Source organism: Cupressus sempervirens, chromosome 11 (genome assembly GCF_028749045.1).
Source record: "Cupressus sempervirens isolate cs-2001-9-10 chromosome 11, ASM2874904v1, whole genome shotgun sequence".
NCBI lineage: Eukaryota > Viridiplantae > Streptophyta > Pinopsida > Cupressales > Cupressaceae > Cupressus > Cupressus sempervirens.
The window spans coordinates 702,168,880-702,240,968 of NC_143128.1; the positions used below are offsets into that span (position 1 = coordinate 702,168,880).

The 72,089-nt window shown below is 33.4% G+C and overlaps 1 protein-coding gene across 1 annotated transcript; it reads left to right on the forward strand.

The window, feature by feature from the left end:
• The first annotated feature begins 22,973 nt into the window (after positions 1–22,973).
• Positions 22,974–39,353, forward strand: LOC149531624 (putative cellulose synthase A catalytic subunit 1 [UDP-forming]). The gene is made up of 14 exons (XM_089808463.1): positions 22,974–23,311; positions 32,787–32,982; positions 33,144–33,361; positions 34,098–34,203; positions 34,343–34,535; positions 35,496–35,762; positions 35,941–36,286; positions 36,391–36,528; positions 36,686–36,811; positions 36,912–37,124; positions 37,256–37,517; positions 37,609–37,805; positions 37,992–38,342; positions 38,439–39,353. Exons 1-14 carry the CDS (start codon positions 23,231–23,233, stop codon positions 39,018–39,020), a joined length of 3,276 nt encoding a protein of 1,091 aa, XP_089664589.1. The 5' UTR covers positions 22,974–23,230; the 3' UTR covers positions 39,021–39,353.
• The last annotated feature ends 32,736 nt before the right edge of the window (positions 39,354–72,089 follow it).

Here is a 72,089-nt window from a genome sequence, read left to right on the forward strand (position 1 = left end):
AACTAAAACTTATGTTTAACACTAGAGAAGAAAGTCCTCTTCATGAATATATAAAATTTTTTCTAAATGGTCTAGATTGTATAGGGGAATTAGAGGGAAACACATATTATTTGTATACTTTTTTTATAGGAATTAAACCCCCTAATTTTCAATCTTTTTCAACATTTGAAAATTTGACTTTAAAATTTTTTTAAAAATACACCAATTCTTGTATAATTTTTTATTATAAATATTAGGCATAAAATTCATTCAATTTTACATATTTCATTACTTTACATCATCTTCAAATTCTAAATACAAATGCCACTTTTCTGTTGTTGAAGTTGGACATTTTTTATTTCTTTTATAAAAATGTGACACAAATTTGTACATTTACCCTTCCCAATTTCTTTATTTACTTATTTATGTAACTATCTTATTTTCTTTATTTTATTAGTTTCTTTATTTTACCGCAGCAAGCTCGCCCCCTACAACAATAAGATGGAAGGACATGGTCCTTGGGGAGAAATCAACCCAACACTCCTTGGAAGCCCCCAAGGTGATCAGTGGAGTTGAGGGGTTGGAGATTGTTGTCTTGGATAGCTTGGTTGATAGTGTCTTAGCTAACCTAAGCTTGTGTTTGGTGGGACATTTTATGGCCTCTTTCCCATCAATTAAGATGGTCGAGATATGGATGAGTCAAAAGTGAAAGGTGAAAGGGAGTGTGGTTGTTTTGGAAATGCTAGGAGGTCTCTTCTGCTTCAGGTTTATGATGGTAGAAGATTTGGCAATGGTTATGGTTGGGACTTGGTACTATAGTAAACATAGCCTTACAGTAGCTAAATGACACCTAACCTTGGATTCGATGAAGGAGTTGAATAGGCTAGCTTTGGTCTAGGTTAGACTCCTAGGCCTCCCCCTAGAGTATTGGAACGAAAGGGTCCTCAAGTCAATTGGGAACTCCTTTGGGCATTTTTTTGTTGCAGATCTAAAACCCTTCTAAAGTCTAGGCTAGTTTTTGCAAGATTCAACATGAATGTAGCAATTGGTGCTACACTACTTGAGTTCATAGTGTTGAGTTCTAAGTGGGGGAAGAAGATCCAACCTATAGTTTATGAGAATGTGAGGTTGTTCTACCAAAATTGCTCAATGTTTGGACATGTATTTGTGGACTATAAAATATTAGCAAGCCTTATGGAATTGGAGGAGAGAAGTGTTGGAATTACAAGTGAAAAGAGTAAACTTCTGGGGGGAGTGAATTAGTAGTTTAAACTTGGACTCATAAAACTTTGGCCATTCATTCATCATATAATATGTAAAATGAAATAACATGTAAAGCATATGCATCTAAATCATGTAAACATATAAGAAATCACACACATAACACCTAATATGATTACCCAGAAACCCTCCAAGTGAGAAGGTAAAACTAGGGTGGGGGTGACACCTAAAAATCTTCACTACTACAATTGTAAAGTGTATCCAATGAAGGTTACAATGGTTTTACCATGAATCAAGGTCTATCCTGTGAAAGGTCTACCTTGTTAAAGGCTTACAAAGACTATTAGGTCTCACCTTGTTAGAGGATCTCAACACCTTATTAGAAGTGTGCCTTGTTAGAGGACTTCAACTTACAACTAAGTAAGCACCCTATTATAGGATTTCATACAGCCTATTATGACTACTCTATTAAGAGATTTAACTGAAATCACCTATTAAAATGTCTCAGCATAAATCCTATGATTGACACTTGTTTTCCTGATAAAAGATCATCTCTACACAATATCTAATTGATCCTTTATGATCAGATGTCTCAATGTTGTATCCTTTGTTCTATCCTCTATTCTTCTCTAACTGATTTTCCAATTCACTCTTAATTCTATGTCACCTTGAATGCTCTGCAAACTATCTTGTTCGCTCCTCCAATTTGATTATTCACCCATTTTAAAGAATTTAGGGCTTCATCCTCCTTAAGAGGACTTAGGTGGCTCGGGGTTAGGTATGAATCTATGGCTGAGATTCATCCATTTTATTGCTTAAACCTTCCCATTTTTTGATTGGCTACATGCAATTGCATAGGGAATCTAAATATAGATTCGTCCTTATCTCAAAAATATTGTAATATATCCTTAAGTCAACTCAAAAATGGTTTACATAGTTGTTTGTGCCATTACAAAAAAATATGTCAAAACTATGTCACTTAGCATATGAAGTCTCTGATGCTCTGCATGCATTGTTATGTATATTGTGACTCAACACCTGCATTACTTGGCATCCATTATTTACTCGGTTCTTGATTCACTTGACATGGTCTATCTACTTAGAACCTGAGTGACTCGACACACATTTCAACTTAGCATGGTCTAATATATACATGTTGTGTTTGACATGTATTACTAGTTCATCATGAATTGAGTAAATGGCTTAGGTGTGTTGACATTCACTTGTCAAAAACAATCTGAGATCAACAATCTCTCCCTTTGGCATGAGTGTCAAAAGCACTTGAATATACATAATCAACCTGAACCTTCTCAAGCATAATATATCCATAACACAGCTTATATGCAAAGCTTCAAAAAATTTAATTTTGCATTAACCTATATACATCAAAAATTGATAACTCCCCTTGAGTTAATGTATCTATTTTGTATCCAAAATTTGTGCTCCTCTCTAAGTAAATATTTTCTCTACTTATACTCTTTGACTTCAATGTGCCGATACTCTTTCATCTGATATGCTCTATCTTAGCTGATATATGTATTTGTTTGTTGCTTTCTCTCCAAAAAATGCATATCACCCCAATGATATAACTCTGCTACTATGCTCCCCCTTTGTTATTTCTATTTTTGTGTTTATACTCCCTCATATCATATTTCTCATATTATATCTCCCCCATGACATTTAATTATTATATCTCCCTCTTTCTTTATTCTCCCCCTTTTTGACACTTATGTCAAATGGGCTATACACGTATAGTGTGTTTGTCCAAAAAAGATTTATGGACATCCATTATGATTTTGAGGGTTGCATCCCAGTTTTCACATGCAACATTCAATGACTTGATTTGGATTGCAAGCTTGGCAGCAAGGTGCACTAGGCCATCTAAAGTAGAAAGATTGGGGTCTTTCTTTAGTAGAATCTCGGCATAACCTAGCTCCTTGTGTAGTATCGCCATGTGTGGGTGAGAGATGCCTGTATACATGTCAATTTGGCTCTTATGCTAGCCTCATCTGCTATCAATACAACTAATTGACTTTGTGTCTAAAGAAATTTTCTGAAATGCTTCTCACTTTGAGCTGGGTTCTAAGGTAGCTTAGTACCTGATATGGTGAGGTTTCTCTCCAAAATCAAAAAATGACTCTTGGTCTCTTGAGTGAAGAGTGTAGGATCGCATAGTTTTGTGTATAGTGAGAATATATTCTCAAGTACCTTCGTCACCTCTTCAACCTTAGTTGCAAATGCAACTTGAGTTAGTGCTATCTCATTAGATATTTTCTCATTCACATTACCTTTAAACTTATTTTCTGTCCATTCTAAAAATTTTGCAGTTGTATCAAGGTCTTCGTTACTGACATTTTCCACTATATATGTTAGTTGTTCTATTAGTGGCTTGATCTCTTCAAGAGTTGGCAAGCTAAATGCATCTAGAAATATGTCCTTAATATATTGGAGTGCTTGCTTCTACCTATGTTCTCTCATAAGCATTTCTTAATGCTTTTTCCTCTCTAAGGCTTGTTGTAATATGCCTATTTGCTCCAATGTCATAGTGTCATAATCATACTTTGGAATAGCAATCTCTTCATCAAGGCTTATGTCTCCATAGTGAATTACCTTATCAACCTTTGATGAGTTGGGGCTTAGTACTGAAATTTGCAATGGAATGGCTTCTACACCCAACTTCTGAAGAGCTTGTGTAGAAGGAGTGGCAGATGTTGGTAAGGCTACCAGTGCTTGGATGGCCACTTGTTCCTTCACCTTTGGTGCTTTATAATTCTCTTCAGGCTTGCCCTGATCTATTACTATGACTTGAATATCACCTTGTTCTTGTGCTTTAGGTATAGATGAATCTATTTATCCTGTTTTCTGCTATTGACCTGTAGTTGTATCTTTTTCTTCTGCCTTCTTCTCAATATTATCAATTTTAACACTTGTATCAACCTTGGTAGATGTATCTACTATTATTTGAATCAAAGGTTGTACATTAGTAACTGAATGGATGATAGAAGGTGGTTCTTGTGCATTCACCTTTTCCCTTGTGACCTCAGTTACTACCTTTTGCAATTCTTCTACATTAACAAAAATTGGATTTTCACAGAGTTTAGCTTGGAGTGTAGATTGGTCTAGAATCTTCTTCAAGTCTTCTATAGTAAGATGATTGATGTTCTAAGTTGAAGCATTAGAAACATCATTTATAGTTATAGTCTCAGTTGTTACACTTATGCCATGAAGAGGACTAACATTTGTTAATTATGTGTCATGCACACTTTGTTCATCTTGTTGGTGCTCTCAATTGTTGCCTTGTCATCATTTTGCTTTTCTATTCCTTCCACAACTGTATTATCTTTATCATCATCTTCCTTGTCATCATCATTGTCATCATCCTTATCATCTTATTTACCCTCTGAAGGGTCAACTTCTCCTTATTTCATAGTGTCAACCCATAGAGTTTCCATATTTGAGTTGATTTCTTATCCTCATCTTCAATGTTATTTTGAAGAATGCTAAAGGCTCTATATTTAGGTGTAAACCTAACTGAATAACTCTTGACAACCTTAGCAATTTGTCCCTTTTTCAACTATGTCATCACTTGAGCTAATGTTGTTTCCTTGATCCATTTTTCCAAATTTAGATAATAATGTTATTTTTGTTCAACAATATCATATAAACCTTTTGGTATTGATTTGGAAAATTCTAGTGGAGTGTTCTTAAACTTTGATATCATGGAATATAATGCCTCTTCCACTTGATTTTTGTCTTCTTTTCCCAATTTACCAAAATCAATATGTTTCAAACCAAATAAATCTAGATTGCTTTTGATATTTTTCCTTTATCAAATTTAGAACTTGGTGCCTTTGACCTAGTTGGGAAATGCTTATTGGTGTGACCAATCTTCAAATAGCTAAAACATGTGGTTTGACTCAACCACCTTTTGTAGTTACCATTAAAGTGTGTCCTAATGCAATTCTCAGGAACATGTCCATACTTTTGACAATAATGATAGCTATATCATGTATTATAATCCCAATTATAAAAGTTTCCATTGTTTCTTACCTTTGTTGGCTTTTTTGATGACCACATGGATTTGAATCTATATTCAAAAGCTCTATTTCCATACTTTTGATAGTTGTAGTAATATCCTTCAAATCTTTGTTTATGTATGGTCTTGGTTCTACATTCATGTGCCTGATGACCTTGCTTGTTGCACTTATGACAATGAGTCATGTTCTTAGGCTTGACATTCTGATTTGTATTCTTTCTCTTGCACATATTAGTAGTATGTCCTTTCTTAACACAATTATGACAAGTAGGTTTGGAGTTCTTAACTTTGATGTTCCTTTCTTCAGCAACTTTAAATGATTCTCCTTCTTTAGTGCTTGTGTAACCCAATCCTGATGTATCATTGTTGGATCTAGGGGATCTCAATAATTGCTCAAAATATTTGATGGCTTCATTTGGCTTGTTGAAACTTTCAGCAAATTCCTTTTCTCTTTTTAGGTCACTTTGCAATTGTTCATCCTACAACTTCAATGTAGTTATCTCAATGTCCTTGATATTCAGTTCATAGTTGGCATTCATCATTTGATTTAGTGTATCCAATTGCATGTTAGAAATCTTGGTTAGTTCTATTGACTTCTCTTCCAATCTATCAACCAAAACTCTTTTATCTTCTTCAATCATGGCTTTGTCTTCCATGGCTTTCTTCTTCTGTTCAACTACTTCACATGCCAATATGAGATGTGATTCTTGTTCTGACTTGAGATTTATGATTTGCTCAACTTGGATTCTATTTTTTTCCATTAGATTTGAAACTACTACATCAAATTCATTTGAGTCTCCATCTGCAAATAGCTTAGCAGTGTCTATCTCTTTGTATTGTGTGTCATTCTCTGCAATAGCAATTTCTTTCCTTCTCTTCAAGGATTTCTTTAGTTCCTCTCTTGCCTCATTCAGTTGATGTAATATGAGATGTATTTCAATCTCCTGGTTCTCAATAGTCTTTTCCTACTTGTAGACTTCCATTTCAAGATCTTTCCTCAAAGCTACAAAGATTTTCTTTCAAAGAACTAGGCTTTGATACCAATTGTTGGAATTATAAGTGAAAAGAGTAAACTTCTAAGAGGCGTGGGTTAATCAGTAGTTTAAACTTGGACCCATAAAAATTTCACCATTCATTAAACATATGCATTAAATATTTAAATTGAAATGACATGTAAAGTCAATGCATCTAAATCATGTAAACATGTAAGCAATCACACACATAACACCAGATATGATTACCTAGAAACCCTCCAAGTGAGAAGGTAAAAATGGGGTGGTGATGACACCCACAAATCTTCACTACTGTAGTTGTAAAGTGTATCCAATGAAGGTTACAATGATTTGACCATGAATCATGGTCTACCTTGTGAAAGGTCTGCCCTGTTAAAGGCTTACAAAGACAGTTAGGTCTCACCTTGTTAGAGGATTTCAAGACCTTGCTAGAAGTGTGCTTTGTTAGAGGAATTCAACTTACAACTAAGTGAACACCCTATTAAAGGATTTCATACAACCTATTAGGACTACTTTGTTAAGAGATTTAACTGAAATCACCTGTTAAAATGTCTCAGCATAGATCCTGTGATTGGCACTTGCTTACCTGATAACATATCACCTCTACACAATGTCTAAATGATCCTTCATGATCAGATGTCTCAATGTCGTATCCTTTTCTCTATCCTCTATTCTTCTCTAACTGATTTTGCAATTCACTCTTAATTCTAAGTCACCTTGAATGCTCTAAAAACTATCTTGTTCACTCCTCCAACTTGATTACTCACCCATTGTAAAGAGTTTAGGGCTTCATCCTCCTTAAGAAGACTTACGTGGCTTAGGATTAGGTATGAATCTATGGTTGAGATTCATCTATTATGTTGCTTAAAGATTCCCATTTTCTGATTGGCTGCATGCAATTGCATAGGGAATTCAAATATAGATTTGTCCTTATCTCCAAAAGATTGTAAGCTATCCTTAAGTTAGCTCAAAAATAGTTTACATAGTTGTTTGTGCCATTACAAATAAATATGTCAAAACTATGTCACTCAACATATGAAGTCTCTAATGCTTGGCATGTATTGTTCTGTATATTGTGACTCGATACCTATATTACTCAGCATCCACTATTTACTCAACTCCTAAATCACTCGAGATGTTCTATCTGCTTGGCACCTGAGTGACTCAGCACATGAGTGACTTGACACTCATTGCAACTCAACATGGTCTAATATTTACATGTTGTGCTCGACATGTATTATTAGTTCGACATGAACTAAGTAAATGGCTTAAGTGTGTTAACACTCACTTATCAAAACTAATCTGAGATCAACAAGAAGTTGAGGGAGAAAGAAGTAGTGGTCCCACCTAATGAGAAGGTGGAAGAGGAAGTTAGAGGGAGGGGAATAAGGGACTTTACAACTTCAAAAATTCTTGAGATGGGTAATGAGGAGATGAATAAGTTGCCCACTAGTTCTTAGGGGGATTGGCTATGGGTTGAGATGCCCCCTGTGCTCATTCAGAGGCCTTTGGAGGTGGGAGAGTCTTCAGGTGTGGTGGAGGAAGGAGAGATTTTTGACATTGATGGGGGTGACCCTTTCCCCTTTCTACAAGGAATTGGGTACCTTCTTAAAACCCCCATGCAAAATAAGTTGATTAAGGAGGTTTGTGGGGAGCTAGAGGGAATGTGTAAGGGGATTAAGGAATACAAGATTATTAGAGTGAGGAATTCCCCCTAGAAGCCAAGTTGGTGGAATTGACGATTGCTTCTTCTTTGGCCTCTATCGTCCCTATGGGAATAGATGAAGGAATATGAAAAACCCAAAGAAGACAGAACATAGTGTCAAAGAAACCAGAGTTAGGGAAGGAGACAAAATTAGATGTGGGGAAGATGACGAAGAAGGACCAAGTAGATAGCAAGGAAGGTGGCTAGTGGAAGGAAACCAACCCTAGAGGCTATGACAAAGGGTAGGAAATAATTGTCCTATCTTAGAATATGAGGGTGTTGAATAGCCCTTAGAAGCAGTTTGTGCTTAAACAACAACTAAATATTACTAGGATAGATATCCTACTGATTTAGGAAGTTAAAATTTCCTAGGGAAATTTGGATAGTATTGTAGGTTACATTTGGCCAGGGGCTAGTTATTTTTGTAGTGAAGTGGAGGGGGCTTCGAGAGGAGTGGCCACCTTTTGGAACCCTAGTGTGGGGAAAGGGAGATTTATTCATAGTTCTAAGTACTACCTTATTACTAAGCATATGAAGGATGAGGAGATCTGGAATGTCATTAGTGTGTATGCCCAAAACTCGAGACATGGAAGATGTTGGCTCTAGGAGGAGTTGTCTAACTTCCTATCACATTCCATGAACTCCTTTTGTATGGGAGATTTCAACTCTCCATTGTACCACTTGCAAAAGGTTGGAGGAGCAATTGATTTTACTAATAGTATGAAGGATTTGACTGAATTTATAAATCCAAATGACTTGATGGATTTGGAGCTGAGAGGTGTCAAGCTAACTTGGTCAAAAATAGGAAGGGGGAAGACATCATTCAAGTCAAACTTGATAGATTCCTTCTTCCAACTAGTTAGATTGGGTTGACTTCTTCCACCCTAGCGAGACTTCCTAGGATAGTCTCAAATCATGCCCCTATCCTCTTCAATTAGAGAGAGGAAGTGCAGGGGGGTCCAAGGCCTTTTAGATATGAAATAATTGGTGGAATATAAATATTGAGGTTAGTGCAATGTTTAGGCTCTTAGGTAAATTGGATAATGTGAGAAGGAATGTTAAGCCTTGGAATAAGAGATACTTTGGGGAGATATACAAGATCAAGAAGGAGATGGAAGATAACTTGGAGAATTTCCAAAAGGTGATGGGGGAGGGTTTGGCCTCAGAAGATATGATTATTGAAGAGGAAAATTGTAGGAGTGTGTGGAAAGACACTATGAATAGGGAGGAAATGTTCTAGAAAAAAAGATCAAGAATCCTGTGGTTGAAGTTGGGGGACAGGAATACGGTGTTCTTTCGCAGGTCTACCTCTAATCATAAAAGGAGAAACACAATTGACTCTATGATGGATGACCACAACAATAAACTTACTAAGATGGAGGAGATTGGGAACTGAATGAGTAATTACTTCCAAAATGCTTATAAGGAGGAGCATAGGGCGTACAATAGGGAGGACATAAAGTGGCTAATTGATGTCATTCCTAATGTGTTATCGACAGAGAAGAATGTTGATCTTTCTCATCAAGTCATGAAGGATGTGTGTAGGGTTGTTTTCTCCATGAAGACCTATAAATCATTAGATCCTAATGGTTCCCCCTGACCTTCTTCCAACATTTATGGGATGTTATAAAAGTTGATGAGGTTAATTCTGCAAGAGATTTATTCAACATTGGGAAGATGCTTAAAATAATTAATAGAACGTTTATTGTTCTGGCCCCAAAAAATAAGGACCCAGTCATTCTCACTAACTTTAGACCTATTATCTTATGCAATACAATCTATAAGATATTCTCTAAGATCTTGGTGAACCACCTAAAGCCACTTCTTCACAAATTCATTGGTAAATCTCAGAATGGGTTTGTCCCAGGTCACCAAATCTAGAATGTTGCTATTACTACCCACGAGGTACTTCACTCAATGGATAAGAATGGTAATCTGGGTATAGCTTTGAAAGTAGATATTTAAAATGCATATGATAGGATCAATTGTTCCTTCTGGTATGAATTCATGGAGAAGTTAGGCTTTAACCAAAAAGTTATTAAAATCATCAAGACAATGATTGAGACCGTGAACTACTCGATGTTGGGGAATGGTTTGCCTTGGGGGAGCTTTAATGTGGAAAGGGGCCTTAGATAGGGGGCCTATTTCACCTTATCTATTTATCAGGGTTTCTGAAGTCTTGGGAAGATCATTCTTGAAGATGGTAGAAAGGGGAGAGATTAAATGTATTAAATCAACCACCTCCCTCCTAATGGAAGTTATACAAAAATTTGTGGATGACACTTTCCTAAGTGGAGATTCTTTGGTTACTGAAGTGTAGTGCCTGCCCCTAGTTTACATTTTTCGAGCTACATTTATGATATGATTGCCAAACTCTTTTAGGCCAATTTATGTTTGATGAGTAGTATTATTATTTTAGAGATTATCAGAGGATGTTTACACTCAGTTTATTATATGATGAGATTACTTGGTACTCTATATTTCGTGCATGTATGATGATTATTCAATGTTTTTAGTTATCGATGATGATTAGTTAGATGGCTTATTATTTCATGTGCCTCTTATGGATACTTACCCCATACTGCATGTGTATGGTGTGCGTGTTGTTTTATTTATGTATGGTGTTTCTGATATGGTTAAGGAAGGGAGTCGTAGTCACCTGCTAGTCGGGATCTACACGATGCACCACTTCCTGCCATTGCCTGTTTAGCTTAGAATATTGTGTTTGTACATGCATGGATTTTATGCAGGTTGCAGGTACCGGGTATCGACTTCCCTGAATTGTCAGGATGAGCGTACCCTATCGCACTGTCTCAATGGTAAGAGAGGGGAGATAAACTCTTAAGTCCAAATCCTAAAACCTTTAGCCAATTGTCCTAATTGATAATTAGGACAAGTATCTGAGTTAAGTGCCCTCCGAATGCATCAAATGATGTAATTTCGTGATTATAACCCTTTTGTTTGATTTGGTATGTATTTTTCTATGATGGGTTTTCGTATATTGCTTTATGAGTCCTTGGTGTATTTTCTATTAATTAAGTCTAATTAAAAAAAAAAAAAGATTAATTAATGATTTAATTTAATAAAGAATTATTATGATATCTTTATATTTAATTAATTAATTAATTAAATAAAAGAATTAAAGTTGGAAATTAAAGTTCAAGATATATTTAGAACAGGATAATATTTATTTAATTTAATAATAATATATTTGGAGTTCATTTTTAAATAAATGCTAAATATTATTGTTATTTAAATTAATTAAATATGTTATCAATTAATTTCTAAAATAAATTAAAAAGTTGAAAGATATTAATTTATTAAGAATTCTAGATCGCATGATCTAAACATGAGTTAAATATAAGAATTAAATTAAAAGATTAAATTATAAAAATTAATAATGTTATTTTAATTTCTTAAAAGTGCACATAAGATTTAAAGTAATAAATTAATTAAGAATTGAAGTCAAGTGAAATTTTAAATAAAGTTATTTAATAATTCAACTTAATGTGCATGAAAGTTGAATGCAAAAGAATAAGAAAAGATAATAAAAGTTAAATTGGAGTTAACTGAGTTGTGCAAAGAGTCTTCTCGGGTAAACGCACAATTAGTGCCCCGAATTGAGGAGAAATTGCTTATCACAACTTTGGGGGTTCATTTTTGAGGGAGACGTATTTTGGACTGGGAATTTAGGGGGAGACAAAGAATTTTGGAGAGACAACTTTTAGAAGCGAATTTCAGAGGAGCGGATTCTCGGGGTTTTCATTTTAGCATCAGAATCAGGTAGGGTCTTGTGCTTTGATCACTGGTTAAATTATGCAATTTGAGATTCCTATTTTCTTCATGAGTGTTTTAAAGAAAAATCAAGTCTCTGGGTTCCATTGCATGAATCTCTTGTTCTTTGGTTCTGTATCTACGATAGGGTGTTGTTAAATTATGAATAGTAGAAAAATAAATTTACTTAGGAACCCTCATCTTCTAGCTTAAAGAAGACACGATTGGATTGGGAAGGGTTCGAATTTTTTTTATAGCCGAAGTAGTACTGGGATGGGTGACCTCCCGGGAAGTCCCGGTGTTGCACCCTTCTTTTAACGAAATTTTAAATTGATAATTTGGATAGTTGGCAATAGTTTCTCTATCAGAGTAATGTGGAGATCAAATTTTTTAAAAAAAATTAAAAATAATAAAAATAATAATAAACTTTAAACTTTAAAAAAAATAATAATAATAAATAAATTTTTGGGAGGGGGCGGGAATACCCACACCCCCCCCTGTACCGCTCCGGCAGCTCTGCCGTCCCTGCCACAGAGTACTGCGGCAGCGGCAGTACAGAGTACTGCCGGCGGCCGCAATCCTCTGTGGCAGGCCGCAGGCGACCTTTAGGATTAAGCCGGCGGGCTTATAAAAAAATACGCATTTTTTTTTTAATAATTCGATTTTTTTTTAAAGGTTATTCATAAAAAGGTTTTATGAATATTTAAAATTTTTATTTATAAATTTTAATATGTTTTTATAATTTTTTAATAATAATCTTTATTAATATTTAATAATTAAATATTAATGCATTTCATATAGTCTTTTTTTGTAAGTATTAATTTATTAATAATTTTTGGGTAAATATTAATAAATTAGTAATTAATGAAGATATTAAAATAGGTAATTAGAACAATAATTATTGAGTAATTTAATTAAAATTAGTTTAATTAAGTTAATTAATAATGAATTTTATTTGACTAAATTATAAATTTGGATATTGATTTAATGAAAGTTATTATAGAAAAGGGTTAATCGTAAAGGGTAGTTGAGAAAACCTAGTTACTTGAATTTGACATTAAACTGAAACATAAACCTTACCTTAACTCAATAATATACTTTCAAATCCAATCTCCGAGACTTTGATGTTGTCCTTGTGCTTTGAGTGTTTTGGGGTTGTTCTAGTATTGACCAGTTTAGGTTGTTACCAGAGGCTCGAGGTTGTGAATGTGATGTCATGATGATTTGGTTTCGATCTTTCTTAACCTGACCATGGTAATGTGATGAAGTGCTCTATGACATGATTGTGTTTACTATTTGTTATTGCTTTCCAGTTTCCTTGTGTGAAGCTGAGATGTATGTATTTGAGATACCTGACTTAACCATTTTCGAGTCTCGATCAGTTATATTGATAACCATTTTCGAGTCTCGATCAGTTATATTGATAACCATTTTTGAGTCTTGATCAGTTATATTGATAACCATTTTTGAGTCTCGATCAGTTATACTTGGATTGCTTTTCGGTCGCTTGAGAGGACTGAAGTGTTTGTTATGTTCTTGATGATGTCATGTTTTGACTTGACCATTTTGGAGTCTTCGATCAGTATTGTAATTTACTATTGGGATACTTTCTGGTTGCTCATTGGAGAACCATTGGATTTTGTGACTTATCATTGATGCCTTCAGTTACTGATAGAGAACTGTCGTGATCATATGATTACTATTTGATATTATCGGTTGCTCATGAAGAAATGATGTAATTTTGTGGCTTATCTTTTATGATATTTTTCAGTTGCTTGTATAGGATTGAGGTGATTTTATTATGATTCTTGATTTGTAATTTCATGAGCCTAGGGTAGGTTATCTATGTGTAGTGTCGGGAAGTGGCTTGCAATGGGGATCGGGGCCCTAAGAGGCTGCCTGGAGTAACCCATTGTAAGTTGATTTAATAAGTGAAAACATTTACACTAAATGGGAGAAAATGAACCTAACAAGATAATTGTATGTTCTCTCCCATGCCTTGAGTGCTAGTACAGACTAGGATGGGGTAGAGAGAACGCTTGGTTACGACCTTGCATTCCATAGTATGCCTCGTCAGTACGAGAGGATACTAATGGCCGCAGGGATCAGTAGGGACCCGAGATTCCTAAGGGATTGCTCGGGTAACTTCTACGTGACTTTTGCGATGACACTTTCCCGCTTGCATATTAGGTTTCCTACATGTCTTGTGGTACCTTTGGGATTTAGATGTCGATCTTTTTAGGAACCCTTGAGTTAGCATACTTATAGGTTTTCCTGGACTTAGAGAGTATTTATGATTATAGGTTTTTTTATCCTATTTGGGACTTGAGACTATCTCCTCAGCTCGGTGGGAGTGGACCATTTAGGTTCCACGCGGTCGGGTGGTAGTGCTTTTTACTCTTACCATTGAGATCCGTTCCGTGGTCACCGTGGTTGGAGATTTCGTGATTGGCATTTACCTACACTATGTTCTTGGATTAGTATGATGGATGGTTAGATTTTATGATAGATGTTTTATCATTATGGATGTATGGATGTATCATGTATGGTGAATAGTTTCATATATTTTTACTGTACTTTGTATCATGGATTTGAGGATGTTGTATCTTGATCTTTACATATGTATATTCTTTTAAGCCTTTCATACCCTGTGACATGTACAGTGGATGAATGAGCATTCCGAATTAATTTGCCAAGGAGCATTCGGAACAAATGTATATTATGGACATTGGAGTTTCTGATTATTCTTTTATATGTATGTGATAGTTGTTAAACTTAGAATTAATTAAATTTAAACGTGACTCAACGTCTTGGGATCTTTAAGAAATGTAACTTGCAATGTATGTTTGTCGATGATTTCATGTTATTGCTTCCGCTACTATTTGTTTGATGTGTATGTCATACTTTCTTACTTTAAAAAAAAAAAAAAAAATGTTTAGCAAACTTAGTGAAACTTTAGGTTAATTCTTTTGGATCCCTTGGCGGGGCGTTACATGAAGCTAGAGCCTAGAAACATGTCTTGGAGATATATGCAGTGAATATTGGCCAAAAACTTAATCTAGATAAAAGCAAGGTGTTCTTCTTCAATACAAATCATGATATTCAGAGGAGGGTACACAATATTCTAGGTCATCATATGACCTTCCTACCTATTACTTATCAAGGGCTCCTATTGACTATTAAGGAGGTAAGTGATCAATTTTGGAATACTATTCTTGAAAATATGTTGAAGAAGTTAATTTGGTGGAAGGGTAAGCTCTTGAGTAGTGTGGGGAAACTTCAACTTCTAACATCCTCCCTTCAGGGTATACCTATTTACTTCCTTTCCATGTTCAAAATCATTAAGTCTACGACTGAGAAACTAGAGAGAAACCAAAGAAACTTCATGTGGTTAGGGGGGAGGAAAAGAGCCATTTGAATCTAGTGAGTTGGGATACTATGTGTAAACCTAAGAATAAAGGTGGATTAGAAATCATAAAGATTGTTGACTTGAATAATGTTCTCCTTACTAAAGTTAGATGGAAACTGGCAAAGGATGAGGCTAGTTGGTATAAGATTCTCAAAGCTAAGTATTAGGGTAATATGAAATATATCTATTATCTTTGGGAGAATGGTCTGCCTATGAGGTCAAGGATTTGGCTAAATATCATCAAAAATAGAAATCTTCTAAGAGACGGTGTGAGATGGCTTGGTGGGAGAGGGTGGTCAAGTTAGATTTTGGGAGGATACTTGGTTGGCTGGTAAACCAGTGGTCCATTTGGAATTTGGTTTCCTAAGGGATTATCTCCAACAAAGGATGGGAAATAAGGTGATATATTATATTGGGGCTGGCAGGAGGTGGAGGAAGATACAATTTCCTCTGGGATACTTGGATGGGGGGAGCATGGTGGATGAGTTGCTTAAAGGATATAGAATACCAGGGATGGATCAGGAGGATACTTTCATACGGAAGGCAACTTTGTCAGGGGAATTCCTAGTTAGTTAAGCTTATAGGATGATATTTGAGAAGGATATGGCGCTTAATTGTTGGCAGAAGATCTAGCTTAGTAATCTAATTCTAAAAGTCAACATCTTCTGGTGGGTCACTATGCATGAGAAGATTCTAATGATTGACAAATTAACTTTAAGAACAGGGGCTTCCAAATACTTAATAGATGATTTCTCTCTAAAGAGGAGGAAGAAAGTATCCCCCACCTCTTTCTAGATTGTAGCTTTTCAAAAAATATTTAGGGAAGGTTACTCCAAGAGCTAGAGGTAGAGTCGGTTTTCAATATGGAGATATAACAATTTTTTGTGAATTGGCAAAGCCTATTCAATCATCCCCTTCTCATCCAAATGTGGAATGTGATCCTCTCGATGTCTACAGGGGCATTTGGAAGGAGAGAAATAAAAGGGTCTTTAGAAATGAAGAAAAAATTGAGGAGATTGAAACTGGATTGATTGTCAAGTTGATAGTGAATAACATGTAGAATTACAAGTGGCAGAGACCATCGTCTCTCCCTACACTAGGTGAACAAAGGATCACTAAGAAATGGAATCTTGAGGAAAGATTCATGGAGGTAGATAATTCAAAGTAGATAGCAAGAGCAAGGATGAGATGGTGCCCTCCAAAGGATAGCTGGGTTAAACTAAACTTTGATGGAGCTACAAGAACATACGAGTCGGCTTATGTTGGTAATTTAGGAAATGATTCTAATAATGTTGTAGAGGCTATGGTTATCCTTTGGGACCTGAAGCTGACAATTGGAGTGGGATGGGAGAACATGATGATTGAAGGAGACTCAAAGGTTATCATAGACATAATGAAGGGTATTATAAAAACAGGTTAGGCAATCAAAAGGGTGATTGAATAAGTATGGAATTTATTAACAATCTTGAAGCATTATGATTTGCAACATATTTACCAAGAGGGGAATGCAGTGGCAGATGCGATGGCAGTGATGGGTTTGAGGATGTATGGCTTACGTTGTTGGAGAGAGATAAGGGCATTACCAAATTTGGTAATACCTTTGATGAATAAAGAAAACCATCCATGATTGGGTCTATGTGGAATGCTTACATCATTTATGGTGACAACTCAGTGCTGAGTCAACTAATGGGGTCAGGTCACCATGGACAGATGTGAGAAGTTATGGAAAGGATACTCCCAATTATAAAGACACGAGGTTCAAGATGAATAGAAAATCAAAGTACGATTCAAGTGTATTTTTTTATAATTTCCCTTATTATGAATTAGTACTGGATGTCAAGTAATAATTCAAATTTCAAATGATGATGAGACAAAGTGGAAAAGGGGTAGTGGCAGCTAGCACATGATAACTAGATCAAGAAAAGGCATGGGTATCCATGCCATTAAAGGCATTTATGGGTTTTATTTTTTGCAACTTCTATTTTTACATAAGTGTGATTGTGATTTTAGAATTCATCCCTGGCCTAGAATTTTGAAGGGTGCAAGTTGTGTTGTGAAAATAGGGGAGACCTAATATGTATTGAACTGTCAATGATTGAGGACAATTCTCAAAAACCTCTTACCTGGTACATGCTAAAGGAGGGGGATCTAGTCTTGTTCATGGAGGTGATGAATAGTTATCATGAGAGTTATTCTCTTCAATTTGTGAATTCTTAGGAGGATAGAAGGGTGACAGTGAATGGTATCACATTCCAAGTGTCTAAGGAAGTTATTTCTTTAGCAATGGGCATCATGTTGAAGGGTAGAAAATGGTAGAAAGTGACAAGGGTCACCGACAAGGCTAACCTGAGTCGCTTCTTTTAGGAGAGAGAGGAACCCATATGCCACCATGGTGGGTTTCTAAGGGAAAAGCTTCTGGAGCCCTGGAATGAGGTGTTTGGTGTTGATGAAGTATCTCACTCTCAAAGGGAGGATTTGATGTTCCACGTATACCATTTTCATTTGGTCCCCTAGAATTGTGGAGGTTGATATCCCTACTCTCCATAACCCTTTCCCTCGTCACGTCCCTCTAAGAATTACTGGGCCTAGGGCCCCTACTACTCAATCCTCTCCTAGCGCGTCCCCTAAGGAGAGAAGGAAGACCCCACGTAGGAAAAAGGTGAATTCAAAGAAAGGGAAGGAGAAGGATTTGGCAGATTTAGAAGATGAGGTTAGAGAGGGTAGAAGAAGGTCTGGGAGACTAACAAAAATGAATGGTAAATGAAAAATGAGAAACACTACCTCACATGAGGAGGATGAGTTAGATTCTGATGAAACATTCCCCCCAAGTAACAGATGAAACAAAAGACATTGAATTACAGAGGGGGAAAGGAGGACAGTATAGAGATGGAGGTGGAAGTTTCAGATTCCTCTATGCCAGGTTTGAGAGGGGAAGAAAAGGAGAGTAAGGAGCTAACTCATGTCTTTGCATCTCTTTCAATAAATATAGTGGACCTCACGCAGGATCAATTCCTAGAGACGATGGATAAGGCCCCCTCTCCTATGATGGTGTCCTCCCTGACTCAAGTGATTCTTATAGAAAAAATTACTTCTGACTCTCTGATTTTGCAGGTTAATAGAGTGGGCATGGAGAAGGGCAAGTCAGGAGGCAATCTAGAGGAAATTGTGGAGTCTCTAAATTTGGAGGTAAATGAGCTGAGTGAGAAAATGCAAGTCCTAGAGGATAGGTTCAGTGTGTTGTCAAAGTTCACTATCAAGGTGACCCATGCAATAACTACTTATACCCTGCATTTGTTGAAGGACAACCAAGATGATGATCTGAACTAGGAGGACTCCATCTTTGTTTAAAAACACTTTTACTTTTTAGTAGTGTGGTTACATGTTATCTTAGTAGGATACATATTAATTTCTATGCTTGTTCATATGTTGTTTTTGGTGTATTAAGCTATATTAGGGGTTGATGCTTTTTGTGGATGGTAATCTGCTGGTAGTCTGCTAGCTTGTTTTGTAAGGGCCAACCCCATTGTTTTGGTTGCTTAATATTTCAAAAATTATCATAGTATTTATACATCTCACGAGTTTAGATTGTTATCTCTTACATATTTTTAAAATATAAGTATGTTAGTTATAGTTCATTTGTAAGAAAATATGAATTAACATAAATTGGTTTTGATTAAAATGAACATTTGATCATTTTACATTTTGCTAATGCATCCCTAATTTCTTTTAAAAAAATCTCATCCTCATTTCCTAATCCCCTCCAAATTCCCCTTTGATTATCCATTCGTAAAATAGAATAATTATCTCCATAACTTCTTTTTTTTCCAATTATATAAATAAAAATCAATTATATAATGCATCTATCTATATCGATACAAATATAACAAGGGATGCAAGCGTCATAGCTCTTGCCTATTGTGCAATTATTCTAGAATTAAGATATGACAAAATGACAACAAAAAGCATAAGGACATTGTCTTGCAAATGAGAAATGTTCAACTATTCCACTTTGCAGAGAATACATAAGAAACAAGAGTAGTAGAGAGTGGAAAGTTAAGAATAAACTATGCAAGAGTGCCATTTGTTCAGAATTTAGATTCATTGAATGGTGGATATAACTTATTTGAATTTGTTCAATTGTAGAGGGCAATCATTCATAGATATATTAAGATTAGGTCTTACTATATGATAATTTGAAAATTGAGTATTTTAATTCATTTTTATCTTTATGTCTTTTACACATTAAAATTCTTTAAATTGTTCTCGATTAGAATATGCTAATTCTTTTTTTGTCTTTTTTCTTGTACACATTATTCTTTAAATTGATGTCCACTAGAATAAATACTTCTATTTGGATAACATGGATGAAATACTAATGTCTTAATGTACTTGAAATTAGGATGCTATTAGAAGAATGTTTAAATTATTTTTTCATTCACAAACATAAGTTATTTTTAGCTTTTAGAGTTTTCATATTTATGTGAAATTTCATACTTATCAAGCAATTTGTTTCTAATTTTTTGAAAATTTAATTCTTAGCAAGTAATTTTTGTGGAGGATTTTTTGGATGTAAGGTGTTTATTTTTTAAAATAATTATATGAGAAAGATTGTTCCAAAATAGTAAGTTATTTGTACAGAAGATATTTTAAACATTTAGAATTTTATTTTCTATGTTTACAAAATGTGGCAATTCTACAAAAGATCAAAAGTGTTGTATATCCATCTACACTTTGCATACATGCTTATCAAAATACTTTTAAAAAGAGCATCTAGCAAAAACTTAATGACTTAAAATCATTGTATGGAAGGTATCTAAAGAGTCCAGAAAATGGGTTAAATTAATAATTAAATGTATTAACAATGCAAACAAATATTAATTATACTAAAAATATTTTTTCAAATACATAAACAAATCTTAAGTTTATATTATGTATTATATGATTTTTAAAAGTTAATATAGTAAAACTCATATTTAAAAAATTAAATATAAATTCTTATGTTGTATTATTGTTTAATTTAATAGTGTTTTCATTAAGTTACTAAATTATTGATTTCCAAAAGAGATGAATTAGATGTAAAAAGAACAATTTTTTGGAAAACAAATTATAATTTAAATTGTTTTAAAAACATTCTATTAACACCAAAAATGATAAGCATAACAAATCCCATATTTGATTTACAGTAAGAAAATGTTTATATATTCTAACCATAACCCCACATAATCATAAAAATTAATAATAGTATTTGATATAGAAACTTCCCATTTCCCGATTGACTCCCATTGCCTATATTTTAACTAGTGCAAACTGACATATGGACGATGGCAGTGGAGTTTGACAGCATCAATATTCAATTACTCTGATTCACAATGAAGAGACATCAAAAGTATGGAGGTGAATAAAAAATCAACTAAAGAAAAATTAGTACAAAATGATCTAGATGCAAGTACAATTATCACATTTAATGCAAAAGACATATCACATTTAATAAAAAAGACGTGACTGCAATTGATCTTTCTGTAATTCTTTGTTTTAGAAATTTGATTTTTCTCATTACTTTTATTGGTGAGAGCCAATAGAATCTTACATAAATATGTTTTTTTTTTAAATTTTAAAAATAGATGAAAATAATGAACTATTTAAAAAGCCTTAATGATGAATCAATTCTAAATTTCTATTGGTTAAGAGTTATTAGTGTTTGCACCTAAACGGTTCCATTAGTATTCCTACCTATGGCCCATGGGATATAATGTTATATGAAGAGAGAGGTAAAAGAGAGAATGATAAGTTATTATAAGGACAAGTAAAGGTAGAATAATAGAGAGAGTTGAAGAGAATTTGAAAAATATTTAAAAATTTATTATTTTGAAAAATATATAAATAATAATAAAAATTATATTATATGAATGAGCTACTCATTTCTACCAATTCAATTGTAAGTTGAAATATTTAATTAAAAAATTGTTGATTACTTAAATCAAAGTATCAAAATATGTAGTAAGTTTAAGGGCTAGTATTAATGGTATAAAAAAAATTGAGCAAAATTGTAAAATAGTAGCTAGTAAAACATAGTGTAAACTTTTAAAAAATAACCTTTTACAATTGTCAAAAATAAACATCAATGTAAAACTAATAAGAAATATATATGTGTGTGTGTGTGAACATTAATGTAAAACTAATAATAAATATATTTAAAATAGAAAATATAAACCATTTAACTCTATAAATTCATATACTTCTTCTCCATAAACTATCTTAAATAATAAATGTATTTAAAATAAGAAATATAAAATACTTAACTTTATATTTAATTAAAATATCTATATTTGAATAACATTTTACAAATTACAAAAATAAACATAAATGTAAAACTAATAATAAATATATTTAAAATAAGAATATATAACATTTAACTCTATATTTCAACTTGGTAAGGAAAATAGATAAGGATATAAATAACAATAGAAATTATATTATATGAATGAACTACTGATTTCTACCAATTCAATTATAAGTTGAAATATTTAATTTTATAAAAAAATTATTGATTAATTTATTCAAACTATCAAAATCTCTAGTAAGTTTGAGGGATAGTATTAGAGCAAGATTGTGAAATAGTAACTAGTAAAACATAGTGTAAACTTAAAGAAATTACATTTTACAATTGGCAAAAATAAACGTTAATGTAAAACTAATTAGTATATTTAAAATAAGAAATATAAAATATTTAACTTTATATTTGAAATTGTGATAATTAATATTGATTAACATTCATTGATTAAAATATCTAAATTATACAACTTTAAAAACATTTAACCCTATAAATTCATATGACTTCTTCTTCATAAACTATCTTAAGTAATAAATGTATTTAAAATAAGAAATATAAAATATTTAACTCTATATTTGATTAAAATATCTATATTTGAATAACATTTTACAAATTACAAAAACTAAACATCAAGGTAAAACTAATAATAAATATATTTAAAATAAAAAATATAAAACATTTAACTCTATATTTGAACGTGGTAAGGAAAATAGATAGGAATAATTAATATTGATTAGACATTATCTTTGAGATGGAATATAAAAATGATTATTTTTAAAAAAGTTAATCCACTTATCACAAATGTGAAAAAGATAAAATTGTAATAAATGTCTTCAATAATAGAGTTGTTAGAAAATATTTGTATTTTTGTTGAAGAAAATTAAATTATTTTTCTTTTATAATGGCCAATACAATTTTCAATTTAAAAAATATATGAAAATTAATATAAATTTTGCAAACATTAGTATATTTTCAAATTTTTTGATATATGTAACTAGTATGGAACCACATGATTCCATTAGTTCCCCAACAACAAAAACCAAAAAACTAATATATACCTCATCTCCTCTGTCTTTTATCAATCATCTTTTTGCATTGATTTGAACAACATGTCCACACACAACACATGTTTTGCTTTTGCATTTTCTGTTGCTCTATTTGAAATATTTCTTAATTTTTTCTATTATTCGGATTCTGTTTCTGTATGTACAATTTACATTCTTGAATTCGTAACGGTAAGAATTAGTTCCAAACAGGGGAGCAGATAATATGAAACGTCAACACCCAAATAATGGTCACGACAGATATTGCTCCATTGAATACTACCCAATGGACACCTGGAGTGTACCCTTAAACATGTTTAATGGATGTGACAGTATGTGTCCTTCAAATTTCGTATTTGTGTGCAATATACTCATTATACCCACCTATCAACGCGCCAGGTGGATAATAGGTACGATTACTGGACCACTGGTTTATCATCGGCAAAACCATCAATTCGCTTTACAATACTCTATTTGATGACCACGGAATTTATTGAAAGAAGAGTTCAAATGCAGGTATGACCCCGAAGCATAGGCCACGAGTGACTTACCTTTCTTGGTGATAATTTTGCAGCTTCACAGGACTGGTTTTGGCCAGGCGTTTATTGGGTGCAGCGTGGACATAAATGTATATCAATAGACGAGGGCTAAAGTATACCATAAATATGGCTATGTGATTTGGCTGAAGTAGTTCGACTGAATTCTCAGCCACATCAAGAATGGAGGTCAGCTCTGGCATGGTCGCAGGATCTCATAATAGGAATGAGCTTGTTCTGATTCGCCACGATCTAGAAGTTGGTGTAAGCGATTTTTCCTTGGATTACGCCATTCTGATTTCTTTTTCTTCCCTTAAACCCTTGTTATCGGTAGGAAATTTGCTCAATGAATTATACCGAGAGTGGAATTTCTGGCATTCACTCCACATCTCAAGATTTTATGTTGGAAAGCGTTAAATTTGTGTGATTAAAATGTCTAGTGAGCTTGAGACTGTTTTTGCAACTGGGCTTTTATATTTGAATGCTGAATTTACTTATGATATTACATTTAGCAGCGTAATTCAGAAACCAAAGATTGTATCCATGTTGCCGTAGAACCCACGTAGCAGCCTCCTTTATATCTACTCTAGATACCACGACTTGAGGGCAGGATTGTAGCGGGGTGCGGGGAAGGGCATCATAGTGTTTGTTTGCCTTGCTCAGCAGCTTAAGTTAGCCTATTTAAAAGAAGCAGTTGTTGAAACTTCCGATAAGGTATTTTCTTTGATTGTTGCGTAGTTTTTGTGAAATAGTCCTTTTCATTTAGAGTATTCTCCACTAGTAATGCTATAGGACATCCTTGGTAAGTGGAGATCCAAGTCAATGAGTTTTACTCAAAAATTACACTGTTGAATCCTGACGGGAATATCACAAGTGGAGATCTGCCAATTTGATGGGCTCGTGGCTTTGCGTTTGAGAAATTACTGAAGTATGAGACAACACTGAAGCATGTACTTAATTTTTTCCACATCGAAATTTTGGTTCTAGTCACTGTCTAGAATACCACTAGTTCTATGATAGATATGCTTCGCATGTCTAAAATCTGCGTCCTGAAAAAGAAATCTAGACTCCTTTTGTGGTTCTAACAGTGCGCTGCATAAAACCCTTGCTTGTGACTTGCAAAAATCAAGCAATCATAAATTTTGATAACTTTGATTCAAATGTTGGAAAAACACTTGATTGGATATATGGTTTATTGAGAAGATATTTTTATGGCGTAATTAAAATATTGAAAAATAACTTCAAAGTTATTTGGAAAATTACGAAATCGAAGGAATCTTTGCAAGGCTAGAACAAATTGCAGCGTTTGCTATGCATGATGCCTTTGGTTCTTGTTTAGTCAAACTGTTGCACAGCATCTAATATCTAATATAATTACAACAACGAATTGTTTCTAAACAGGTGTTATTGGATAATTTAAAGTTTTTTATTACGTGTTTCTTGTGTGCCTCGTATCTCTCTGTTTTCATGTGCTTTAACATTCCTAAAGTAAATAGTATGAAAGATGGGTTTCTTCCAAATATTGATGAGTATATTGGAATGGTGAGCATATTGAGAGGCTTGGCATGGCAGTCTAGCGTTACGCTCAAAAAGGTTAACTTTTCAAGCAGTAAGAAGCAATTTCATCCCATTGACAACAAAGTTCATTCTACCACATCAGTTGTTAGTACAACACTAATTGGAAAGGACACCTGTTAAAAATGGTCTAGGCAAATTGATTATACTTTGATATTCAATGATTTGCAGTTTAAATCTTGTGATGGAGACTGACAACTTATCAAACTAATAGCCGTTGCAGAAAAACAAATTTGGAAACATAAAATCTCTAAGGTATTGGCCTTGATGAGGGCCTCAGTTGGTGGAGAGGTTTTTTGTCAAATGTGCAACACACTATTGGATACTATGTTTGCTTCAGATATCCAAGCTTCAACTGTGGAAAATTAAAACCAGAGGAGAATATATTTTCTATGCTCATAAAAAATGCAAATCTTCCAATAAGGATCCACCTTCCAAAAATAAAGGAAATGAAAGAGGGAAAGGAGTAGGTAGAGAATTGGCAAAATTAATCAGTGTTCCACAGAGATTTCAGACAGGGGGATAGGTTTTGGAGATGGTGGGACTAAGGGCCTAGGTTTGGGGAGCGGCTGCGAAGGTGCAGTGCTGATATACATATAGTACTTGACAAACTAGTTGTAAAAAGATGTATAACGATTACATTTCAAATGTAACTTTGGCAATTAGTAAAAATAGTAAAATTGCAAATGCTAAGCACTAAAATTTTAAATACTTGAATAGTAAATAAAATTTGAAGATGCATATGTAAAATTGAAGATTTCTATTACATCAAAAACATCATAAAGATGATTAGATTGAGTAGCATGATTTGAAAATAAATACAAACTGCTTTTTAATTGGTAATCGAGTGGGATCACATCCGGGGTACTCCATCCCTGAGGTATCTCATTCATTCATCCATTTATTTGACAGAGGCATTAACACCTTCCTAGATTAAAATCATGCAGCCAACATTAACTCCTTGGCAATGTCCGACAAGATTTGCGCCTACCAAGCGATCAACCATAGTCAAACAACAACCCTTATCTCTCCAACTCGTCTCCTTATCACTCTACCTCCTTATCCCTCCAATCCATCTCCTTATCACTCCACATGCAATCCAACAAGGTCAACAGTTAGCGCCAATAATCAATAAAACTGTTAGCGCCAATAATCAGTAAAACTGTTAAATTGTGGTGACACACCAAATGGGTTGGGGGATTGAACATCTGACTTTGTGAAAATGGGGTTTTTGACATATCGCCATGCTACAGGGTCATCCGTGAAAATAAATACAAAATGTTAAATTGTGGTGAAGGGAAGCTTCTAATCAGCCCAAAACTTTTGGTGATCGCTACAACTACTGGACTTGTCATGGTCAAGCTCTGCCAAACTAACACCAACCGGCCTTGCATCTGAAGTTCTAACATCCTCATCAATCTGTGTTGGTTCCTTTGGCTCTACATCACATTGGACTGCTGGACTCTTGTTGTACATATATCAAGCACTGTTGGTTTCTTTAGCTCTACATCGCATCAGGTGGCTGAACTCTCTTTACAGGCAAGTTTCAGCCAAAGAAATTTAAAATAAACAGTGGACATTGAATTTAAATTATAAAAACCAATGATGGAGAAATTTTGTTTTCGAGAAAAGAGGAGTGAGTGAAGATCATCACTAATGAAAAAAAGGCACTTTTTAAGGTCCACAAGCATTTAAAAAAACGTGTTTTTACATCTCAAGATGGAGACTTCTTAGTGTCCTTCAGACACTCAAGGACTGTTGGGTGTTGCTAGAGACATGCTTGCATCCCTGATGTCTTGGGGACGTTTCCTATGTCCTAGTTGCATTGGATGGATGTCTTCACTTCATTCTTGCTTCTCACAGACATCTCACCCCCATCCTTGCTTTTGGGAACATTGCGTTTTTTGGAGGTGGGGGTGGGAGGGACTTGTGGCACATTGAATTTTCAACACCACGAGAAGAAAAAATGAGTAAAACATTTGTTTGTCTAATTGTTTTGGCAGAAAAGGGAGTCATGAAACCCATGAAAGGATAGCACCCTGGTTTAAGATTAAGGTCTATTAAAAATAGAAGGAAACAAATGCAGAAAAGAAGAAAATCTTAGAATCAAACTTGAGTTAGCATGCAAGTGAATATGTGCTTTACATATTAAATGATGTCAATTAGGGCTCTAAACATTCATCTTTGTATGGTGCTTGGGTCTAAGATATGAGTACCACACTACATAACTTTCTGAATAGACTTCTTTGAGGAGTTTAACAAAGAAAGATGTGGGCTCCTATATTTTGTAGATACGTGAAGTTTGCAACCTCAAGGAAAAAGGAACAATTTGACTCAAGCCACCTAGACTTACAGATTTCATTCTCCACAATGTCCTATACCTTCCTCAACTGAAACAAGACTTCTTTTCTTTAATGCTCATTTGACAAAAATGCTACTTCATGTTCCTAGATGATAGAGAGGTAATAATCAGAAGAAAATGCTCACTTGAAAAACAGAAAGCAGGGTTAGTTGCAAAAGTGTATGCTCAAAAAGAAAGAGATAAACTATGAGAAAACTTTTGCACCTACAGCACAATGGATCACCATTTGGGTATTGTTGGCTATGGAAGCACAAAATGGATGTAAAGTTCGTTAAATTGACGTCAAAATTACCCTTTTAATGGGTATCTGAAATAGACAATTTACAGGTCTCAGCTATAAAGTTTTGTAGTTGAGGATTGAGAACACAGTTTGTAAGTTGGTGAGATCGTTTTATGATTTCAAACAAGCCTCGTGTGCTTGGTTTGAAAAGCTCACGAAGCACCTTTTGAGCATAAATTTCAATCATTTTGAATTTCAACATTTAACTCTTTTTGAAAAGATAGTTGACAAAACAGTTGTAGACATAGTTGTACATGTGGATGATTTGTTCATAATAGAAAATAATGAAAAATGGAACTGTTGAAAGCTTTTGAAATGATAGATCTGGGTCATCGTCATTACTAATTGGTCATGGAAGTGATTAAAAAATACAAGAACATTTTCTTTACATTACAGAAGTATATCAGTGAACTTTTGAGCAAATTTGGTACGGTAGACTATAAATCGCTCAGCACACCCATGGAATAAAATCTGAGATTGACACGAGTTGATATTGAAAAGTTTGAATTTGTGACCAAGTGCAGATAGTCCTTTGGAAGTTTGATCTATGTAACCACAAGTAGGCTAGACTTTTTCTTTCTGTTGTTATTCTCTCTAGATTCATGCAAAAGATGAGAAATAGTCACTAGCTAGCAACAAAGAGGGTTCTTCAAATTTGGAGGGAACTCAGAATTTTGGGCTTCATTACACCAAGGTATGTATTTCAAACTAGTTGGATATTCAAATTTAGACTATAGAATATACTTCAGGGTTCTTGGTGAATTTTGGATGAGCAGTCATCAGTTGGAAGTCAGAATAATTTAGAGTTGCTTCTTTCTTCAAAAGCGGCAAAATATATAGTAGCTTTAGGAGCAACTAGAGATTTATTGTGCATCAGAAGGTTTCTTGAGGAATTGCAAGAAAATTAGGTTTTATCAACACCACTCATGTTTGACAGATTTATTGTGGCTCAGAAGGGTTCTTGAGGAATTGCAAGAAATCAGGTTTTATGAACAACACTTATGTTCAACAACACTTCTGCAATTGAGATGGCAAGGAATCTGGTTATTAACTTATTCCCAACCAAACCAAGCACAACAATACCAAACTGCATTTAATTTGGTATCATGTGAAAGATGGTAGTGTCAAGTTGATCCATTGTCCAATTCTTTATCAACTAGTGAAATTTGAAAATTTGGAGGCATGCTTAGTCTCACTATAACCCCTATGGATAAATGCAGGGATGAAATATTTTATAAATAGTACTTGTGTAGTTTTAGAATCTGAATCATCTTGAAGATGAACTGAACAGTCATATGAAACTGAACTGAAAGTTCATTTTTGTGATCTGTATTTACGCTGTTTTTTATTCAATGAAATCTATCATTTAGTTTTTCACTCAGTACATTTTTCTTTTTGTTTTCATTTCATATCTCGTCTGACTTCCTAGAAGGCTGTAGTGTCAGTCTTGCTTCTTTCTTATATTGGTTTGAAAGAGGCCAGCTTAGGTATGTCATCTAATATTCCATTTGAGAGCATACTAAAGAAGTAGAGGACTAAGATGACAGATTATTGTATTGAGGTAGCTAATTGGTTGTTTTGCCTTGAAACATCTTTATGATGGATTCCTGTCATGAGCTTTTTGGTTCGAAGTTCTAATGCCGCTTCTTTGGTTATTGGGTTGAGAAGGACTGGCATGAGTTTTTATGATTTTCTTTGTTGGGTTTCTTCTGCCCGTATTAGTGGAGGACAGTTGAGGCAGGTGGATCTGTCAATTTGTGGAGCTATGATATTGCAAGTGAGAATGTATTCATCTGACTAAGATTATTTCACAATTGAGAATGTGCTTGGAGGATACAAGACTGATTGTTTTACTGAAGTACCCATATAAGAGCGTCCACAGAATTTCTCTCTTATGGACATGCTTAGTAAGCCTCAAAATCTCAACAATAGATAGCTTTAAAGATTGCTAGGCAGCTAAACTAGTGTATTAGAATTTATCTCATTCCTTGCATGATATCCTTCACTAGCAGTACTTGAGGAAACCCTTGGTCTTTGGATTTATCTAGTTGTGGACTTATGGCACTTGAGAACATACAGAAGAAATGCAAAAGTATTTGTTTTCGGTTGAAACACTGAATCAATAGTTGCCCAGAAAACACTTTTATGATGACATGTTCTAGAAGTCCCAAAGTGCAATTTTACTCCTTTGGATGTGCACTCAAGGAAGATACAATATAACTTATATAATGCCCTTCTTAGTAGGCAATCCTCCATCAGTAATACTGCAGGATGCCTGGCAGGTGGATTTGTCATGTTCGACTTGTGGCATTGCATTTGAGAGCATATTGAGGAAGCAGAGGTTATGATCATTTTTTCTTGTGTAATGTCCCTATGTGGGATATTCCTGAAGTTTGCCCTGAAATCACAACTTTAATAAAAAAAATAAGAAATGTGATGCAATTAAAAAAATAAATTTATCAGTTGAAATGTCCCTTATAAGAGAATTCCCGTTCTATGTTAGCACTCAATATTAGTCACTAGAAATTGACATTAAAACATAATCCAGGATAACATCTATTTTACTAAGGATTAGTGGGCATCATGATATGACATAAACATCATTCATAATAAAATCCATATAAGGCATTAGTCATTCCAAAGTATATTCCTATAATAATCTCATTAGGAATTCATTTGAATGTTTGCAAACCACAATGTCAAGGTTGGTGGCCCTTATATTGAGAGAGCATGGAAGATGGGTTGCCCTTCCATCTCCCACCTTCATCTTGGATGCTGTCTGTCCACCTAGATAAAGCTCAGAAACACAGAAGAATTCCCGTTCCACTCTATCCCCAGGCCCATGATGATGAACCTGGAAGACTGATCTCCCTTCATCCTTCCTATTTGCGATCCATTGTTCCTAAAAATTCAAGATGGAGTATTATACAAATCTACTATTATATATTTATTACAAAGAGAAACATTTAGATTACTCACAATGATCAATAATTTTAGCAAGGTATATCTATGCATCTATTTATTCGGTATTCCTAATCTAATAAAATACTTGAAACTTATCTCAAATCAGTGTTGTGGTTGACAATAATGTTTATTGCAGTTGCTTTTTCAATTGTCTTCTTGTTTTGTAGTTCTCCCTTCACACCTCTTTCCCAATAAATTTTGTTTCTATTTATACCTCTATGTCCTAGCGAAGAGGTACACCCCATTGAATGGAGATCTCTTTTCTAAGAGACATGACTTTCTATCAAATTTTAAGCACTACTCTTTACTGTCTTTTACTGAAGGTAATGTTCCTTAATTATGTTGCTATGGCTACCCTTGCTAATTGTGTCATTCCAAGGATTGTTGCCCATAACTGGGTTAAGATAATTAATGCCGTCCCTGCCTTTATTACCCAAGGAATTGTCACCCAGCATTGATGAATATTATTTACTATTGCTTCCTAAAGGCAATTGCTGTGCTTGTCACCCAGAATCTTTTGGTTGCAATTTGCATGCTGTGATGTTGGTAATGGTGGGGTATGACATCTTCAGCATCCAATTAGCTTTTGAACTATAAATACATCTTTGATGGTAGATCTCCCTTTGAACTGCCTTAGCTTATAGTTATACCATTAATCTCTCTTTTTTACTACAATGGGTCCAGTAAATCTGGTAACACTGTTTTTTATAACTGTCCTCATTGGTTATTCTCCACTTATATTGGAGGACACATTTGGGAGGTAGATCTGCCAAGTTGTGTACTTGGAGTAATGTGTTCGAGAACATGCTGAAGAAGCAAAAGATTGATCAGTACTCCTACACATCCAATTAGGAGTGTGCTTGAGAATTGTCTTATTGCAATTTTAAGATATTCCCTTTCTTGGTGGTTATCCTTGACTAGCAATATGTGAGGAAGCATTTGTAATATGGATCTGTAAATTATGAACTTGTGAAATTATATGCGAGAACATACTGGAGAAGCAGAAGATTGATCACTTTATTGAAATGTCTTAGTAATAGTTTAACATTGTGAACTTACTATCAGGATTCAACAATGAAGTTTTTTAGTCAAACTCATTGACCCATATTTGATGAGTTGTGGTTCACAAGAACCCATCTCTTACGAGAATGAATGGAACATTCAACACACATTGCATCTAGGTGATGTTCACAGAGGTGTTGCCTTGGGACTTCCTGGGAGCTCACCCATCCCAGTGCCACTTCAGCTCAAGCGTGCTTAACCACAAAGTTTCCTCCAAGGTTAAGCCTACTTTGCTTGCAACCTATATTGCTACTAGGATTCAACTATGTAGATTTTGAGTCAAACCCATTAACCCATGTTTCATGAGTAGTTTACAAGAATCCATCTCTCATGAGAATGAATGGACACTCAACACTCATTGCATCTAGATGATGCTCACAGAGATGAATCGCCTGGACTTTCTGGGAGGTCACCCATCCTAGTACTACTCCAGCTCAAGTGTGCTTAGTTTCACTTTAGGTTAAAAACACTTTGCTTGCAATTGGGGTTCACAAGAACCCATCTCTCATGAGAATGAATGGAAACTCAACACTCATTGCATCTAGTAGATGCTTACAGAGATGAATTGTCGGGACTTCCTGGGAGGTCCCCCATCTCAGTATTACTCCAGCTCAGGCATGCTTAGTTTCCTCCAAGGTTAGGCACACTTTGCTTGCAACGTTGGTTGGAAGCAAAGTGGGCTTAACCTTGGAGGAAACTAAGTGCGGTTGGAAGAAAAGTGGGCTTAACCTTGAAGGAAACTAAGCATGCTTCAGCTGGAGTAATATTGTGAAAGGGTGACCTCCAGAGAAGTCCCGGTGGTTCATCTTTGTGAGCATCAACTAGATGCAATGAGTGTTGAGTGTCCATTCATTCTCATAAGAGATGGGTTCTTGTGAACCACTACTCATGAAACACGTGTCAACAAGTTTGACCCAAAAACTACATAGTTGAATTTAGATAGCAATATCACAATTTGACTTTGTATAGAATTTATCTCCTAGTTTTTTCTTAAATATGTGTGCTTCAGAATCTTCTTGATGAAAAGCTAGCTCTATATATTTGCTCGTGGAAGATGAGAATGTTGGGTTTTTAACCATGTTACTCAAATTCTAAATCAATATTTTCCCCCAAAACATGTTCCTGTGATAGGTTTGTTTTAGTTAACTTTAGTTTGTTCATGGAAGCTTCTGGTGGTTGTGTAAAGCACCAGGAAGGGTGTAAATTATCAATCCATTGTTTCTTTGTTCCCATAGTTTGGTTAAGTGTGGACAGATGTAAAAAGCAGATCTCTTTCATTACTGAAGACTGTTATCAATCTCCTTTGAATCTGAGTACCTTCTTTTTTGTAGTGTTTCTAATCATTTGATGAGGGTCTTATAAACTAGTGCTTCTTTATTAATAAAATTGGGAGTAATGGAAAATTGGAAAAATAGTTTTTCCTGGTTAGGCAAACAAACTAGTCAACCGGCAGGTCTATACCATGTTCTTGATGAGAGGTGGACATGGGCATGCAGGCAAAGCCTCTGAAAGATTTGGATGTCCAAAAGTGTCATATTTGTGGAGATAATGTTGGGGTGATAGCTGATGGGGAGCTCTTTGTAGCCTGCAATGAATGTGCATTTCCAGTTTGCAGACCCTGTTATGAATATGAGCGTAAAGAAGGAAACAAGTCCTGTCCTCAGTGCAAGACCAGATACAAGAGGCACAAAGGTTAGCGGATGCTCTGTGATATTTTTGAATCTAAAACCCTATATTTGAGAGAGATTATATACATGCAAGAGTCAACTTTGGTGAAGTATGATAGATAATGAAAGTTGGTCATTTTGCTCCTGGAGCTTTTCTATCTTGTTTCTTTTTGTTATTGTTGACAGGCAGTCCCAGGGTGGAAGGTGATGACGAAGAAGATGATGTTGATGATCTAGAGAATGAGTTCAACTACTCTCAGGTGCAAAATAATATGAAGCAGGAGAGACCTGAAGCAGTGATGCAGTGGCAGATGTATGGCAGAGGAGGAGAGGAATTTGATTCAGCTACATCTTCCAGACAAGAGCCTCATTCTAAAGTTCCATATCTAACTAATGGGCAACAGGTATGATTTCTAGTGCCTGCTGAAGAATATGTGATAGTCACCTTCATTTTCGATGCTGGAAATTGTCATTGGAGCTCGCAATTAGTGCAGGTTTCAGAGTAGTAAAATTAGTAAATGCACTTGTTTCGTATATTTAGCTAATTATATAATCAGATGGGCTGAATATGTGTTATTTGCATTTAATAACAAGCTGCTGGTGAAAAACTTGGTGCACTTAATGTCATCGGTATTCTTGATCACACTCCATGATCCATCACTACAACAATTTTTTTAATCCTGATGATGGATCAGTCAATGGTACTAGACATAAACTGTTTTTACCAGAAGCTTGTTATGATATCATCATATCATGGATTCTGATATTTTATATTTGCCATGTTTGAATTTGTTAAGTTTAAGCTCGCTGTATGGTGTTTGTCTAGAGTTGGGGAATGTATTTGAAAACTGTGGGATTAAAGTTTTAAACTGTAATAGGTCTACCATCTAGCATATAATTTATTTGCATCAATGTTTTGAATCACACTCAATGATGCATCATCAAGATGAGAGAGCTGTAGAAAGAAATTGATGGATCAAGGAATGAAAATAAAAAACATTGATGCAAATGGATTCGACACAGTCGTATCCAGGAGCACAGTGCAATAATAATAGCATTATCCACTGTGGTCTAATGTCTCAGTGGTCTAGCCCTGTTTTTTGTCCAGAGGTGATAATAATCACTTTTCTTTTTGTGAAGGTCTCTGGAGAATTTACTGATGCGTCTTCTGAGCATGGGGCTCCAAATGGTAGTGCAGGTGGAAAGCGAGTTCATTCGTTCTCTTATGCTGATCCAAATCAGCCAGGTATTTAATTTGTTTATGGGCAATCCTGTCCATAATGCAGTATGCAGTAGAATTGGAATACTCTCTTTATTTGAGGCTTTAATTTTATTAATGGATCAAACTGAAATGTCCTGTGAATGTTTATGATATTTTTTTATAGTTCAAGTGAGAATTGTGGATCCTTCAAAGGATTTGAATTCCTATGGACTTGGAAATGTGGATTGGAAGGAAAGAGTAGAAAGGTGGAAACTGAAACAAGAGAAGAGTATGCTGCAAATGACTAGTGGTGGCCGGTATGCTGATGGGAAAGGAGATATGGAGGGTACTGGATCGAATGGGGAAGGACTACCACTGTAAGTGGGGGAGATTTTAATGCATAATATTTTTCAACTGGATAAATTAAAAATTGTCCCCAAAATTAAAGATTTGCTTCAGTTTCTCTTTAACATTTTTTCCAACTTTTTATGTAATCTATATAGCATCTTAAAGAGCCTGGAAATAAATTTGTATCAGATTATCCAAACCTGACAAATTTGAGCATCTGTGCTGAACTAAGAGTCATCAATATTTCTAAACTTCTGAAGAAGCATGCTTTCGTAAATGCATCAGATTGGAAGCTTTTTGTGAACTCGTGTTTTGGAGTAATTTAAAGTTTTATCCGAAAATGTACAGTTTTTTTTTTTCCCAATTTTGGCACGTGGAACAGTGAAAGAATCCAAGAGTGGCTTTTCTTCCTAACTAATGCTGAGCTCTTTGTGCTGGATATCCCCATAACTTCATCCCTGCAGAGCCCATTGAGATTTTGCAATGCCAATCCTTCTGCTGGTAATTGGATTTATCAGCTGTTTGGCAAATTTGTTCTACTCTTAGGTGAACAGGTGTAAGAAATTAATGTGTGTTCATCTTTTAATAGCAGTCTGTTTCCATAATCTCTGGCTCTATAGGCATGCATTGAGACTTTGCACTGCCATTCCCTCTACCGGTAAATAGCTTCCACGTTTTTTTTTTGTCAATTTATATGGTTTTAGCATACCATAATATTTTCCTTATTGAAATTCGTTGTTTTCTTGTCTACTTGTGGTAATCAGGTGTTTGTCTGTCAACGGTAATCCCTTGTTCAGACAGAAAACATTAAAGTAATAAATATCTAGTTCTAGAGTCCATTTATATGATTCAAGAAAGGAATGCTTTTAGTTGTATGTTAATCTCAATATTGTATGTCTGTATAATAGTATATCAATATGTTTTTTCATCTAGGATAATTTTGGAATGATCAGTAATTTTAAAATTTGGTCTGCCTACCTATATGGCAGGGTTGATGAGGCACTACAACCTATGCATAGGAGTTTCCCTATTTCTTCCTCCAAGCTCACTCCGTACAGGATTGTGATTATTCTCCGACTTATCATCCTCGGGTTTTTCTTTAACTACCGAGTCACGACTCCTGTTAATGATGCATATCCACTGTGGTTAGTCTCAGTGATATGTGAGATCTGGTTCGCTGTATCGTGGATTCTTGATCAGTTTCCTAAATGGATGCCCATCAACAGGGAAACTTATCTTGACAGGCTTGCTTTGAGGTTAGTTTAACATTTTGAAGATGATGATTAGTGATGTATAGTTGACAAAGCCCAACAATCTCTTTTGTGGATATGCAAGCAGGCATCTTCTCATGTAAGGTTACCAAGAGTAAGTTTTCCCATGATTTATAAGGAAACATTTACAAGGAATCTTAACTCCCTTATTTTAACTCTACAGGCATGACAGAGAAGGGGAACCATCTCAGTTAGCTGCTGTTGATATTTTTGTCAGTACAGTGGACCCTCTCAAGGAGCCTCCCATTGTCACAGCAAATACTGTGTTGTCAATCCTTTCTGTAGACTATCCTGTTCATAAGGTTTCATGCTATGTATCTGATGATGGGTCTGCAATGTTAACTTTTGAAGCCCTTTCTGAAACTTCAGAGTTCTCAAGGAAATGGGTTCCATTCTGTAAAAAGTATAACATTGAACCTAGGGCTCCAGAATTCTACTTTGCCCAAAAGATTGATTATCTGAAGGATAAAGTACAGCCTTCCTTTGTGAAAGATCGTAGAGCAATGAAGGTAAGTACAAATCATTTACTGAAAGTAAGTTCTACTAATCCAGTTGTGATAATTGATAGAGTTCATAATAATGTTGACATATTCTGTATTTTTCTTATATTCAGCGGGAGTATGAAGAGTTCAAGGTCCGGATTAATGCTCTTGTTGCAAAAGCACAAAAGGTTCCTGAAGACGGCTGGACCATGCAAGATGGAACTCCATGGCCAGGGAACAACCCTCGGGATCATCCTGGGATGATTCAGGTGTTAAATTATCACTCTGTCATACCTGACGAGGACATTGATTATTAGTAATGCATGCACTCTTGAATGCATTTTCTTTGCCTTTTGTCTTTGTGTCTGTCAGCATTTTGTAAAGGTGACATGTTACTCTATTGCTTTCTTTATCATGTCGTTTCAGGTATTCTTAGGTCACAGTGGGGCACTTGACATTGATGGAAATGAACTACCCCGCTTAGTTTATGTGTCTCGTGAAAAGAGGCCTGGTTTCCAACACCACAAGAAAGCCGGGGCAATGAATGCATTGGTATATACTTTTCTAAGTGTTAATGTTGCCTTTTTTATAATATTGAAATATCTGCTTGTTTATCTTATTAACAATGATAATCACTTATTGGTGAAGCCAGGTTCGTGTTTCTGCTGTCCTTACGAATGGTCCCTTTCTATTGAATCTTGATTGTGATCACTATATAAACAATAGTAAGGCTCTGCGAGAGGCTATGTGTTTTCTGATGGATCCTGTTGTTGGAAAGAAAACATGCTATGTGCAATTCCCTCAAAGGTTTGATGGTATTGATCAGCATGATCGATATGCAAATCGTAACACAGTTTTCTTTGATGTGAGCATTGATTAACATGAAGCATTTTTCTTTTACAAGATCTTTTGTGTGTGTGTGAGTGTGTGTGTGTGTATCTATCTATCTATCTATCTATATAATCTAGCATATTAACTTTATAAAATTCTTTGCAGATCAACTTGAAAGGTTTGGATGGAATTCAGGGACCTGTCTATGTTGGCACAGGATGTTGTTTCAATAGGCAAGCACTCTATGGTTATGACCCTGTGCTGACAGAAAAGGACCTTGAACCAAACTGTTTCTTTAAGTGCTGCTGTGGCCCCAGGAAGAAAGACAAGAAAACAAATAAAAATAATGGCGAGAAGAAGAGAAACAAGCGAACTGAATTTACTGCTTCCATCTTCAGTTTGGAGGACATAGAAGAGGGTATGGAAGGTGAGTCCTAATCAGATAAGTTAGTTCATATTCTTTGATGAATAATTATTAATATGTCTTTACATGGTTCATTTGCCATTATGAATTCCAGGATACGATGATGAAAAATCATTGCTCATGTCCCAGAAGAGCTTAGAGAAAAGATTTGGTCAATCACCAGTGTTGATTGCAGCAACTTTAATGGAAGATGGTGGCACTCCTCAGTCTGCCAATCCCGCTTCTTTGATGAAAGAAGCTATTCATGTTATTAGCTGTGGATATGAAGACAAGTCGGAATGGGGAAAAGAGGTACACTTAATGAAATAGGAATTTGTATTTATGCTTGACGAGGCTTAATATTTCATTTTATCCTGAACTATCTTGGATGATTCTGTTTAAATGATCTAGAAAGTATCTGCCTGTGTAAGAAATCCTATGCAAGCTTTTTTCGGGGGCAGCTGTAGTGTCTTTTCTAATATGAAATTAAATATGCAGATTGGGTGGATTTATGGTTCAGTTACAGAGGATATTTTGACTGGATTTAAAATGCATGCTCGAGGTTGGATATCAATTTACTGCATGCCTACCCGTCCTGCATTCAAAGGATCTGCACCAATCAATCTTTCAGATCGCTTGAATCAAGTTCTCCGATGGGCACTTGGTTCCATTGAAATACTCCTCAGCAGGCATTGTCCAATTTGGTATGGGTACAGTGGAAGGTTGAAGCTATTGCAGAGGTTGGCATATATCAACACAATAGTTTATCCAGTGACTTCCTTGCCATTGATTGCATACTGCACACTGCCAGCTGTCTGTCTTCTTACAAATAAATTCATCATTCCTGAGGTAAGCTACTGTCAATGGATTTGTAGCTAAGTCTGCTCTAATGTGTTGTTTGCCATTTTGACACTTCGACATGATTCTATTTGCTTGAATGCGCAGATCAGCAACTTTGCAAGCTTTTGGTTCATTTCACTCTTTATATCTATTTTTGCAACTGGTATTTTAGAGTTGCGCTGGAGTACAGTTGGAATTGATGAATGGTGGAGAAATGAACAGTTCTGGGTTATTGGAGGTGTATCAGCACATTTATTTGCTGTCTTTCAAGGGTTACTGAAAGTTCTTGCAGGAATTGACACAAACTTCACTGTTACATCTAAGTCTTCAGACGAAGATGGCGAGTTTGCTGAGTTATATGTTTTCAAGTGGACTACTCTTCTTATTCCTCCAACTACACTACTTGTTGTAAACCTTGTTGGCGTGGTAGCAGGTGTTTCATATGCCATTAACAGTGGTTATCAATCATGGGGTCCGTTATTTGGAAAATTGTTTTTCGCTTTCTGGGTGATTGTCCATCTTTACCCCTTCCTCAAGGGATTGTTGGGACGTCAAAATCGTACGCCTACAATAGTCATCGTCTGGTCGATTCTCCTCGCATCCATTTTCTCCCTGCTTTGGGTTAGGATAGACCCCTTCACATCAAATGCTGTTTCCTCCTCAAAACAATGTGGTATCGATTGCTAAACTGTGGCCTTCATTCCTCGTCACCGATAGTGCACAAACATCAATATATATGAGGGCCTCAATGTCTCCGATGTGTAATCGTATGTAGATGATATGTATTTATATGAGGGCCTTGAAACCTAAGATAACAGACGATTCCATCCATCATTTATTATTATCTGATATACTTTTATATGAGCATCAAGTTAATTTCAAGTGGGGAGAGCTCAGTAGTTCTGCAGTCCAACAATAGAGTTCAATTGTTGTTGTAAGAAATAATATTTTGACATATTTATATTATATATTGTCAATAGCCAATCCATATGTAAATAGAAAAATAATCAAATTAGTTAATATGGACTCGTCCTTGAATTTGTGAGACCCTATTTATGTTACATAGGAAAAAATAAATTTGATGATATTGTAAAATATGTTTTTTTTTCTGTAAAATGTTATAACCATCTAGGTAATTATTTTATTTAAAAATAAGGTGTTCATTTAAACTAGATGTTTTGGCATTGTGAAAAAATAATTTTCTTATGTGAACAACTATTCATGGGCAATGAATATGCATTGGAGTACTTCATAATTATGAGTTTTTCCTATCACAAATATATATAACGACTACAACAAGGATGCAAAGTGTCAAAGTTCCTGCCTTAGTATAGTTTTTGCATGCGACATGTAGCAGTTTAGATAGTGTTTTATACCTTGGATATGCAGTAGGATAAAGCAAACTATGCAATTATGCAATTTTTATTTTATTTCAATAATAATTTACATTAGCAAAGCATGTACTCAATTATGCTATGCAACTTGATAGAGAAAAACTATGTCTTATAGCATATCAATGCATACACATTATTTCATTATACATATATGACACAGAGAGTACTTGGGTATGAGACTCATGCGTATACATTGTTTGATTGTACACCTTTCTTTGTATTGACTAGTGTCTTTTGTAACTACCCTTAATTATAGCTTGATATGTCATTATAGCTATGCATGATACCTGCAAATTTCATATTGTGCATGTTAGTATATTGTGATTATGTGTCACAATAAGTTGCTTTTAATATTTTAAATAAATGCTACTTTGTGACTAGTCATGTTTACCTTTTGTTCTGAGAAATTGTTCAATCTCCATTTGTCACAACATGATTGATGGCATTGTTCTGGTTTAATGTGAATTGACCTTTGACGATGAAATCTCGAAGGATAAAGATGAATTTTGATTTGTCTTGTCTGTAGTCTTCAACTTTTGTGTCTTTTAGGCTTGGTAGTAGTCGTTCAACAATGCACTTGTCTATTGAAGATTGGATAATTTGTTTGTTTTCAGTTGTGATGATAGTCTTTAGGTATAATGAATATACATATGGAACTTCTTGATTGCATCTATTGCAATGAGCTGTTTTGTCTTCTAACATTTCATAATCCTCAAATTTTAAGTTGCATTGGGAACAAAATGCATGAAATGGATTTGTGAATGCGTTGGCTACTTTGAGAACTCCATCAACTTGCAAGATATGTTTTGATATTAATGTAGCTTGTGTAAGAATTAATTAATAGTTGAAGTGTTGAATTATTTGAGTTTGCTTACCTGCAGTGTTGTTTGTAGCAATGCATTCAAGGCATCCAATGTTCTCTTGTCTTTTAGTGTACAGATGTATGTAGCAACCTCTGTGCAAAATGTTCTATCCATGTCATTTCGTCGTACAATGTTTCTAAACAACATTGTAGGAGTCTCACCTCTTTGTAATTGGATTACTATTTGCATGGATTCTTCTTGGAATGCAGAGTTGATTTGTAGCTATTAATTGACAAAACAGTTTTATTTTCTACTTTTAGAACTCTGTACTTAATAGGAACATGACTACTATACATGTTGCATAAAAAGAAGTATTTAGTGTGTTTTTTACCTGTACTTTGTCATCATCATTATTTTCGTCTTTTATGTCAACAACATATTGGGAGCCAGTCTGTCGTTCTGCAACTACTAATGCACCTATTGTACCAATGGCATAGGTACTTGTGCTTGTGAGTAGCTGTTTGATTGTGGCGCTTGGTATGAATTTGTATTCTTAGCAAAGTCGCGGTATAGTTTCAATTGTGCTTGAATCTTGGAGCTTCAAGATGCAATCTGAATCTCCACGGTCAAAGGTTGTTTTGTGTCCTAGTTGAAATCCTGACACTATAATGGATGTTCCTAGAACTATCTTGTGTTTTTACTCTTGTTCTAAGTTCCCTGTCACATTCAAAGTTATTGTCATTTCTCCTTTAGAGTCTGTCAAGTTTGCACGTAGCACCTCTCGTGTTTTGTTTTCTCTATCCAGTGTTACTGTATATACGACAAGTATGTCTCCTTCAAAAATGTTTCCTGCTTTTCTTGCATTCAAGTCTTCAATTGATATTGCATTGGGGTTTTCTAGTTTTGACCTGCACAAAGTATTATGGTGCTAGTTTAGTATTGTAGTGGTTTGATATTTAACATTTCTTCAAATACTAGAAATTCGTGTATTGATTTGTTATTTTTCATGTGGGTATTCATGTTATTGGAAATGAGAAAAGCTCAGTACCTTTTTGTTGTTTGCTCTTGCTTGACATGTGTTCCCTTTCGTGTTCTTTTGCTTCCTTCCATTATTTTGCTGCACAAAAATGTAGAACATTGAAATATATACCATTATATTAGAGTTATTGTCTTTGATACATAAAACTCTTAGGTGTAAGATGTATTTGCATTCTTGTATGTGTTCTTCTATTTAATTTTGTGTTTGGTTGTGTATGTATTAGCAATCTAGAGTGGAGTATGGAACCTTATGAATGTAGCAAGGTGATCAGTCCAGTATGCTTCTACTTTGTAACAACAACATATATTACTTGAGTTTGTCCAGATGTGATCAATTGATGGATTGTATACATTTTGTGTTTTTTCTGTGATGTAATTCATGTTGTGGTATTGCATATATTTTTGAAGATTTTCTTTCTTAGCATTTCTTGTTGACATATCAATATTGAAATCGCCTACAATGCATAGATTAGTCATTGGTTTGACATATGCGGTGACTTGTTGAATAATAGTGGCATATTCTTCAATGGGTGTGTTAGGTCTTGCATAAACATTACATATATTTAGTTCATTGCTTTTGATCAAAGTTGTTATTGTAATAGATTCTATATTTGTTGTGTTATATTGCTTTATCTTTGAAATGACTAGGGTTTTGTTGGCTAGTGTCATTATACCATGTATCTGGTAGGCATTGAAGTTGTTGAAATGTTGGAATTCATCATTTATTTTAGGGATTTGCATGTGTACTTCTTGAATGCACATGATGTCAGATGACATTAAATCATAGTCATTAGTTATATCATTTATGTGAGGCTTTAAACTACATGTGTTTAGCGTGCATAATAGCATGGATGGTGTGTTATGACAACATGTATCATCATTCTCTAATTGCCATTTTGCACTTGATTCTAGGTGGGACATTTCGAGATGTATTCTCTCTTTGATTTTAAAATTTTTTGGTGTTAGAGGTTTTAAAAGGAATAATGAGTCAATTGTTTTAGTTCGTGATAGTGCTGTGTATGTTAATCCATGTTGTCTAACGCCTGTGGGGTCAAAAACCATTGCCTCTATTGTAAGTCCTTGTGACCTATGTATTGTTCTTGCACATTCTATCTATATAGGGAATTGTTTTCGTACAATAATTTTATTTTTTACCGATCCCTTTTGGATAGGTCGAATAATGCGTAGTATCGGTACCCAGTCATTTTCAATTTTTTCTGTATAGCATTGTACGAGTTTCTTGCGTTGTTGTTGTCCAATTGTATTGTCGTTAAATCTTATCCAAACTATGTCAAAATCATTATATTTTGTGTATGCTTTGAATATTCCATTTGATCCATTTACTAGACCATCTTTTGTGTTGCAGTTTCCTGCATATAGTTTTACCAAAATATTTGGTTTGAGATGAATTTGATGTGGGAGTGAAATTGTTCGTGTGTGTAGGCGTAGTGCATTGTTATTTTCATCATGTTCATCAATGGCATTGAGGACAGTCATTTCACCAAGAGCTATTGCAAGAATTTTTGTATTATGAGCATTGACATCGATTCTTCTATAGAAAAGGAATGGCAGTGTTGGGTCCAATGGTGGTTTTCTCATGCATTGTTCATTGATATAGTGCAAATCTTCATTTCTTTGCATGCCTATTCGTATTTTGTTGAGAACATTAATGAATTTTTCATCGTTTTGCCTTACTATACGTGTTAACGAATAACATTTAACATTGTTTATCCAAAAATTGTAAGGCATCAATTTTGACATAGTTGCTTTATTTTCAAATATGGCTGCATCAAGTACTGGTTGTGCTTGGTACAAGTCTCCACAAAAAATTATATCGACGTTTCCAAAGTGTACGGTAGGCATTTGCATTATCTCATGCAATCGTTTGTCAATGTAACATAGGAATGTTGCACCAACTAATGATATTTCATCAATGAGAAGTACACGTAATTGATCATAGTGCTTTGACATTGCATCTAGTATGCTATTGAGTGGCAAGAAGTTAGATGTGATAAAAGGCATGTGGAATGCTGAATGTAATGTGACTCCACCTACATTGTGTGCCGCCTTTCCTGTGTAAGCCGTTATTAGGCCTTTTGGTTTGTTGGGATCACTGTCGGTGTACTTATTGTAGATCCGAAGGAGAGCTTGGTATATAACTTTTGCAGTGAAAGTCTTTCCAGTTCCGGCTCCGCCTGTCAAGAATAGATGCAATGGGTTCTTGTTGTTTTAAATTTTTTTTTTAACAATATCTTTGACGATTGCTTGTTGTTCTCTATTTAACATTTGCCTCAATTTGTAGTACTCATCGTTGTCCATAATTTGTGGATGGTGGCTTATTTCAAAAGTGTTATAACGTATGTTGCTTTGTATCTTCGATACCTTGTGTTGGATGTCTTTTTGTATGTCATATTGCTCAATTTTCTCGTGTTTGTTGACTGTGAGGGTTTGGCTATCCATTTTGTCATTTTCAGTATCTAGATCCTTGATTGCTTTTTCCATGTCACCCCATGCAAGAGCTGTGTTATGGTTAAACTTTGCTTGATTCGTTATGATTATTTGCTGATAGTATAAATGTGCTTGTTCCCATTATGTAAAACTTTGTTTCAATGTGCTCTCATTGATTGTAAATGGAACATAGAGTATTAATTGTTCTCTACAATAATTTTCTAGGTCCATGTGTTTGCTGAAGTTGATAAATCGTATTATACTCAGTTTTACTTTTTGTGTGTATTTTGTGCCCTTTTTGCTATACTTGGAGACAAATTCTGCAAGGCATATGCTATGAAAGATTGGAGATCGACTTAAATAGTAGTCCACTAAGGATTTTGAGAGGACATTTTCTGACTCATCAGGTTCTTTAAGTAATTCTTTATTGCTTTTCAGTATAAATGTGCGATTGTGATCATCTCTTGTGTCTATGAATATGCACTTTCTTGAGCTATGATTTAGTGGCAGTGATAGAACTATGTGTACTGCTTGTTGTGATGACATTTGTTGTAAATTTAGTAGCGCATTTCCTAGCTTTGTTATCATTTGTATTGCATCAATACTATCTTGTTTGTGGTCATTACATATTCTTTTAAATGTATTTGTCATTGTTTTTTCCACTTTTTTCATGTATGAGCTACAATACATTGCTGCAACATATGCGTTCAGTACAAATTGTGCATAAGTATTGGCTCTCCATAGTTGTGGAATTCTCTTCGCAAAGTTGTTCCAAATTTTTGATGGCTTTCGTCGCAAAAAGAGCGTTGATCGTTGTAGAGTTGATCTTAGAGCCAAGATATATTCTTCTTCATTCGTTCCAATTTCATCTAAGAACATTTGAAATGTGTATGACAGGTCATAGCTTGCCTTTTCTAATATTGCAAAGATACTTGTTGCTTCATTCTTCTCTGACAATGGTTCAAGTATTAATGTCCTTTGGAGGGGTGGAAAAGGAAAATTATATCTGCATGAAATCTTTCTTAGTCTTCTACATTGCTTTGTGTGGTGGTGCTTGTGAATTGTACGAAGACTAGGCTCTATATTTTCAGTTGCACAAGTAATGTACTTGTCAATAAAGTCTATGATGGATGTATTGCTATCTGTTCCATATATTGGTGCATTTTTTACCTAGAGTAGGAAATGATCATGTTCATTTCCTCGATTTTGGAATTCAGTTACAGAGAAGTAATCCACAACATTTCCAAAGAACGATTCATCAGTTAAAATTAATTTCTTGATTGCATCTATTCTGTGCCTATAGTATCGTGCACAAGTCACTGGGTCTTTCTTTATCAGATTGAATTTGTCACCTTTTGTTTCATACTCCTTTTGTTGTTCAATTTTTGACTGATGCACATTGTGAAATTGTTCGAGTGTAGTTAATAGTGGATCCCAATTTTGTTCTGCACTAGTAAAAGTAACAAAAAAAGTTGGAGACCCTAGTTGGCGTATCATTGCAAAAAAATTCTTCTTAATTTGGTGTACGTAGTCTGGTGATATTCTTATTCTTCTAAAGTCAACATATCCAATGTCTGATTTGAGAATTCTTTCCAAGTTGGGTTTTTGCTTAACATCTTTTGCTTGTAATTTTCGTCCTTTCAATTGTCCCTTTCGTATTCTTATCCACATTGTAGAGAGTACCTGTTGCACCAATATCTTGATAGTCTTGAAGAATATATTTGTCGTGTGGTATGCAAAGTACCTTTTTGATTGTAGGAGTGCCCATCGTGCAATCTTTTGGTAAGAAAATCTTTCAATGATGTCTTCGTCACGTGGTTTACCAAAGAATAATGTGGGAAAATTCATTTCCTCAGCATATTTGTCTTTGAATATTCCAATTGGGTGGTACTCTTGTGCAGGTGCGACGTTAATTATCTTGTCTTGCATTTTATGTATCGATCTAGATTCAGTGAATCCATGTACCAAGGTTTCTGAAGGCTCATTATGTTCTTTGTCATCGTCTGACTGTGTTGCATTTTCAGCGAATGGAGAGGATGTTTCATCTTCACAACTTGCATATGTCCTGTCATTCTCAACATTAATCTCAAGAGCTTCTTTCCAATCTTCTTTTATTTTAACATTTTCCATTATGTATAGTGGTGTACTTGTGAGTTTTGAGAGTGCTTGCATCACTACATTTGGCCGCACCATTCCTATTTGAAATGCATTTTTGTATTCTAGTCGCCTTTTGAAAGCAACGACAATAGTTGTTGTGCTATTGGTTGTTCGTGGTAGTGCATTTTGTATGATATTCATATTCACAGGAACATTGATAACAGAACCTGTCAATCCCACTTGTGATCTTTTGTATCCTAATTCCCATATTTGAGCAAATGCAATTCTCACTGACACTAGTCGTTCTTCTAGTTGTGACAATATTTACACATCTTCTATTGCTTCATTAATTATAATATTTTTTGGTGTACTATATGTTGGGAGCTTGAAGTGTTTCAATGCAAACAAGCATGTTCAACAGATGAAATTATTTGGCGCTTCATATTTTATTTGCATCAGAGTATAATAGTTGTTCTTTTCCTTTTGTTTCATTGGTCTGATGTCTTTCATGAAACACAATAGTTGACACATTGAGCATGTGTGTTTTGGTGTATCCTAGACTGTTGTTTCAAATATCTCTATTGGTGACAATCCAATTTTTATTTTTTTACCAGATGACACTGTCCTGCCTCTTTTTTTTGTTCTTTGGATTCTAGATGTGCATGTTGACTTATTTTGAGTGTTCTTGCTCCGATTTGCATTATTCGTTGTATTATTTTGCGTATCTCTAATAAATTTCTTAAGATGACATAGTCGAAGTGCATTTGTTGTATTTTTTCTAGTATTACTTGGAGAATCTCTGATAAATCTCTTGAGGTGGCATAGTCGAAGTACATGCTTTCTATTAGGGCTCTCTAGTTTGATATTTTTAATGTGCACCTTGTCATGTCCTATATTATTTTTGTCTGCAACTTCTACAATGTGTTGTGCGTTATGCTCTTTTATAAATCTCTTCAGTTTGTTGTATCGCATTTGTGCTTGATGAATGACTCTTTCTGATTGTAATCTTAGTAGTGGTTCAAAGTGACCAGTAGTAGGATTTGTATCATGAAAGATGATTGAGTATGCTTCTTCTTCTGTTGATTCATCGAAGTGCAAGTACTTTCTTGTTGTTGTTGTTGATCAAATGCATATTTGTATTTTTAACCACTTCGATAACCAATGAATGTAGAATATATCTCCCCATAGTCTGACTTCTCCATTGTGTATGTTTTGCTTTGTAGAAAGTCACATTCTACGCAAATATATTTCTGGATCATGTACTCGGTGCAATTCATATAGAGTTTGTGGATGAAGTTCTGTACTATACAAATGCAATGCTTCTGATTCACCTTCTTGTTTGCATTGTAATAAGTAATCAATGGTTCCGTTTCTTAGCTCAAGTGATGTATATCTATAATTTAGTAAGAATTCCAAGGCGTCAAATAAGCAGTCTCCTATGTTGTACTTGAATGTTGGCACTTTGCATAGTCCTTCATTCTCTAGTGCAATGCCAATATTGCAAGTTCTATCTTGACGTGTTGGCTTGTAATGCTCTAGGTCTATAATTTCTATTTGATTTTGTATCATTTTATGTTTCAGGAAGGACTAGTACCACCTTGGTTTTCTTGTGACTTGTATACTTACACTATGTTTCTATTCTACATGCGGATATTGCTTTCCTGCATGACAAGATGCATCTTTTCAATATACTATTTTTAGTTATCTTGGATTATTTACTTTGATTTTTCTATTCTTTAAAATTACACTTGCCATAAGAAACTATACTATACATTGTAATATGTAGTCCCATTTTTTCAGAAGTATCTAGTATGGAACAATTCAACTTTCATAGAATGATTTAGATTTGCACTATGGTTGTCATGACAAGAAAGTGTACTTCCACATTGATATTTTTATAGATGAATAATTTCACACACTATCTCACAATGATAAATGTAACTTGAAGACATGTAGGCCATACAAAAACTTGTACTTTTTTCTACTATTGCATAGTAAAAAAAGATATATTATGATACTAGAACATAAAACACATAACATGTTGCATCATTAGAATTCCTTGATGAAATATTCAAAAAACAACATGCTAATATTTTTATAGAGGAATAATTGCATGCACTATTTCACAATGATAAATGTAACCTGAAGACTAGGCAGTACAAAAGCTTATACTTCTTATCTCTTCTACTATAGCATATTAGAAAAAGATATATTATGATACTAGACTAAAACACACATAACATATTGCATCATTAGAATTCCTTGATGAAATATTCAAAAAACATAATGCTAATAGAAAACACAAGTAGCAAATACAAACATTGATACTCCTCTTGTTTTTTGGTCATGTCTCCATGTTATCTTTATGTTTTTTTCATGTTTCCTCTTCACATTGCCACCTCAATATTAAACAGTCATTGATGAAGTAAAGAAAAATGCTAATACAAAACACAAATAGCGAATACACAAATTGCTACTATGCTTTTCTTCAATCATGCCTCCATATTATCTTTTTTCTTTTTCCACCTTCTCTTCACATCTCCACATCAAATATGATATGTTGACTATGTCATCAAGCAATAGAAATAATGTTGACATTGCTCTATGTTTGTACCATTTGAATCATAAATTCAATGGTGAAGCTCAATGACATTATTCTCTGATGTCACATGGAAATTGGAGAAGTCAAATGTGTCATGGTTAACACCACACATGTCTATATTGTTAGGATTGGCAACAAGATTGTTTAGAAATGAAGGAACATTTTCACTGGGAACATTACTATCATATTTTTCTATAATTGGATCCATGTTGAGAATTGCAGAATTCCATTTTTCATGAGACAGGTGCATGGGGGAAACAACTTGTTCCAGTTGTTGCAATGGGCATGAGTTTATCAAATTTGAGGGATGTATATTCTGATAACTTGTTTCAAAATTGGGTAGTCGAATTACAGTAGGATAGGTTGATTCAAATAATGGATAGTGAATTTTTGTGTCACTTTCTGAAGAATACATGCTATATATGCTAGTAGCATATATGGAATTGATATGTTCTTTCGATGGAAGATCTTGTACTAGATTTCTATGAAAAATTTCAAGAATGTTAAGTTTCATGTGCATCATGGTTAGATAGTGTTGGTTCTCAGTGATGGGTATTGTTTGACCAAAATGATCATTTGTATAGACCATTGACATTGGACCATTTTTACCTATTTCTATTGGACATCGTTCAACTTGAAGGGTCAATCGAAGTTGATCTTTCTCTAAGTGAGAGATACTTTTTGTTTCATGTATCTCTGTATCTGGATGCACAATATTTGTAATGGCTTTGTATCCTTTGAAGGATATTGCAGCCAGATCATATGCGATAGCAGATTCCTCTTTGGTATCAAATGTTCCTAGCCATTTTTGCTTTTGTTGTATAGGATTCCACACTTGTGCAACATAACGACCACTTGAACATTTCCATACACCTCGATATGACTTTTCTTTTGGACAGATTTTAGATCCATTGCAAAATGACATATGTCCTTTTTTTTCTTCAACTTTTTCAGAACATTCTTGCAATTCAGACAATTTCATGTATTTAGTTTTCTTCCTGTTTGATCTCATTACATTTGAGATCTGAGTGCTCTGCACATTGGAAGATTGATTATGAGGTGTATAGTTGACATGGAAAAAGTTGGTGTATGCATTACTGCCTCTCATTGACATGCTGGCCATATCATAGGCAAAGGCTGCTTGTTCTGTTGTGTCAAATGTTCCTAGCCATTTTTGTCTTCGTAGCTTGGGCAATGTTATCTTTGCTGAAAATCGACCAGATGCTTTCCTATGAACACCCGTGTATGTCTTCTCCATTTCTTCTTTTGTGTTTCTATGGCACAATTAAACTTTTGTTAAGACATGTCTCAATACACACATGTTTACATTACACTACAAATGACCAATCCTCTCAAACAATAATTTCAATTATAAAGAAATGAAAACGATATGCAATTCCAAAAAATAGTAGGTCAAAAATGACTGTTGTCATATTGTTCATAATCATCTTTTGTCAGTAGTTACTTGTAGCTTATCTCCATTATAAACATTATTTCCATACTATGATCAATTAGAACACTACCAGCCGATAAATACTAATTGTCATTACTACTATCATGACTAGTGATATTACTATTATTGTATGTTGCTTGGTTACATACCAAATGCATACAATATGGCTACCGTACACAGTACAATTAACGTTACAAACCATGGAGTATTGTCCACTGTGAAGAATAGTGTAAAACCTACTAATGTTATCAAGATTAGTGTCATCCATGCTTTTATTAGAAGTTCTTCATAGGTAGGCACATGCTCAATTTTGTTCTCAACCAACTTAGTCATCATGTTCTGTGGATATGCTCCATTCACTGCAAGGGGGTCAGCAATCCAGAGACATTGTTCAAAAAGTGGAAAACAAATTGTTTGATTGTGGGTGGTCTCGACTTACAAATGTATATATGCATTTTAATCTATTCTATGAGGTTCTGATTATAGATTTTGTAGTCAAGAAGACAATACAATTAGTAATTTTGCATCTTTGAGATCTATTCAAGCACACTGTGTCTTTGACTTCTTTTGTTGGCAATCATTACTTTGAAGACAAAAACTTATGCCAATAGAGATCATATGAAATGCTAACATGGATCTTAAGGGAATAATACACAAAGAAACAAGAAAATTTTGGAAACTTGTAACTTTGAAATTTCTAGATTCTAATCAAATGTATAACTTTACTTACTATTTTTTTCTTCACTCAACTACCAAGCTTGTGTATTTGGTCCTTGTTGATTTTCCTGCATTGCAATCAAAATTTCGTATTAAGAAAAGCATAATCAAACCTTCACAACATTAGATGTAATTAATTAGGTCACTAGTTCTTATTCTACATATGTGAAAAATAATGTATTGTGTGGCATAATCATTGTGCACAAATTAAACATAGTAGATCAAACTTTTACTAGTTCGTAGTCAACTTTGCAAAAAAATGATTAGCTAAATAAAGCTATCTGCATGTTTGCAACAATCAAAGTTCAAAACAACTTCTAATATATTATAAAGTGAGATGGAAGTTACTAGATACATATTGTAATATATTTTTTGAAGCCTCAAGGGATACTTCACTAAGAAGAAAATGACATTGAAATGACTAGATACATATTATACTATATCATAGTAAAAAATATTATAGCTTTTACATGCAAGTTGTGAACTTTCATTCATAGTAAGCATAAAATTATACATCATCACTATATTCTTGTGGTAATTGTCATCTTGTAATCATTAGTTCATCAATAAAGAAAGCGCCATCTCCCAATATTTGCTACAAGATGAATGCCAATTGGCTCAAAACTATTCTCAAATACAAACAAAAAATGACATGAGTAATGATGTTTTATGGTCTTAGCTGCCAACGCTCCTGTATCATTATCATACCATTGCCCAATAATTTCTATTTTGTCATGTCTTATAATCCATTCAAGTGAAAACATTGGATATGTTACCACAAGCTTTATTATGGACAAAAGTGTTTCATCTTCAGCAACCGTACTAAATGGTGATAGTTCGCAGAATAGTGTTTTGCATGCTAGATTGAAAATGGTTGTTAATTATTGTGCAGTGTGATTTCCAGGAGGGAAATGCCTTATGATATCTTCACAATGAACTATGATATGAGCTTCCCTATATTGCCGCACCAGATGTTTTAAGTAAATCAATTCACCATTAGTCATGAATGGGGATAGAACACGAATTTGATTAGTGTGCGGTATTGGCTAAATGTCTCCCCATCCATCATATCTGAACATGACAACATGCTTATCATAAAAATATCTTTCCAATATTTTCCTTTGGAATTCCTCTGGAAGTTCTAGAATTTTTTCAAGAATACTAGATACTGGACTTTCAGAGAGGTGATCCGTATCAGGTTCCAATGAAACAAATGCATCAAGAAAATCCATTCTTGTGTAATATGGAGATGAAAAACCTGTTTTCAATGAGGAACATTTCTTAGAATTTATCGAGCATCAGTTAGTTCTAAGATATATGTTGCACTTAGTGTCATTCTTTCATGGATATACTTTTTATGGCAATAATCATATAAATATCATTAATATAAACGATTCCATACATACTATTGAATAAATGTGCAACAGATGACTATCAATTACAATGTTTCATTTTCCATCAATGGTTTCCACTATTCATTGCATGTTAATAGTATACTTTTCAATAAATGTGCAACTGATGACTATCAATTACAATGTTTAATTTTGCATCAATAAATTCCACTATTCATTGCATCTTAATAGTATAATTAGTATTCAAGTTCTATACTTCGCTATAGTAATAATAGTATCATAAGTTTACAACCAATTATATTCATAACAAAGCTCAAAGAGACATTACTTTAATAATCTTTTTATTCATATATCGATACAATATTCACATTACTTGTACATACTTGTTCATTCATAGCATAAAGTACCTAGATAGAGCACCTAGTCTCTGTAGTATTCTCCATACTTTGTAGATACATGTAACAATATGCAAAGCACAATAGTCTATGTGTTATTTTTCACACTTCATATATACATGTAACCATAGGACAAGGACGATGTGGTAATTGAACTTTGACATTAGTACTTCTAATTTATGAGCAAAAGTTAGTTTATAGTACTACTAGACAATCAAACAGTTCATGAAGAGCTTGCAGTTGAAGGAGTTGGAGCAGTCAAATCTATAGTTGGAGTAGTGAGATTTGCTTCAGTTGGGAGTTTTTTGTCACTTGGATGCTTCTGTTCACGTTGAACACTAGTTTCCTTGGGTAGATTTGTGTACAAAGACATGAATGCATTGTACAAATTTGTCACTCTTGTCACAAGACGTTCACCCAAATGAGTAGCATGTGCATTTAACGCATGAAATAGAACAAGGTCACATTCATTAGTAATAGCTAAATGCACAGCACTATAAATGCATGATGCAACCTCACACTCTTCAACTGCTTTATGAGAAAAGAGGCTGCCAACGATAGAAGCATGTGGAGTTCCTCGATATGCACAAATTACTTCATGGTATCCTGTCGGTGGTACAAAGTACTCTCATACATAAGCATTTTCTAGTTTCTCAACGATTGTTGCTTCTTGTACGAAGTCCATACAATTCGACAAGAATCGTGAAACAATATCAGCATAGAAAATTTTTCCTGAAGCATTTTTCAGAAAGTCCTCGCCTATTAGTGTCCTTAGAGATTGCTCGACACATGAACAGTCAAATATGAAGACATGTCGCATTGTGGTTGATTCAATTGGTCCTATAATAGGATAGTCCCACTGCGGCCTTGGAATACAAACTGGCTTATCCATTTTGAAGTTGTAAAGTCTGTTATCAACTTTTCAATTGTCAGATTCTATAGTGCTTTGAATTTCTAAAGCTAGTTATATTAGTCACTAGTATAATGCTCCTAGTAGAGAAAGTAATTGCTCAAGATTTTGAAAAACATGTTGCAAGTGTTGTCTATAGCACAAGTTTTTTTGATTTAAAAGAAAAATCAACAAGATGCACAATAATACTATTTATTTTTCTGTTATTTTGTTATGTTTTATTTATTATAGCAATCAATTAACATAGAAACATAGAAACGAATTATAACATTTCAAAAAATTTGATATAAAAATCCAAAAACAATACTTGAAAACTTATTTAATTTTCTTTGTTTTTAGTGAATCATTATTATTAAAACATCTTAAATAGGTATCATAATGAAATGTAGTTATATATATAATAATAATAATATATTATACATAGTGCAATTAAAATAAAACAACACAAATACCTAATAATAATAATAATATATAAGTTTCACTACTACAAATTGCCACTCTTCTATGAGTGCTATTTCAAGCTCTCTTGTGGGGCCTTTTACATCATTATTAGCTAAAATGAATAGTATATCTTTATTACTACATGATTATATTTAACTGATAAATGAGTAATTGAAGAGAATACCAAGTTAACGTATGAGTTATTGTACAATATTAAATCAATTTATATCATATGTTATTGATTAATAATTTAAACATGATATAAATATATAATATGAAAATAGTCAATAAAACTAAAAGTAATTTTGTCATAAATCTTATTATAAATTATTAAATGTAGAATATAAAAGTTACATTTGGAATTTAATTTTTAAGTTTTTTTAAAAAACAATATTGAACTTAATGTAATGCATCGTAAAATCACAATATTTAAATTAATAGATTTTAAATCAAGAAATTTAAGATTTTTAAAATTTTCATACATAAGTTAAATTTCAAAATTAATTATTTTAAATTTTTTATATAATATTTACTAAATCTATATATAAAACAATGCAACTCTTAATAGCAATAATATATTTTAATTAAAAAATATTGATCTACTGAGGAATTTGCTTAGATCCGCTAAATCTACACTTTCATGCAATCCATTTTTTCCATTCTGATCGTGAATTGTTTGTGGTTCTACCCTGAATTTAAATAGAACATTTCGGTAATTTTCATGTATTAAAAGCTAAACTAAGTTCTATTCTAAACGATTCTTTACATTTCGTGTAGAAACCACTCAATGTTCCTCAAAGATTTACCAAGTTTAATGCTTAATTAGCATTTTTAAAAAATAGATTCAACAAGATTCAATAGATAACATCTCTGTTTTTAAGCAAATTACAATCATTTGATAAAACTCATATTATGCAAATAAAAACATATTCTTGCCTATAATATTCGACTTGAAAACTCAAAAGAGCACTCGATGTATTATCAACAAACACAAACATTGTGATTAAAATATAACTTGAAAGTATTCGCTCCAATGCCAATCAGCATCTAAAGAAATTCCAGCTACACAATCTGCTGCAAATAATCTCTATTTCAAGCATTCATTAAATAGACAATGCACCAACCAACCAAAAAAAAAAGGAAGGAAATTGTGGAGCCTAGTAGGACTGCATCACATTGACCAGTCTCACATGGAGACAACTGAGAATGAATAGCCGTTAAATTGCAACCTACGACAAAGAGCATTAATTGGAAAACAAAATTCAAGAAATAAAAGTATGGTAAGTTTTATATTGTAGCTGTGAGTTTTAATTCTATTGCCAAAGATATCTAGAAAATAAATACGTCTTACTGTTTTAGCTAACTCTATGTTGTCGAAAAGATAAGTGTAGTTATCCAGTCATTGTTTACTATCTGCAGAGACAAAAGATAAGGCCCACTTTAAATTCAACTTGAGTTTTTGGACAGCTGGCAAAAGAACATTGCTGTATCTTTGTATCATTTATTAAGTGGTTTCAGAATATATTACAAATCTTTCCTACCACCATTTACATTTAAAAGAAGTTTATAGGTGGTTTAATAGTAAAAAGGATAAGATATTTTCCTCTCAGAAGTAATGAGAAGCTTCAGTAGGACTTCTGTCTTATACACTATAGAAGAAATTATTTTCGTGGAAGTGTCGACTCTCAGCGGCGTATGTTTTATATATCTGGTGGTTTTGGTACTCACGTTTTTTATTTGATTTGCTTAACAAGCATAATTCTAAGTTGGGGTATCGTGATTATGTGGATCAATTGTATTGTCATCCATTATTGGATATGATTAGGCGTGTTCTCCTCATGGTAAGTAAATACAAAATTTCTTTTAATGCCTTGCTACCACATAGGAAGATCGAAAGATTCAACTCAAGCCTTGCAAGAGAATTACATATAATTTCTTTCACTCTGCCAGATCTCGTGCGTAGGAATGGCAGCCAGTCTTTTCCTAATAGGGATTGCATTCTACTTAAAGGTAAGGATTGTGTTCTCAGTTCTAGCACATGCCCAACATATGTAGGCATCTACTCATATTTTCTTTGGATAAACAGGGAAAATAAAATTCTTATTGTTAAGCAACTCTACGTATTTTGATAATCTAAAGGTTGAGACTCAAGGCCTGAAATTAAAGTTTGACCTCATGTTTCATGAATCTTGCAAAGCCATATACCAGCAGCTTCACAAGCATCATCAATCTCATTCCTTGAGATCATAAGCGCAAGGTGCTCAGCTGAGCATTGCAGGATGTGCTTAGGCAGTCACATAAATCAGAAACCTCAAAGGTTAGGAATCAGATGTTCCTTTGTTGTTGTCTGATACAAAAATGAATACTCATATGGCGATAAGGCTTGGACCAGCGTTCATGAGAGCAAGAAAATTAATGCAGGATTAAAGATGCAAGAAGCTAATGTGTAAGATTAGATATGCTAGCACAGTCATTGATATGGTCTATGATAGATGCTACTAAGGACTAGCTGCTCCATTGCTAAGGTGCACAATCATAATTGCATACAATCAGAGAAATACTGGCAGCCCATATAGGAATCACTGATATAAGATTTACTCTTTTAAAGTATAACAAATGTTTTACCATCAAAATAAATAGTCAAAATTACTGATTCGTTATAGTCTCTTCAATTAAAAATAAACATGTACAGAATAAGTTTTCAATATTTTATAAGTTCAATATAATAAAAAGTCATTTTCATTTATCATTCTTCAAACTTAATATAAAATAATTTACTCATCTTCATGAATATATAATATAATTTTACAAAAAAAATCAAAGTGGTGAAATTAAAACAAAAATTAAGTTATGATGAAAAGGAATCCATTTTAATGAAAAACTAACAGCAAGTTTACTTTCTGTACATGAACATATCTTGAGGTAAAAATTAAAGAGAGGTTTTCGACAACAGATACAACTAGTCAAATAAGATTCCTAACAGATTCAATTCTAGATTTATCAAAAGAATAAAAAAACATCCAAGTGTAAAGCATATGCCAAACACTAACAAAATGAAAGCATAATACACCTAACATTATGTAAAAATTACTGGTACCCATAAAATTACTCACCACAAGTATATTTGAATCCTATAAACCCTTTGCTAAACAAACTCCCCAAAGTCTTATTCACCTAAAAATTTCTAACCTCAAAACAAAGAACCTCCACCCAATCTATACTTCAAGCTTTTCCCAACTATCAAAGAAACCAAAGCAATAACTAAATTTATTTTGAAAGCAAAAAAAGTTATGGACTTACAAGAAATATTAGAGAGGCAAATAAAGAAGGGAGAACTTGTTGGGAAGGACTCAATAAGCAACGTATAAGGTTTTCAATTGCATAAAGCCCTCTTTTAAAGGTGATCTTCATTATAGGTCACACTTAAGGCACATTACTCTTCTAGTCATGATGTATTTAAAACCATTGTAAATCCCTCTTTTAAAAGTGATCTTCATTATAGGTCACACTTATGGACCACTACTCTTCTAGTCATGATGTATCCACAACCATTGGTTCTCATTTGTTTGCTATACCAGTATTGTAATATAGAATCTGTCTATTCTCAAGTCAACATATTTTAATGGAACTAAAATTAAGTAGTGGAATGTAGAATCTTACTATTGGATATTGGAGAGGAAAATGAAGAAGGGAGAACTTGTTGGGAATGAGTCAATAAGCAATGTATTCGATTTCCAATTGCATAAAGTCCTCTTTTAAAAGCGATCTTCATTATAGGTCACACTTAAGCCGCACTACTCTTCTAGTCATGATGTATTCACAACCATTGTTTCTCATTTGTTTGTTATACTAGTAGTGAAATGTAGAATGTTACTATTAACAAGTCATAGCTTGGTTCTTTTGCTATAATTGTGATGTCATCAACAATAATAGATTAAATATATGAATCTAATTAAACATTGGAAAATTTTAATGAGTAATCGCACTACTCTTCTAGTCATGATGTATTCACAACCATTGGTTCTCATTTATTTGTTATACTAGTAGTTGAATGTAGAATGTTACTATTGGCAAGTCATAGCTTGGTTCTTTTGCTATAATTGTGATGTCATTAACAATAATAGATTAAATATATGAATCTAATAAAACATTGGAAAATCTTAATGAGTAATCGAAAGTAATACTATATTAAATAATATAATATATTATTATCACCCTTTATTTGAAAATCTCTTATTTGAATCAAAATAAAAGTAATAATATATTACATAATATAATATATTATTATCACCTTTTACTTGAAAATCTCTTATTTGAATAAAAATAAAAATTCATACTTCAAAATACATAATCCAAATTCTTTTTTAAACAAATAGAACATTATGTCATATTTAAACCATTTTATGTTTAAAGGTTCTAAAATTCATTTCTAATTTCAATTTTATTCCTCATTTTTCATTTATTTATGTATTTTATATGAAAAATCATGTATTTCATATTTATTTGAGTACAAAAATCTATAGACATTCCTGTATCACTTCTCTATCCTCTACAAAATGATCTACTCTATGAACATTCGAAGGATCATATCATTAAACTTTTGACCTAGCTTATCTAGTATACTTGTCGAACATTTAATTACTTGCGTCTACTTACCAAATTTGGTTGCCTTCTGCTCTAAAGTCAATGATATATTTTATTCGCTCCCTATCAATGTGCAGAGCACATTGACACACTATTGTTTTAATTGTGCAAACATATCAAGCAGTTGAACAAGTGGAACAATAATTGAAATTGAAAATGGAGGATTCAGTTGGGATCCTTTCTCGCCAACATCTAATTTATCTGTAAGTAGGTTGCAGGTGAAAGCTGGGATGAAAGTTGGAATCACAATAAACTACTAGTGATGCTATATTAGTTCATTGAGTTTGGCTTTACACCCTTTCTCAGGGGACTTTCCCCAACAACTTGACAAGATCCATGTTTTTTGATTGTGTTTTGGTAAACTCTTGAACCATTTTGTAGATTAAATTATAGAAATTATTGGGAATATGCATCTGAAGATTACCAAGGTTCATTCTATAGTAGCCAAGCTCATATATTTCAAAAGCTTCAAGGCTTTTTCTACCAACACAACAAAGTTACAAAAACACCATCAAACATAAAAAATCTAATAACATTTCATGCACAAAAGTATTGTGATCTAACATATCTGCATAGATCTTCGCAAAAAAAACTCAATTTTTTACAACAAATTTGATTCTACACAATAGATCATCGATTTCAAATTTTGACCAATGGATCTCAAATTTTCAAACAAAAAACTCAAATCTTTTACAAAAAACTGATTCTAAACAATAGACTAGGACAAGCTTCCATAGATAGATTTCATATAAATATGATGATCAGAAAAAATAATACAACTACAACACAATATGTTTTAAACAATAGATTTGGACAAGATTCCATGTAAACATGATCATCACATAAAATAATACAACTAGAACACAATATAATCTCAAATAAAAAGAATAGAGAAATCTCTGACATACCTTGTACTCTAGTAGAAAGAGACGAAAGCCAAGCCTTTGGAAATGTGAATTAAAAGTAATCAACCAATGCTATAAATAAGAAATAACAATTCTAGAAGATTCCATAATCAATGCTCACACATGACAAATGTTGACTTAAAAATCATTTATAAGCCACAACTATAAAGAAATATATTCCCTGACATCCATAATCAATGCTCACAGGACAAATGTTGACCTAAAAATAATTTATAAGCCACAACTATAAAGAAACATCTTTTCCAAGGAAACTTATGTATAAGCCACAACTATAAAGAAATATATTCCCTGACATCCATAATCAATGTGCACAGGACAAATGTTGACCTACAAATAATTTATAAGCCACAACTATAAAGAAACATCTTTTCCAAAGAAACTTATGCAACACTACAATCGTAAACGACAAGATATGTCATCTCTCTAATTGCTTATCATGTCGTATTGTTTTGTTTGTTTGTGTTGATTTCTTAGAAATGGAATACAACTGTAACCACAACAATAATAAACGACAAGAAATGTCATCTCTATAAATCCTTATCATGTTGTCTTCTTTTGTTTGTTTCTATTGATTTTTTAGAAATTAAATACAACTGTAACTACTATCTATAAATATTTGACAATACTAGTATTGATATCTAAAGTTTGGAAAAATAAAAAATTATTTTGTGTGCACAAAACAATAATGAAAAAAAATTTCAAACTCATGACTATAGCACACATAGACCAATCAAATTGCATGAAAATAAGCTTGACTAAGTTTGCAAAAATGTCAAGAAAAAGATATGTCTATAGTGGAAAATGGATAAAAATAAATAAAGGCTCCTGATTGGACAAACTAATAAGATCATTCACTTTTAACGAATGCATAAGTTTCCTGCCATGGCAGGAACTAATAATTATCTTCTATTTTGTCAAGAAATGTGGGGGATTTTAAAAAGCTTTATGATCATTTGAAGTTGACTATAAGTTGAATTTAAAATAATAATGTGCTTTTTTAATAATATTTAATTTGCATTCAACTATTGACCCATTTATGTTGAATATGAAGATTAAAGATAATAAGATTCAAAGGTTGAGATCATTTAGGTTGCATATAAGTTACATTTTAAAATAAAATGTTATATTATTATTTAAATAGATGATATGTTTTTTTGTTAAACTATGAAGGATATCATGATTAAGATCTAGTTGAATTTTTAAAAAATCAATTTTAAGACACTCATAAATGAGATAATGTAACAAGTTCTATGATGAGTCACACTTTTAATCCTTTTATAAAATAATAAAATGTCGATTCACATTGAAAAAATCTTATGATATTTCTTAAAATTGATAAATACTTAATATGTTAGCTTGTGCAATTATTGATCTCCTTACTATATTTGTCTCACATTAGTGAATAGGACTTTTGCAATACTTGTCTTTAGTTACTTGATTTTTTTATTCATTTGATATGGGAAAACATGCCTACATACATGAGCTCATTGTGGCTACACAAAACAATGTCCATTCATCTTATCATATTTTGGCATTGTTCATCCATGTGAGTATGGTATAGTACTCCATATATAGAAACCATAAACATTTGAACATCTTCATTGTCGTCTTACATATTAGATTAAGCCATATCACATTCCTTATGTTTGAAAATTTGAACCATTTTACTGAATGCTTTTACCTACTATCTTTAAAAAATACTCTATGGTAGAATTTATATGTTCTTCACAACTTAAAAGCTATTTTTTTTGTTTTCTCAAATTGTACTTTTCAATATATCACAACTATATCCATTATCTAACCTTGGAGCCATTAAATAGGAATCCTTTACTATGTAATCTACACAAGATCTTCCCCTATTTCTTTCCTTATGCATATCCTTAATGATTATATTACAACCCTTAATAGCATTAGGATAGTGTTTTCTCATTTCCTTCAAATGAGATGTTTCTTAATGCTTGATCAAAGAGTATTAGCATTGTCTACTCTATAGTGGTAATGAAAAATGACTCCTCTTTGAATTCAATTTATTGCATCCAAACTCTACATTTGGAAAATAAGGTAATTTGAGCAAAGAACACCTTGCCCTTTTCAACAGACACACAATGTAGAAAATAATAAACACTTATTGAATTTGGCAACCCTATTAGTAATATAATGTTGTTCAAAAGTATTGAAGATAATCATAGAAATCTTTTTGACTTATAACTCTAACAACAACCTCTACAACCTAAACTAACCCAATCACGAAATTTAATGGAATCATAAAAGTTGGAAAATCAATGTTGAAGGTTTAATTGGGATAGATAAACATATTGGTAAATTTTCCTTTCATTTTCAACAATTTCCCAAAAAAAAAAAATTGAACTTACTTTTGGAAGCTTTAGAGGCTCCAAAACAACTTGAAAATATGGGTTAAAAACATTTCAATTTACTCTAGTTGGTGATGAAACAAGTCATGAGTTTCTTGACACTTCAAATGATTCATCGTTTTGACTCTATTGAAAAACTATGGCTTCTGAAAGTTGAGTCTCCTAAAATAAGAAATGTAAAACATGTAGAGTGCATGAATAAGTTTTAAAAACTCAAGGCAAGTTACACATGTTGGTGTGTGTGTTGACACATCATAGGACATATTTGATTGGAGGTAAGCACAACTTTATAAGTTGTTTTTGGCTCATCATTTTGTAATATTTTTGGACAATTTCACATATTACATCTCCTGTATATTAGGTAAAAGAGATGGAGTGTGTGTAGGAGTCTTATAGCTATTTAATTACTTTTGAATCTCTTGTTGGTGCAATTTCTAAGATAATTATGCTTCACAAGTATATTTTGTTATTGGTTTCTAAATAATATATTGGGTGGCTTTTGATGTGGAGGGTTTTTCTCTTCGAAGGGGTTTTCCCATGCAAATTACTATGGTGTTGCATGTAAGTTATTTTTATCAAGTCTTTGTAACTCTATGAGATTTGTTTTCACATTACCCTCTCCTCAAGGTTAGTGTAGGAAGTTTCCTTGTTAGTAGTACAAAAGCTTATCACCTTTAGTTTCAGTTATAATTTATTAATTTTTTTCTTGAAAATGAGTGGCTATTGACTCACTAGATAATTTTTTAGTGGATTATAACTAGCAAAATCCAATGAATAGTAATTAGAAAAGAGTGTGGTAATTGGTGCTCTTTTTCTATCAACTAAGAAAAAGAACAATTCAAGTTGGACATGTTTGAGGTTGAATGTCACATAGGGATCTTTTCCTTAGAGATATGACTTTAAAATGAGCTAACATGACTTATAATGAAACTTATGATTTTCCCAATGAAGGATCTCTTTGCCTTGGAACTTTGTCCACACCCTATAACGCCCCACCAAGGGATCCAAAAGAAGTAACCTAAAGTTTCACTAAGTTTTCCAAACAATTTTTTTTTAAGGATAGCATATAACAACAATTATTAAACAATAGAAGCAATAACATACAATCATACAAAAGCAACACATGATCAGATTACATTCCTTAAGGATCCTAAGACATTGAATCACATTTTAAATTTAAAAAAATACTAAATCCAATATATAACACATCTAAATTAAAGATTAACTATAAGTTCAAATCCATTTAAATAAATACAATTGTCTCAAATGCCACTTGGCAATAATCAGAATGCACAATCATCCACTGTACATGTCAGAGGGTATGAAAGGCTAAAAGATTATCATCATAAAATAGATTACATCATCTCTTTAAGATCCATGAAATAAAATACATACAATAGGTATAACCATCCATCATAATATACAAAGATAGAATGAAAGGAAATGCAGAACAAGGAACTCCATCCATGGTATCAAAATGATGGATCTCAATGGTAAAAGTAAAAAACACTACCACCTAACCTCGTATGTCTCGAGTCCCAAATAGGATAACAATCCCAAAAGTCAAAAGTAATATCTAGGTCAAAGGAAAGCCTGAAAGCAATCCAACTCAGGGTACCAAAATATAAATGACATCTAAACCTAGAGGCAAACAAAGACACATAGGGAATCTACTATGTAAGTAGGCAAGTGTCATTGCATGAGTCAACTCTAAGGTTACCCTTGCAACCTAACTTGACTCTAGCCCCCTAGTGAATCTATGCGACACTAGTATCCTTTCATACTAACAAGGCATACTAACGATGCATGGTCACAACCAAGCGTCCTCTCTACTCCCATCCTAGTTTGTACTAGCACTCGAGGCATGAGCGAGGAAAGACAAAGACTCTTATTAGTTCGTATTAATCTCATTTAGTGTAGTGTTTTCACTTATTAAAATAACCTGCAATGGGTTACCTAGGTAGCCTGTTTGGGCTTCAACCTTCATTGCAAGCCACTTCTCAACATTACATACAACTAACCTACCCCAAGCTTAGTAAAGCAAAAAGATTTCAAAATACCACATACTATACACCAGTTCTTAAACAAGCAACTAATAAATACTAAAATCATTGATCAAAGTACAAACATCACTAATATGATCATCCTATGAAGACTGATCCAAGAAATTACACACAAACCAAATCATAACATCATATGTAATCACCAAAATAATACTTCCCAACTTCTAGTAAACATCCTAGAACTGGTCAACACTCTAAGTCAACCCCAAACCCAACATATAAGAAAGCATTCAACAAACAATGTAGTTTCATACTTTTGTTTGATTTTGAAAACACACAGTTTGAGTTTACAGTAAGGTTTAAGTTTCCATTTCATTGTACATTTTTGGTTTGATAAAGTTTACTAGTTTCCCTTTACAACTTAACCCATTTCTCATTTTAAAACAAAACACACACAATTACCACTAACTTATGAAATTACAAAGCTCTCAAGTAATTTATTAAATTATTAAAATAATAATAATTGATTACTTAATAAAAATAATTGCAATTTTATAAATAATCAAAATCCTTACATAATAACAATACATTTTAAAATTTATTAAATGATATTTATTATCAATTAAAACTAAATTAAACTAAATTTAATTAATTTTAATTAATAACTATAACAAAATCTAAATTAATTAATAATTAATAAAAATTATTAATAAATAAAAATTAATAATTAAATTTTATAAAATAAAATTAAAAACAAAAAAAAAACCTTCAAACATCATATGTTTAAGGCCCACCGACTATCCCTTAAAGGGCGCTATAGAAGACGGTACTACTACATCAACAGTAGTACTTGCTGTGTGCGTAGTAGTTTATTGTCACGACAGACCAAGAGGGGGTGGGGGGTTTGGTGGCCCCGCCCCAAACAAAAAAAGAAGATTTTTGTTTATATATATATTTGTTTAGTAAAATTAACCCAATACAAAATAATGCCCCACTATATAAAATTATTATTTTTATATATATTATTTTTAATAAAATTACAAATTTAATCTGATAGAGGAAACCCATTAATCCAATCCATTTTGCATTCTATAATTCAATTCCTTTTCAAAACTTTTTCCAATTAAAATACTCAACTAATTAAAAATTCACAGAACAAGGGTTCTAAGACTCAATTTCTTAAATACAGATAAATTTGATACGAATAACAATAAAATTTACCACAAAAGATTTATCTTAAACAAAACTCAGAAAACAAATTTATTAGACATGAAGAAGACAAGAAATTTGAAAACTGAAATCACTGAGCAAATAAACCACAAGATTATACATGAATCTGATGCTAATACACAATCGCATGAAGAACCCGAGAAATCCTCTTTCTTTTTGAAACCCTTCTTTCCAAAAATCCCTTCTTCAAATCCTGGTCCCTGCAAATGAGTTCTAGATCTCTGATAAAGAGTTCTCACCTAAATTTGGAGCTCTGATTGTGCAATCACGTGAGAGAACCCATTGATTACATTTCTTTTTAATATTTAATTACATTTTGAAAATTCATGCACACTTTTTACAATTTAAAATATCTTTATTAAATTAATTTCTCTTTCTCTCTTTAATTAATTTTTGAAGCATTTTTTGATAAAAATATTTATTAAATTAAGTAATAATAATATTTAACATTTATTTAAAAATGATCTCCTAAATGAAATTATTATTAAAATAAATAAATATTATTATGCTCTTAAAATAGCACTATAATTTTATCTTTAAATTTAATTCTTTTATTTAATTAATTTATCAATTAATTAAATACAATTGAATATTAAAATTATCTTAATATTTTTCTATTAAATTAAATCATTAACTATTCTTTTAATTTGATTTAATTAACAAAAAAATCACCATAGACCCACAAGACGAAATATGAAAACACATCATAAAATACAACATACTAGATCAAACTCAAGGGTTATAATCACAAATTTACATCATATGACAAATTCAAAAGGGCAATCATCTTAGATACTTGTCCTAATTTCTAGGACAATTGGTTTAAGGTTAGGGTTGGACTCAAGAATTTATCTCCCCTCTCTTACTATTAAGATATTGTGATAGGGTACGTTCATCTTGGCAATTTAGGGAAGTCGATACCAAGTACCTACAATCTACATAAAATTTGCATGTACAAACACATATTCTAAACTAAACAGGCAATGACAAGAAGTAGTTCATTGTGTAGATCCTGACTAGTAGGTGACTATAGCTCCCTTCCTCAACCACATTAGAAACATCAAACATAAAGAAAACATACACATAAACCGTACACATGCAAGTACGAGGGAAGTATCCCTAAAAACACGTATAAATAATCCATCTAACTAACATCATTAAATAATATGAATTACTGTAAACAATCATCATCAAAGTATAATCATGCATACATGAAATAACTAGTAGCAAAGTAATCTCAACATATAGTCAACTAAGTATGAAACAATATCCAATAATTTGGAATAAAAAGTCATTGATCATCGAACATAATCATAAAGCTAGCCTAAAAGAGTTTAGCAATAATAATTGAAAAGTAAACTAGGGTTAGGCACTACATCCACCCCCTAGACTTAGGCTTACTCTTGGAAGCCTATAAACAAGTAGGGGTATAAATCTCGTAAACCAAATGCATCCTCCCATGTAGTTGATAACTCATCAGTAGGGTCCCATTGGACCCTTATATGCTCTATGGTTGGACCCCTAAGGGTCAAATCTTGCTATTGTAGAATGCGAACTGGCTCCAAAGTTAGCTACCCGTCCTCTACCTATAATGCATTCCAATCAAGAACATGTACCACATCAAGAATATATTGTTTAAGTACAGAAACATGGAAAACATCATGAACACGAGCTAGGTTGGGTGGTAATGCAAGATGGTAGGCAACTGGACCTATCCTCTCAAGAATCTCAAATGGTCCCACAAAGCAAGGTGTTATCTTTGAACCCTTTACATAATGGATCAGAATCTTCTACGGACACACTCTCAAGAAAACTTTCTCACCCACTATGAACTACTTATTTGTTCTATGAGCATCAACATACTTCTTTTGTCTATCCTATGTTGTAGACACATGCTCACGGATACACACTACTTGTTGCTCCATATCTCAAAGCATCTTAGGACTCAATAGGATGCAATCCTCTAAACTGTCCCAACTCAAAGTTGTACGACAAGGATGACCATACAAAGCCTGAAAAGGTGCCATCCCAATAGAACTGTGATATCCATTATTATAAGTAAACTCCATTGGGTATAGATAATCCTCCCAAAGAGTCTGTTTGTCCATCACATACATTCTCAACATATCCTCTAGAACTTGACTCACTCTCTTGGTCTGACCATCTGTCTCTGGGTGATAAGCTAAGTTGAAGTTCAATTGTGCTCCAAGATCATGCTGCAGTGATGTCCAAAATGCAGAGGTGAATACAAGATCCCCATTTAAAATGATCTTCTAGGGAATCCCATGTAATCTCACGATATCACACATGAAGACATTAGCTACAGAAGCTATTGTGTAGGATGACCTCATTGATGAAAAGTGTGTCATCTAGTCATCCGATCAATGGTGACCATGATAGCATCATGTCGATGAGTAGTCATAGGTAATCCTACAATGAAATTCATAGAGATGATATACCACTTCCATTAAGGAATGAGATTAGGCTATAATAGCCTTGGTGGATGCTAGTGATTTGTCACAAGATCAGTGATATCACGCTCCATCCTTGTTCAATAGTATAGATGTTGCAAATCTACATGCATCTTCTTGACACCTGGATGTGCTGAGTAAGGTGCACGATGAACTTCTGATAGGATGAATGTATGAAGCTCATCCAGTAGTGGTACATAGATCCTTCTTGAATATTGAAAAAGGCTATCCGACTCCCAAACATAACCTAAAAACCTGCCCTCCAAAGGTCTCCCTAAATCTATCTCCTTGCTCACCTCCTGATACCAAGTATCTATAAGACGTGCCTGAGATATACAGCTCCTCAAATCCACACTAAGAGTCAAAGATAGTGTCACATGTCTCCTATAACTCAAAGCATCAGCTACCACATTCTCCTTTCCCTGAATATACTTCACCTTGAAGTCATACTTGCAAAGAAACTCCATCCAATGCCTTTGCCTAGCATTCAAATTAGGCTACATGAAAATATATTGTAGACAGTGATGAATGCTATGAAGTTTTAAATGATGTCCCAAAAAGAAGTGTTACCATCCCACTAGGGCATGAACTACCGCAACTAACTCAAGATCATGCGTAGGGTAATTCAGCTTGTGATCCTTGAGTTTGCACAATTCATAAGAAATCACCCATCCATCCTGCATCAATATTGCTCCAATCCCCTCTAGGGAAGCAATCATACATACCATGAAGTCATATACAAATCAAGCACTAACAATATTGGTGCATTGGTCAAAAGCTCCTTCAGCTTCTAAAATGCTTCCTCTCATTTCTCCATCCATAAAAACTTCTTTCCTTTCCTTTGAAGGGAAGTGATAGGATGTGCTACTCTAGAAATATTTTGGATGAACCTGTGATAATAACTAGCTAGACCCATGAAGCTTTGAATTTTCGACATGGTAGTGGGTGCAAGCCAATCTACCATTGCTTGGATCTTTATAGGGTCTACAGAGATACCATCATCTGATATGATATGCCCTAAATATTGTATCTCTAATTGAAAAAAATCACACTTCACCAAGTTGGCATAAAGTTGATTATCTCTCAAGCACTGCAAAACCAAACACAAATGTTCCTCATGCTCCTTCTAGGATCTAGGATATATCAAAATATCATCTAGGAACACAAGTACAAATTGATTAAGATAGGAATACAACACTCCATTTATCAGACACATGAAAATTGATGGAGCGTTCGTCAGCCCAAATGGGACTATTATGAACTCGTAGTGCCGATAGCAAGTTCGAAAGGTGGTCTTGAAAATGTCAGCATCTTAAATGCAAAGCTGATGGTATCCTAGCTTTAGATCAATTTTGGAAAACATTATGGCTCCCTTGATTTGATCAAATAAATCGTCAATCCTTGGTTCAGGATACCTATTCTTTATCCTCACCTTGTTCAGTTGTCTATAATCAATACTCAAACACAATGAACCATCCTTCTGGGTATGTGCAAGATCATGGTGTACCAAACAATGGCCTTAAGTGGTAGTGAAAAATTAGCAAATCAGGTTTATGTCAACTTGACACATAATTTTGAAGTGGTTATGGACTTGATATCAAAAAGTTGTAAGAAAATAATCTATAGGAAATTGAATGTAGTTTCTAAACTACTAGGCCTTATTAGGAGAAAAAAATAATTGATTGGTCAAAAGTTTGAATTTTAATGCAGTAATATGAAAATTTAAGAGCAAAAATAAAAAGTAGGTGTATGTCTGACCACCTTAATCAAAATCAAATGATAATATTTTTTTAATATAATTATAGATATGAAAAGTAGACTCATGCCCAGATGTGACACATATTTTTTGGTATTTTTATTCCAAATAAATGATTAAATATGAATTTTCTACCAAAACCATTTTGAAAAAAAAGTCCCGTGTCTGACCACCTTAACTAACAGAATCTTTTACCAAATTTAAAATTTTTATTTTTTTTCTTATACTAGGCAAAGCATAGAATGTGACGCAACTTTTAGATTTAAAAAATGTTATACCGTTTGAAAGTTATAGCTATTTTTCAATCAGTATGTCAATCAACACTTTACAATAATCTTCATTGAAAATTAACTAATAAATACTTATCGAACTCAAAAATTGATAGAAATTATATTGATGGAATCTCGAGAGTGATAATAAAAAACACTTCGTTTCATTCAATTTCGATCAAAAGAACATTGTCAGACGACTATCAGAAGTCTGAGTATCACTAAAATCATCTTCAAACACGTCTTTTGGGTTGACCGTGTAGGCTTGGTAAATACCAAGCCTAATCGGATATCCCATTTCAAATTAGATATCCAATCTCAAAATGGATATCCGATCTCAAATCGGATAGCTGATATGCTTTGGCAGAATTTGGGTGGAAAATTTTGAATCCCAACCCATTTTGGAAGGAAAATTACATTTAAAAGTTATAGCTTATGATTTATAAATTATTTCACTTCTATATATATATATATATATATATATAATAACGTAATGTAAAGATATAAGATATAATCTATTAATATATAATAATATATTATGGTAATTTTATTACAATCTATAAATATAAATTATATTATTATTATTTTTACTAAACATAATAACGTAATATATATATATTATATATATATAATATGTATTATATATTATTATATTAATATGTATAATAATATAATATCTGTATAATAATGTAATATATTATATATAAATATATAATATGTATTATATATTATTATATTAATATGTATGTTATTAATATATATATAATAATGTAATATTTTCATTAAATATAATAACGTAATACATACATACATACATACATATATATACATATATATATATACATATATATATATATATGTTATTAATATATATAATAACGTAATATTTTTATTAAATATAATAACGTAATATATATATATATATATATATATATATATATATATATATATATATATATATATATATATATATTAGTAATATATATGAGTCAAAGGGGGTCATGGGTCAACCATTGACCCCTTTTGATGCATTAAATGACGACATATGTCCCTAGGGGTCCTAGGACCCCTAGGGACATATTAGAATGGTTAATATGGATCAAAGGGGGTCATAAGTTGACCTATGACCCCCTTTGACCTGTTAAATGATGACATATGTCCCTAGGGGTCCTAGGACCCCTAAGGACATATTAGAATGGTTAATATGTGTGAAAGGGGGTCATAGGTTGACCTATGACCTCCCACGACCCATTAAATGATGAGATATGTCCCTAGGGGTCCTAGGACCCCTAGGGACATATCAGAATCGTTTATATGAGTCAAAAGGGGTTATAGGGTGACCTATGACCCCCTTTGACCCATTAAATGATGACATATGTTCCTAAGGGTCCTAAGACCCCTAGGGACATATTATAATGGTTAATATGTGTGGAAGGGGGTCATAGGTTGATCTATGACCCCCCACAACCCATTAAATGATGAGAGATGTCCTTAAGGGTCCTAGGACCCCTAGGAACATATTAGAATCGTTCATATGAGTCAAAGGCGGTCATAAGGTGACCTATGACGCTCTTTGACCCATTAAATGACGACATATGTCCCTAGGGGTCCTAGGACCCCTAAGGACATATTATAATCGTTCATATGGGTCAACCTATGACCCCATTTGACCCATTAAATAATGACATATGTCCCTAGGGAACCTAGGACCCCTAGGGACATATTAGAATGGTTAATATGGGTCAAAGTGGGTCATAGGTTGACCTATGACCCCCATGACCCATTAAATGATGACATATGTCCCTAGGGGTCCTAGGACCCTTAGGGACATATTAGAATGGTTAATAAGGGTTAAAAAATGAAAGGATATATATATATATATATATATATATATATATATATATATATATATATATATATATATATATATATATATATATATATATATATATATATATATATAGACACACACACACACACACACTATTAATACTATTCTAAGATAATAATAATAATATAAATAAACACTAAATATTAATATTATTATATCTATAGTAATAATAATAATACTATTATAACTATAATAATAATATATGTATTAATACTATTGTAGAATAATAATAATAATATAAATAAACACTAAATATTTATACTATTATATCTATAGTAATAATATTAATACTACTATATATTAATACTATTATACTATTAGTACTAATAAACCAAAGTCGACTTCCCTCCAATGAGTTTTATAATATTAATATTATTTTAGCAAAGGAGGGAAATTATAGCAATTTTTTTCCATAAAAGTCATTCTAGAAAATCGGATATCCGATTTGAAATCGAATATCCGATTTTATTGGCACCAATTTCCAACATATCCCTGTCCCTACAGACCCGAAAACATCACATTTTAAGTTCTGTTTTCACGAGTT

Excerpts from the sequence above, each read along its gene's own strand:
- LOC149531624 (XM_089808463.1), top strand. The coding sequence starts at position 23,231 with ATGGAGGTCAGCTCTGGCATGGTCGCAGGATCTCATAATAGGAATGAG. Across the intron at positions 34,204-34,342 it reads TGCTGATCCAAATCAGCCAG|TTCAAGTGAGAATTGTGGAT; the intron begins GTATTTAATTTG and ends ATTTTTTTATAG. Across the intron at positions 35,763-35,940 it reads CTTGACAGGCTTGCTTTGAG|GCATGACAGAGAAGGGGAAC; the intron begins GTTAGTTTAACA and ends TTAACTCTACAG.